The 65,781-nt window shown below is 38.3% G+C and overlaps 2 long non-coding RNA genes across 3 annotated transcripts; one reads left to right on the top strand and one right to left on the bottom strand.

Moving 5' to 3' along the window:
- Positions 1 to 45,455: 45,455 nt before the first annotated feature.
- Positions 45,456 to 47,532, bottom strand: LOC117244438. Its single transcript, XR_004497542.1, has 3 exons — positions 47,377 to 47,532; positions 47,146 to 47,199; positions 45,456 to 45,771 (listed from the first exon to the last, which is right to left on the bottom strand). It is a non-coding gene; the product is annotated as an uncharacterized LOC117244438 (long non-coding RNA).
- On the top strand, positions 46,675 to 52,676 carry LOC117244437. Of its 2 annotated transcripts, XR_004497540.1 has the most exons (4): positions 46,675 to 46,768; positions 49,536 to 49,623; positions 50,984 to 51,071; positions 51,257 to 52,676. It is a non-coding gene; the product is annotated as an uncharacterized LOC117244437 (long non-coding RNA). The 2 variants fall into 2 exon arrangements; XR_004497541.1 differs by lacking the exon at positions 49,536 to 49,623.
- Positions 52,677 to 65,781: the final 13,105 nt, after the last annotated feature.

Genomic DNA, 65,781 nt, shown 5'->3' on the forward strand with positions numbered 1-65,781 from the left:
TAATCTAATATGTACTTTGCAGGGGTGGGTAGCTTAATTAATGTTTATGGAGTACTTCTAGATGAGATCGGATGATGAAAGCACTATGCAAGGGCAAAATATTATTATTTTTTATTGTAGGTTATGGATATGTAATTAATTAAATAGTCCAAGCTATTTCTATGTTCAGTTGTTGACCTACACCTCCATTGTCTTCTTTGGCTTTAAATTAAAATTATTTGCTCCTGTAACTAATTAATGCCAGCAAAAGCTGGTTCTGGTATTAAATAATGGGTTTAAGTGGCAGCTATCATACTTAATTGATTTAAATTACTTGGGCCCATAAAAATCATTTAAGCTTTCCTGAAATCTATAGGGTGATGCCAACACAAAGCAATGGAGAATCCAGGCACCTTCATTTTTTTAACCGTGGTGTCTGCATGGAAAGGGTGGCCCCACTTCAGCTGGGGAAGAGAGGATAAAGGCAGTGGACAAGGCAAATAAATCCTTGCAAAGTTCCTGAGACTTGAGCAATGTTGGAGAGTGAGTTAAGGGGCCAGACCCTTAACAGCAGATCACAATGGAGTTCTGGTCAGGTCCTTTAGGTGATTTCTTCCCATTTATTTGCTGAAGTCCAGAAGACTGACAGTGGCAACTAATATCTTAGGACTGGTGGATAATTGTTCTTGGTGTCCCTCTTTGCCATATGGGCAAAGAAAATTTTTTCATTGTTATCATATGACTGAGACTTTAATTTGCCAAACCACTTACAGATTTATCACAGGTTAACACACTCACTTCCCAGGAATTTTGTGGAGGATATTGCAGACATTGCTCAGGCACTGGCCCACTAACAGCCAACATCAAATTCCTTATTCCTTCTGTGAACCAGAATTACTGGATTTCACCTGGAAAGATGATAGGAATAGTAGAACTTGTGATTTCAAAAGCTTGACAGTCCTTCATGAACTTAAGAAAAGTTTATGTTTGGAAGAAAACTTTGGAATAGTGAAATGCACCAAACTCTGGACGTAAATCAGCTAAGTGGAGTCTAGAACTGAGCCTCATCCTTCATATGAATGCACAAGCCTGCTTGGAAATAGTGTATGGATCTCTAACACATAGATCAGTCATACAAACACCTTGTTTGGGGACACTTAAGAAGGGCTTTTTCTAGGGAAAGAAGGATATGGAGAAAGGTAGAGAGAAAATTACAGACTAATCAGGGTTGTGAGGAAAGCAAACTTGAATGCAGAGAGTAGTAGAATCAAGCTCTTCTTGACCTTTTATCCAGTTTGCTTTGACACTGAAGAGCTTTCAAAGAGATTTATCTTAAGACAGTAGCAAACAAAAATCTGTAAAGAAACTCTCAAGTGGCAAACTGAGTTCCTGACCTGTGTCTGGTGTCTTTGCTGTCTTATGGATTCCAGTTGCTCTATGTGAGCCTACTGCCATACAAGGATTGACAGAAATTACAGAGCAGGGCATTTTAACAGGAGACACTTCCAGTCATTAGCTGGCTGAGTAATTCATTCCAGCAGAAAGGAAGAGTGGAGCCTACTACTGCAATGACAATTTCCTTCTATGCCAGCACACCTGTAAGAGAGCTCAGATTTTTTTTGGTAAAATGTGACTTCCTGTTCTTCCTGAGTGCAACAATGAGGTCTCATGATGGCTGTCAGTGCTCCTGGGCTGGCCTTGTGTCAATGTGCCTACAGTAGGACTGTGCTGGGGATGGGGGTGGACAAGCCCAAGCTTCACAGAGCAGCAAATTAAAGTGTGACTAGAGCCTCTGGGTATCCTGTTTATCTAGAGATTCTCAAAGAGAGTCCGAGTGTTGACAGCACCCTACTGTGACTGAGGGTAAGTTTCTTTAAGAGTCACAAGATTTTATAAATAATCTTTCCCCTACCACTTCTCTGTGTGAGGAAAAAAATACTTTTATTCTGAAAATACGCAAACAAATGAAGCTTTACAGTCTTAGAAATTATAATGTTACAGATTTTTGCAGTCAGGTGTAGGTAATCACTGTGTTTAGGTTTGTTTGCTTTATTTTTTTCCTTCAAAAGCCTTCATGTGTTTTAATTTGTCTCAGATTTTACCTGGGGTCTTGTCACAACAATTTACAATTCTCCTGCTGCCCTGTGTTCTCAGTGTTTCAGGGGCTCCTACAAACTTTATTTGTGCTGCCCAAATGTTGGCTGAAAGGGAGTGAGGAAGGAAAGGGTGGTTTTTTGTAATCTCCAATGGCAAACAGTCCTGACACCCTGAGAGACACAAACCTGACTGAAGAAAACAACAGGTCAGGGTACAGAGCCTGTCATCCTCAGCACTAACAGTGTAAAAGGGGACAGGGGTTTGCTAGGGGAGCTTAATGAGCTTGTTTCCATGGCAGCCAGTTTGCAAATCTATAACTGGCTGCAACCCTTGCAAAGAAGAACTTATTAACAAAAATCTGTCCTGAAATCAGGGGAGGTACCAAAAGGTAATGGCTTGTAAAGAAATTCTAACTGCAAAGTTCCATTTCCCATTTACTCTATCCTCTTGCCCTTTTTCACTGTACTAATCTCCTTCCAATCTCATAGCTACTCAATTATTTCAAAGTAAAGGAGATGCAGAAAAGGCTACATACAGATGTGTGTTACATATCTGCTAGGCAGAAAACAGAGCTTGAGGAACACCTGGCAAATCTTTCTCCATTAAAGAGTGGCCTCATAGACAGGATTTAAACCAAGTGGCATTCAATGTCCCTTTCTTCTAGAAATGCTAGGAAATCAAATAGAATCTTAATTTTACAATCATGTCTATATATACCCCTTCCCTCTTTTTTGTTTTCTTGTCTTGCTCTTCCTCAGCAGAGTTGTTAAGTGTTTGCATTCTTGAAATCCTCACTGCTTTACAAAGTCAATTCCACTCTGTACCCACAAGTCAAAGTGTCATAGAGAAATGCCATATAAATGATGGGATTCCAGTATTCAAGTACAAAACTGAAAGTTAGAACAAGAATTCAGCAAATGAAAGAGATTTGGACTACATCTCTTACTCTGTGTCAGCTACCCCTGCCTTAGCTTTCCCTCTAGAAGAGGATTCCCTTGCAGAAGGATGCAGGCAGACCCATGGTTATATGCTGGAGTAGCTGGGGCAGCTGCAGGGAACTGTTGAGGTTAATGGCCAAAACCAAATTTCTTTCTTGCTCCTGGAAAGTCTGATGTCATAGCTCAGATCCAGAGTACCTCCCCTAGAAAAGCACTGAAGGCCTTCCAGTGGCACTGGTAAATCCCTTTCTGTTCTCGCACAAGTTCATTTGGTACCTTCTGCCAGTGTCATCAGTCAATTGCAGGCAGAGAAAAAACTAGCTTTTTGCATTCTGTATTTGATGGAGAGATAATCCTCTGTCAGGTTTCCTTGTTCCACTCTCAGCTTTCCTTTCTGCTTTCTTTATAGAGGAAACTCCCCTTGGCATCAAAAGGGCTCTCTCTCTAGAGAGAGCACTCCTACAGCAGTGTTGTGGGGTAGAAGCAGCAGCTGGGCCTTGGATGAGAATTAATCAGTAATTGTAATTATATAATGAATATGGGATCTGTTTTGCTTCTGCAGGACACTGTGCCAAGATTTTAGCCCTCTGATAATTCAGCTGTGGAGCTCTATCCTTCACTGTCTAGTCTAGGGGATTAATTTTGCCCCTTAGGAAGATAATCAGTCAGTCTTGATCCAGATTTTGCTTATTTTATTTTTATTTTCTTTGTATGTGTATTAAAGTATGTCAGTAGTTCCTGTTGTTTCTGCAGAGAAGTGGCTCAGTCTTGACTATTGTTCATAACAGTATTCTTGTGAGCTCAAAGAAAAAGCTGTAAAATTTGTTCTAGAAGAGAGCCTAGTGGTGGTCATGTCATGACAGGAGGGAAGACTGCCTACATTGAGTGACATTACATATTAATGGACCTTTTGATGGACCTCTTGATGGCCTTTCTTCCATCCTTTCTTCCATTTTCTCTTGACTTCTGCCATGGTCAATTCACCTGAAGTTGTAGGACTGTGTCCCTGTTCCACAGCCTCACAGAAGTAGTCCTGCTTCAAAAGTCCTGCAGAGGTCAGCAGGTTTTTCTGGGGAATGTGACATGCAGGACAGTGGGACAGACAGTCTGCAATATCCAGGACTCACACAGCAACGTGGGGAGCTAGGGCCAATGCAGGTGCTCCCCTGTGGCAGTGAGCAACTGCTAGCTAAAGTCACAGAGAAAATTTGTTGCAAAGAAAAGATTTGAACTTGTTTTTCCCAAGCCTCTGAGTTATCTCCAGCTGCAAGAGGATAAGCACTGAAAGTACCCATGGACCTCACTGGTTTCCATCTGGGACCCCTCCATGTATGTTCCAGCATGTTAAGAAACATTGCAAGCTCTTTGGGGAAACAGCTCTGCAGAGCTCTCCAGGGACGTCCCTGCAGCCATTTCAGCCTGTTCCCTGGAGGCTGCCTTCATGGGAGAAGAGATGGATCAGGATTAGGCCATTTAGACTTTTTGGTAGTTTTCTCCAGGTGTCCCACTCAGAGGACACTGCATTGCACATGGTGCCATGTGGTGTCCCTGCAGTGGCACCTGCATGGCTTAACAAGGACAGTGTTGAACTCAGTGCCATGCTGACTTGCTGGCTTCTGACTCACTGACAGGTTAACTGTCTTAACAATGACTTGGAGGGACATGAACCTTTTGGACTACTGAAATGCCTAGTGTAGGTCTCAATATGTGTTTTCTAGACACAGGCAGACTGATACCCAGATAAAGATAAAACCATCAGTGACAAGCAGGATTAACAGTAGCTGGAAAAAGAAAGCCAGTCACAAATTTCCAGCATCTGAAATGCAATTATGGACAGTATGTTTACAAAAAAAAAATTGTTGGAGCAACCTAGTGAATTGGAGAAGTGACAATGTTCTGTCTTCATTTCATTTTTTCTTAATATATAGAGACTTATTTTATTAGGCAAAAATGCCTCCCTGTTTATAATGCTGGTTGCTTTTGTTCCCCTTCTCAGAAAAAGGAAACAATTGAAAAACATAAATAACCTGATGATGTCTTGATTCAATATTTGCAGTGAACAGTCTGTGCTGATGGTACTTTTTGCAGAACAAAGAGACAGACAAAACAGATGAATACCCAGAAAGGCTGAAGCCCAAGGTATTTTGGACTCCCATGCAGGAATAAGCTTTTAATTGGTGTTGAAAAATAAACTGGGCAAAGAAATGGAATAAATAATAAATATGTCTTGTGGCAGCACAGCAAGAGGCTTCTTGTTTGCTTGCTTCTAAAGAAGGCCAGTACATCGTGTTCTTCCCACACAAGTTCCAAACAACTTTATTTGGACTGAGAAATTTAAATCCATGTTTCTAAAACAAATCTATCTAAATATTTTTATATTAACAGCAGTGCAAGAAAACCCAGCCTGCCTGCACTTTCTACACAGCAGTGATGTGTTATTGTTATTGTTGCTATTAATTTCAGCTGCTATTATTGCTGCTGACAGCAGAAGATTGTCCATAGGCACTGAATCTCATCCTCTGCTGTAGGAGACCATCCCTGCTCCAAGCTGGCTGTAGCACACAGATAGAATAGAAAATATTATCCCCACAATTCTGCAGACTTTTAAATGAAATAGTGACAGAACAATTTTATTGCAAACTGAAGAAATTCCTCTCAGGATCATAGTCCTAAAAAACACACAATGTGGTATTTGTATACAAGTCTAAATGATAGGTTTAGAACTAAGGCCTTTAGATATAAAAAAACCCAAAACAATCAAAATCAAAAAACAAACCAACAAAACCTTTATAAACTTGACCCAAAGCACTTAGTCTCCTTAAACAATTGTGAAAAAAAAAATTAAAAAGAAAGGTCAGTTAGTCCTTCCACTGAAGAAACCAAAAGGTAACACTTAGTGTAACTGTACAGTTTTTAAGGTCTCCTTAGAGTCCAAGATGTGTTCAGAAGAAATTACATTTGTTGATCAACTACATTTTTAATGTATAAAATGTCTTCAGGAGCAACTGTGACATAATTCAGTTGGTATGGTGAAGTGGGGAGTGATGGAATAAAAGTATCACTACATATTCAGAATTGTGTTTATCTCTCAGTTTTCCTGCAAACCCATTTTCTCTCCAGTTATAAAAGTTCATCTGCTTGTTAATAAAATCAGTAAATTAACAAGAATAATTCCATCTCCCTTATTAAAAAAACTGTAAGACATCTCATTTATTCTGAGTGTTGCAGGCATGAAATTTAAGAAAAATAATTTATTAGAGATTGCTGGATCTTTGGAACAAAATGCTTTTATCTTGAAAGTCGCTCTGATTTTTCCAATTAAATATTTAGCAAAAAGTTGAATGTATTCCTATTATTTTTCCAGCCTTATGAAAAGTGTTACTCCATTAAAAATTAAGATTCTTAAAATGATTATTGAAAGTGATTAGCAGGAGGGAAAATATCCATAACCATTAGACTTGATTTCTTAATAATGTTCACTGAGAAAATCTGCAGGAAAAGGTTATATAAAAAAAAAATTGATGGAATGAAAAATTGCCCTAAATTTTTCAAAAGAGAACAATTTCTCTTCCTGAAAGCTTTTGTGTGTGTGTGTGTGTGTGAGTATGCAAATGAAACTGTTTTTATGGTTTTCTCAAGCTTTCTCCAGAAAATTTAACTTCTATTTTAAGCTAAGGGGTATTCCAGTTATTCCTTACATATAGAATGTCTCTTCTTTGAGGAAAAATATTTTTTCAGACTAACAGAAAGAGGGGGAAAAAGAAAAAAAAAAAGGCTTTTGTGCATACCAGAAAGCATCTTAATATCATAAATGAACTAATGAATCCAAGGCATATCTGAGGTAGGGATTAATTTCATTTGCCTTCAGACATTTGAAAATTATCTGAGATGGTTTAATTCTGTCTATAACCAATGGAGGGAGACAAGAGTCATGGGCTGTCTTCAGCATATGCCTACACTCCTGGTTTGGCTGCAACTGGAACCTGGATAAATAGAACTTTCAGGTGATTTCTTCTCTCTCTGCTTCTCTCTAGTATTCCTACCAGCACACAAGAACCTCTGCCTTTTTCTGTAGTGGAAAAAAGATAATCAAAGCTGCTTGAACAACAAGCAAAAAGACTTGCTTGGATATGTAAAGCAAAAAAATATGGGTAGTGTTTCCTGGCTGTGGACACAAGTGAAGGCATCTGTTTTATTTAGATGGTAACTATTTCTACTGACTCCAAGCACTTCTCAACTGCTTTTTTAGTTGTCACTCTAAATTTAAGGCAACTAGATATGCAACCTGTTTTTTTTTTTTTTAATTTTCCAGCATATGCAGTAATTGAGATCTAAGGATTTTGTATCTTTGGTGTGATAATGGTTCAGAACAATGGATAAAGAAATAAAATGCCTTAATGCAATAAATGGAAAAATTGTGTGTAATCTTAAAATGTTTTCTTTATCAAGGAAAAGTTCTTACACTTGGGAATGTACTTCACAAGATGAGCCTGAATTGTTTAGATCTTCCCACCCTGCAATATAATTCATATATGCCTTGTCTGGCCCTTCAGTCCATCTTCTCCTCTGCAGATGACATTTGCAAAAGAGAAGAAATAAAGTTATGCCTCCCTTTAAACTGTCAATTCACAATTTTGAAAGAGACCTGCCATCAGCAGAAAAAGAATCCATCTCGCTGCTATTTAGTTTAATTTCATGCAAATCTCGTTCCCTTCTCAGGTTTTACACAAGCAGATCTGGACAGATCAGGCCTTTTGTTTTTACTTGCAGCTTGTGGTATCATACAATGATGACAAAACCTCAGCTCAAAAATCAAAACCCAATGTGTGGTCTAACTTTTTAGAGCTGCTGCTCACTGAGCTGTGCATAACTCTCCCCGTGTTATCTGGCTGAGTCTGCAGCAGCAGCTGCTGCGGAGCTGCGTGGGAGACACACCAAGGTGTGCTGGTGGAGTTACTGCTCTCAGTCCTGGCTGATGGGCTGTGAAGTCAGCGGATTTCCATCCTGTGGGCCTCCTGAAGTACTTTCCTCTACAAATGTGCTGAAAGAGCAGCAGTTCTTCCACCATAAGCCCCAGACATTTTGGTTTTGATTTGCAAAGAGAAAGAAAGTTCTAATTGCCATTCAATGACGTGGGCAAAAGCACTCAGGCAAAGCCAGCAGTTTTGAATCTGTAATAAGTACACATTCCCAGAACAAGTTATATTTAAAAGGGAAATTTAACACAGGTTTAAGGAAGACAGGGATGAAACTTCACATGCACATTCATATATGACTGCAGAGTCTTTGCTGATTGTGAGTGGTCCTGGTATTTGTAGCCAGAGTTTCTAAGCAAAGGCAAACACTTTTAAAACATTAGCTACTGAGTCCAGCTGCTTAGCCCTACCATCATCAGAGACTTGGACTTTTGGATTATATGTTTTTAACTGTGGTAGAAGAAAAGATACTACTACCTGAATTTCTGGCCACACAGTCATTTATTTCCCTCTCGCCTTCCAAGTTTCATCCAAGTTTCTCAGAAAGCAGTCTTAAGTCTCCTTCCTATGTAGAGAAGCTGATCATGTAGCAATTTTTGTCTTCTATCTACAGTAACATCACAAAATTAAGTATTGTAAACCCTAGACTGTTCTCCTGAAACATGAAAAAACACTTTATACACTTGCCCTCTGTCCTGAAGGGATGTGTGTGTGTGCATGTATAATGCACCTGGTTTCCGCCCGTGGATAACCTTACTGACAGTATGGTAGCCCTAATAAAATGTTGATGTACTTCCAGAATAACAACTGCTATTCTTAACTGGTCCCTGAGATTTAAAAATATTATATGCCTTGGTTTATCATTTGATTAATATTCCTAGTTAAAAGAGCATTTCTAGAGTAATGTACCTCCACTTCTCAAAATTCCAGTGAAAAACCTTATAAACTTCTGTTGTGGTCTAACCCCAGCTAGTAACTAAATATCCCCAGCCAAAATCAGCATAATTTAATAACTAGGCAATAAACAGCAGCCATGTCTAGATCCAAATCCTCTCTTTCTTTGTATTGCCCTAAAACCAATAACAATAAGCAGTTCAATGTGGATTGTATTAAAGCAGATTAGAAACAGCTGTTCAAAGGGGCTGAACCAGATTTGCAACTGATATAAATCAGGGAAAAAGCAATGGCTTTAGCTGAGTGTGGTGGATACCTTGTGAAGATTTGTACTGCCACTTTTCATGTCTGGTGGGTTTCTTCTTGCTGTTTCTCATTTTAAATGGCTTATTAGTGATATGCTTTAGAGAGAGAAGGCAGCAATAGTCAGCTGATTTTGTTAGACTTGAATTTGTGCCAAGGCTATTACCTTGAATGGTTTGCACCAGTAAATTTGGGAGGAGATAATTTTAAGGTATTACTAGTGATGACAAGCTTTTTCCACTGTTCCCCAAGAAGTAAGAGAACTTCCCATGTAAGCAATTTAGCAAAGCTTCAAGCTATTGTTTAATTAACTAAGGATAAGTTTTGGGGATGATAATGTATATGAGAAAGATATAACATAATTGAAGAAACCAAATATAGTTGTTCATTTACTTTCAAGAAGCTGGAAAGCTTGCCATGTTTTTAGGCAATGTAAAGATGGGGTTTATTTTCACAGAAAACAGCTACATAAAACACACAGCTAATCCTGCTCTCTTCATCAGTCTGGAAATGTTTTAATGTTGATATAAAAACCAGGAAGCATTTCTAACAGCAGTAACTGATATCTGTTTATTACTGCATTCTTTTCTGTTATGCTCTCTATGATGTGATTAGACAAAGCCTTTAAAGTGCAACTACAATTATTTATCATTTTACTAGGCTAAATATTTGCAAATGATGAAGAGGACTCTAAATTTCCTGGCCAGACCTGAGAATAAGAGTGGTTTGGGTTTTGATGAGGGTTTATTTGTTGGGTTTTGTAGTGTCTTAAGGATGGCACCCTTAACCATATGGAATAGAAGAGACTCTCTTTCTGTGAATTTTGGTCACAAGAGCTTAAGTTAGATGTTAAATCTGTGCAACTGCAATTTATTTTCTTCTGTAGCTTTCCACAGGACAGTTCAGATGGGAAGGGATGTGGGGTAGTCTCTAGTTGAGCTTAGTGAAATTTTTTCAGGGCTTGATTGAATTATGTCTCAAGCTTTCAAGGATGAAGTTTTTGCCATCTGTGTTTAGCATTTTAGATTGGTCGGTTATCTGCATAAAGAAGACCTCATCTAATATTCAGTGGCAGTCTGTCCTGGTTCAATTTAGGAACCCTGTTTTTCCTTTCTTTCTATACACTTTAGGGAGGGGAGGGTAGGACACAAATCCTCATCTTGGTAACTTCCTCCTATATAGCATAGGGTTGCTTTTATATCTTCCCTAAGCCTTTTCCTGTTCAGGATAAGTTGATTCCCACACTCAGTCCAGGAATCACCTGGTTGGTTTAGTTTCTGTTTGGTTTTGATTGAGGTGAGGGGGTTGAGGAGGAGTGGTTTCAAACTGACCCAAACTCACATTTCAGGAAATACAACCCCATTCTGTCCCTCTAAATAATCTAGTGTATGCACCTTCTGTATGGAAATACTTAGGTGTGTAATGAGAAGCAATAGTAAGCACGTGTTGTTAATATTTTCATCTTGCCATTTTTCCTGTCCTCTGTTTTTCTTTTTTTTATTAATTGTAAATTCTTCAGAAACCAAATCTTCTAATTTGATCCTACAAAACTTAAGCCAATTAGATGTGAGCACAACAGAGGTAACTATTAGAAACCTCAACATTGTTTTATGACAGCGAAATCCTGCCAAGAACAATAAGATTATTTAATTATCTGTAACTTTTCCCAGCCTCTGTCACGGGATACAACAAAAAGTGAGGAGATTATTTAGCCTGAAAAATAATATTTAATACAATTATAGCTGAAGAGATGTTTTGAGGTAGATGGAATAACTGCATTTGTCATACATTATTGTGTTGTAGTCCTCACAACAGTGCAAAGAGGAGGCCAGTGTGTTTGTATACTTGGTTTCTGCTTTAAGTTGATATTTGGTAGGATACAAAAGCAGTCAAATAATATGGACAGGCCCTTGATGTCCACTGCTTTACAGCTCAGTATGACACAGAGCTATTTCATGTGACAATGACAAAAATGGAATGCATAATCAGACTTTCTTCCAAAAATGATGCATCTGTCAAGATTTTTTGACCCAAAGAATAAAACTATTCAAAATATTTGAAATTATCTAAAAATTGTCTCAGATTTCCTGCTAAGTAACTATATGTCTTTGAAATTAGTGCTAAAAAAAACAGGAAATGTCACCTGCTAGACAAAAATAATTACCTTCTTTCTATCAGAACCAAAGAAATAAAATCAATGTGTTTTTTGTGAGCTGCTGTTTCTAAGAAAGAACTACCTTTTGACTTTAGAGACATTGACAGATGGTCATTCCTAAATTGGAAACCAGGTGCCAGCTGTGGTCTTGCTGTCTCCAACCTACTCTTGACTCTGCTGTGGTCTGCAGTGTCTCCTCTGAGTACAGTGGATCAGCTGATGAAGTTCTTCAAACACTGCTCTGAATGCAGCCCTGCAGGATGAGGGCTCACAGTGAAAACAAACAATGTGGACAAGTGACAATTGCTTGGAAAGCCAGCCTCAGCTACTCAGGTTGCTGTGTCAAATTCTGAGCATGGCACAAATAATATTTATGCCCAGTACTTACAGTAAGATAGCATTGCCATTTAACGCCAGCAGCACAATTCCAAGACTTTCAAATAGGAAGGAAACAAAAGCACTGAACCTCACATCATCAACATCAACCAGAAGAAATCTTACAGACTCATTAGGCAGCAAATTAGCACTGTTTATAAAAATTATGATGCAAATATAAAACAAGATAATCAGCTAGTAACTCCTGTTAGCTACTTGAGATCTGTAGATTAGGCATATCTCTCCTATCCTTCACCTTCTGCAGAGAAGTTCACCTGCACTTCAGATGAAATGGAAAAGTCCCTGGGACAGCCTAATTCTACCCTAACTGAGGTCTGTGGTGCCAGGGGGAGCAAAGCTACCTTGGCAATGAGTGCTGTTCCTCACTTGCAGTTATCTGGAAAAGCAAGTACAGAATGATGTGGCAAATTCCAGTGTCATAAAATTAAGTGAGGCAATAAAAGGGCTGTGTGGAGTAGCAGAATCACCTCAGAGTACTGAATGATTGGGCAAAGAAATGGCAGGAAAAAATCAGTGCAGATGGATGTAGAATAATGCAGACAGAGAAAGCCGGTCATAAATACTAAGTATGTGCTGATTGATACTAAAATATCTATATAAAAAATGTCTACATAAAAAAAAATCTTCCCAGTGCTGTAGCTGATAACTTTATGAAAATTCCCGCTCTTCACTCAGTCATGAGTAAAGAAATGTCATTACCAAAAAACCCAGAAAAGGAAAGCAGAATACTTTGTGTCACAATATTAATCCACAATGAGTCCAAATCATGAAGAGTGAGAGAATTTCTGGTTTTAGAACCAGAATTCTGGAAGAATTGATGCAGAAGACTAGAAAATGTTCAGAGAGTAGTGATAAGAATGATCAAAGTTATTGTTTTCCATTTGAAGGATATGAAATAAACTAGAGTTCATCTGCATAAAAAGAAGAGAATTAAAAAGGCAGAATATGGGGTTGTGAAATTATTAGTGGCATGGAGATGATAAGTGGGGAACCATTATTCACTGATTTTGATAACATACAGATGAGAAGCTGAAATTATCAGAAGACAAATTCCACCTAAATTATAAGATTCTTTTCTCACCTTTCAATTCACAAAGTGTCTTTAAACCCAGAGGTAGTACTTCTGCCTTAGGAGGGTTTTGAAGTGCATATTATTGGTTCTGGGCCAGTAGATAAAAAAGAAACATATATTTGCTCTGCTCTTAGGATTTTCCTTTACTATCTGTGACTAAATAGACCTTTGACTTAACACTCTCTCTGTTGTTCTTAAGTACTAAAAAACACTACACATTTACAATTGTGTGTCTGCAAGAATCAAAACTCTTGTCCTTGCTATAAAAGCTTAAAATGGACTTTTCCATTTTTACATGACTAGTTTGAAAATTCCTGATGTTTCAAACTTCAAGCACTTGACATTACATATAACTGCTCTAGACCTAGGGCTGCTGTAGAAGTCCTAAAACCCTCATCTTCTATAGAAACTCATTCCCTGTTTCTTCTCTAAAAACTAGTCAGTCTGGAGTTAAGGTAGACATGATGTACTGAGTTTAATTTTGAAGATTCTGGGGGTTTGTTTGTTTCTTTCTATTTTTTTTAATTACAGCTTTTCCTCAATTAATATATATGTGCAGCCTTACAATTGCTCCTATGAACATCTTAGTGTACTTTCCTGGCATAATTTTTACCCCAGGGGGCTGCAGAGATCAAGTCCCTTGTTTGTGATGCCTACCTTGTTGAGTGTTCTGTGCTTTGTGCAGCAGGGCAGCAGTTCTCAGCCAACTATTTTCCTTCTGGATTAAGAGATATTTTACATCCATGAACCCTGAAAACTGGAATCATTGCTGAGACATATAATTTAGCATCAAAAGCACAGTAGGAGTTCTTGAGTGCCCTGACAGTAACCCATGTGCAGGTGCACATCCAGAAAGAAAATACATATGATGAATGAACCAGGCTTCTATTTCTGGCATCTGTCATTAGTTATGAATAGAATAATAATGGATTTGTGTTAGAAAACAGCTTGACAGGACAAGTTATTTCGTTTTCTAAGGAAAATGAAAGCAGTATAATGCTAGTACAAAAGAGGAGATCATCTCGCTGCAATACATCTTTACTCTGAGCTTAAGGCCACGGTTCAGCTCAGCAAAATTACAGCTTGGTTTCTTGATTTACAAATATATTCTTTTGTGCATTCTAAACTGTGTTTTAGAGGCAGAAGTTAACACTGCAAACACAGCCCAAGTACAAGGAAAGGAGCTGTATTTTTCTCCTAGCAAGTCTGTCTTCAAGAAAATTTTTAACTGATTTTGAGTGATGAGGTTAGTCTGCCTTCAATAACAAACAGACAGTTTGAAATTATACAAGTTTTATGGCACACACACCATTATTACTCCTGATAATGAACAAGCTAGACAAAAAGCAGCTGGGCTTTTAAACCCCAGGTTATTTGTAGAGCTGACAGTTAGAAAAATCTCTTTATTTTTCCCTCCAGCTGTCCAAGTTGCTATGAGTGTTACAAGGAGAAAAAAAGAAATTAAACGTACGTTGATATTTATTTTCTTTTTCTTTTCCTTTTTCTTTTTTTATTTTTTTTAAAGAGGCACATTTGAATACTAAACAAAACAAAAACTGTCAGTAAAGTTTCCTAGGTTGTGTTCAATTCTCCAAATTGTCCTGATATCAAAGATCTGATTTTTGTTTCCTGAGCTGCTGCTATGTTTGCTCACCACAGTGGCAGTTCCTAGAGATGGCTTTACTCATCAGATAGACAAGGACATCTCTAGCATTTCCATGACCTCAGGGCACCCAAGTGTCCTGAAAGTGCAGTGTCTGAAGCAAAGGGAAATTGGAAAGAAATGTTTCCTATTTAAGGTGAATGAGTGGAAGCAAAATGTAAAATTCAGTGACTCTTTTTTTTTTTTATCCTTTTATTTTCCCATTACTCTTTCTTCATCTGAAATGAAGCCCACAAAATACTTCCACCTCCCATTTATATCTATGGTATTAAATTCAGACCTCTTTTATTGCTGAGTGATCCCCTAATAGGCATCTTTCCCATTCTGTTGCTAGAAGAATATTTTCCCCTTAACATATGGTTCTTGTTATGCTGTAATTTATTGTCACACAGCTATTTGGTTGTTTAAAAAAGTTATTTTTATTGCCCTTCAGAATGGTTGTGTATGATTATTCTTGTCGCTTTCCTTAATGAACACAGGTGGCTGGGAACTTAGACTAAATACAAAAAGTAGTGAAACCTTACTTTATTCAAATTTAGAAGGCAGGTAGAAAGGATATTTGTCAAGACAGCACAACTCTGAGGTGGTTACTCTGTTGTCAGCACAGAGTCTGCTTCCCCTGCTGCTCTACAGCTCTTGGACATAGTGATGCATGACATCAACAGTCAAAAGTTTCTAGTGCCATGTCATGGTTTACTTTTACTTCTTGACTCAGCAGTGTTGGTTGGAAGATTTATTCCTCTGTAATTTTTTTTTTTTTTGAGGAAGAGAAGTTCCCTTTTATGCAGAGAGAGTATACACTATTAAGTCCCTTTTAAGTACTTTGTGCAGTGGCATATTGTCATTTGAACTCAAAAATCTATTTAGTTTTCTGAATTCAAATAAAAATTCAGCCTATCTGGATAGCAGTTGCTCAGCAAATACTGATGTTTCCAGGGGAAACACATTAATTCTCTAGCTTAGTCCAGAAAATTTGCTCTTAACAAAATGACCATTCAAGAAGCCTGTTATAAAGGTGGAGGTTGAAAAGGCAATTATCTTGGTGCATAGTTCATGGTCTGAAAGGAGAAAAACCTCATTTCGGGTGTTTTATGTGTTTGATTTTGCATGTAGCATATTTTACTCTGCACTTGAAATGTGAAATATTTAGTAAGAGGCATCTTGATATCCCATCTTAAATGGTATAAATCAGAATAAGGAAATGCCTGTGAAATATGTTTAAGAGCATGGAAAAATCTTTGCTACACTGTGGTTTTAGCAAGAGTCACTCTCCTTCCCGTACCAGGGCTGGCACAGAGGGCAGTCTGAGCTCTCTCCTTGTGGCAATGGCTGCCTATAGCATTCTCCATCCAGAATGTTTAATGCTAGCACACATGTACATTTTCCCTCTGTCCCTCCCTGCAGGCATGAAACCAGATACAGAGCCAAGGTGCAGAGCATGTATTTTCCTTCTTGGAGCTTACGGGTGTTCTAGTGAAGCCCAAAAAACCAGAGAGCATGGCGTTCATTTAGTTTATGCAGCTGAAAATTAACGTATGTGCCTCTTGTACATGGTTAGTTGGGCCCTACACCAATGCTTTTTCAAAAATTTTATTACTTTTATATGTAACAGAATCTTCTGCAAGGGTTATTGTGGGTTTGCTTGGTCATTTTTTTCATCTCATGCTTTTGAAGTTAAGAATCAATGGTGAAATGAGGTCTAAATAGTCAAAATTCTTTAACATTAAGTCTATTGCAAGATAATTTGGCAACAGACAGATACAAACTAAGAACAACTTTATTCTATTTTGTGTAATGAACATCAAGTGCTGATAGCATCAGATAAAAATGTGAGTTGCATTCTTTGTGCATAATTCACTTTATTAGAGGCAGTGGTGCATAACTTCAGACATTTATTCACATTCATACAACCTGATCCTATGATGATGTTTATGCTTACAGCAAAATGGAAATACTCTTTTAGAGATCAGAGCACAGATGACTGGGAAAAAAAGCCAACTTAAGGGGAACCATGGAGTTTTCATATAATAATTTAACTTTGATCACAGAGATCAGAGTGTTCTACTGGAAAAGCAAACAGAGAATATTTTAAAATATTTATTTAAAATGGAATGGGGGAAAAAAAAACCTCCTATGATATGTACTTGCAAATGTGTTATGGGGGAAAGCATTAGAAATGTTAGTTGATAACAAACCCTTTAATTAACATATGGTAATTGGCTTAGGTATGCAGCAGTCAAAAAATTAGATAGCTTTTACATATTTAAGATTTTAGAATATTAATCAGGAAAGAGTTTATCATTATTATCAGACCAGAAATTACTCAGACAGAATAGTTAAGCAGAGACTAGCTAGAATATATTTCCTGGTATAAATCAGGCTGCAAATGCATTCATTTCTCTGCTAACCAATATTTCTGGTACGTGTTCAGCAAGGGGAGCACCACTCACCACTGCTCTTCACCTGGACCTGGAGCCCTTGAACACAAGTCTGAGTGTGATCATCCATTCCTTATCCATCCAGTGGTCCATCCATCCATCCAATCCTTGTCTCTCCAATTTAGAGACACAGATGTGTCAGATGTTCTGCCCAAGCCCAGGTAGTCTGTCAGTTGCCCTTCCCTTATCCATCAAAGCTGTAACCTCATCAAAGAAAGCAACCAGATTTTCCAGGCATGCTTTGCCCTTAGTGAAGCCATGTTGGCTATCACAAATTGTGTCCTTATTTTTCACCTGCCTTAGTTAGTGGGATAGTTCCCAGGAGGACCTGCTCCATAGTCTTGCCGGGCACCATGGTGGGGACTGCCCTGTAGTAGTTCTGGATAGAAATCAGCAATAAAAAACATGTGAAGGACAGAGTTTCAGGCAGCTTGCAAGGTGCCATGAGCCCAGCTGGCTGGGGGTTGTTACAGGAACATCTGCTGGGAGACATCCATGAGCTTCTCTTGTCAGAACAGGCACCTCTGTCACACAGCAGCCCATGACAGTCAGTGTGAGCCCCAGTCCAGGCCACAGCTAAGGCCTTCTGTATCCTGGAGAGCATCTGGTGCAGTGGAGCAGTGGAAGGAGATGGGCCATGAACATACAGTCTCACATCTCCTGCTGGGAATAATCAGCACTGGGGAAATGGGGCCATGGATTTTTGTCAGAAAGAATTAATTGCTCTGGCTGTCTGAAGGAACAATGTATAATCTAAACTGTTTCTTTTCCTTCACTTTCAACAAGTTTCTTATCCTTTGCTTTGGAGAGATGTAGCCCTCTTCAGACTGGTGAGGATTTTTTTTTTGTTTTAAGTAGTTAATGTTTCTGCTAAGCAGTTAGGAAGCATCCAGCTGTTAAAAGCCTTTAATTTGTGAGTCTGCACTTCTTCAGCCCCTAAGGGCTGGAGGCAAATAAGCTTGTCTTTTAAAAATACCACTAAGTGCAGATGTTATTGAAATCAAGGTGAAAACAGACAAGTTTGACTCACTAAACAAGCAATTCAGAAACTAAGCACACCTATTTCTGTGAAACTGTAGTGGTAGAGCTAGAATTTTCCATGCTGTAAGCCAACGATTTTTTGTTCACATTGCTCTGCACTTCTTCATTAAGACCCAGACTATTGGGAACTACATCAGTAACCCCAAAAATTGACCTGAAGTATTGTGACTTATCTCTGTCAATTACACTAGAGCTTGAAATACAGCTGTATCTACCAGTACATTCCTAACTTTCCTTAACATAATAATTTCATTTATTTATTTTTTTTGTTTGTTTCAGAGCACTGAAACACATATTAAGCAGCAGTGGCTGAATTCTGACTTCTGTTTATTCAAATATTTGTATCTACATAAGTTATTTCAGAAATTCATTCTTTCTGTGACAAGCACAACATCAGTTCCTCACTGGAAATCTGAGTTCTTTGTCTTTTAGCATCACAAATTGCAAAACATGCAGCAGCTTCTTTTAAACTTTTCATTTGAAGTTTGTACTTCTGTGTGTTGTACAAGCATAGAGAAGTACAACAGTTGTCCTGCTGCCTGGCTTAAAATTCAGCTGAATGTACTTTGTATTGTCCTCAGGTTTTCTCTGTGCTGTAGCTGCTTTAATTTGTTACCAATTAATGGTATTGTCAAGGCTGCTTTGGGAAAATGACTGACAGAAAGGAGTGGAGTCTGAGGGCATAAGAGGAAGGATTAAAGTGTTTTGGAGTTATGGGAGTAATTAATTAGTGGGGTGGCTTGGAAGATGGGTGGTTAATTCCCCAGGAAAATGTCTCGTAAAATCTCTCTCTGCCTTATGCTTATTATAACTCATGTTCTTCCCCATACCACCAACTTTTTCCAGCTCTACACACTGCTTGTCAAAGAGGCACCGACTGTTGCCTGCCAGGGTAAGTGATGTGCAGGATGATCTGTGGCCCTGCCATGTCTTCCCTGGCTCCAGCAAGGAAAAGGATGGGAATCTCCTATTTCTGCTCTCATTCCCTTGAGGCACCTGAAGGTCAAATCCCCAGGACATCAATCTGGCCTGGGCAGACACACTGACCACAGAGCCAGGTTTATTTAAGCCAGGTTTTTACCCAGTTCAATATTATTACCTGAGAGGGTATAAATGAGATCATTAGTTCAGGTGAGAGTTAAGCACCTATTGATAGCAATTACTGGATTATGAAGAGATAAAACCATGAAACATATTGTTTATGACTTCACTGCAATCTTAGTTGAGTGGTAAGGATTTCTCCCTTAGGCTAGAGGTGTATCTCAGCAAAGCTTAACTCTGCCAGGACAGTGTGTCCTTACTCTGTCCTTCCCTTTAAGTCTAGCTCATTGTTTCGACACTTGTTTCATTAGAGGCATTGGGGAATGTGACTGGTGTCTCAAAGGGGATAACTCTGAAGACTGTTTACTGCCTGAGAGATTCAAAGCATGGCTGAATAACTCCCTTTCCTTGAAATATTTGAGAGCTCTTTATATAACGATCTTTATATCATGTGTTGCTGTTTATTGTCAGGAGACTGCTGTGGGAATGCTCTTTCATCTATGTAAGAACTCATGTTAAATGAAGAGGGTTCCTGATGTGCTGATTCCTCACCCCTTTGTATTCTTCACTGTGGTCACAAATCTACCTTTTTGTAAACTCTTCCACCTTCTGCAGTACTTTGTCCTTTGCTTTTCCCTGCTGTGCTCCTCCTGTCCCTTAGCTAAAGCAAGATACAGCATGAGCCTTTTCACTTGGTTCACAGCACCCTTTCACGTAGCTAATAGTAATGTATCTGGGACCTAACAGCAGTTTGTAATGCCACAACTCTGTGCTTCCCATGGATTCCACGCAACAAGCCAGAAATTACATAAATAACTTGTCAGCTGGAATCTCTCCATCTTCCTGCCTTTGACATATCCAATCATTGTCACAATTCTTACCTAAAAAATAGTGATCCAACCTCTGCAAAGGCTTTATTTAAAAACTCTTTTAATTGATTAAGAAAGAAAAAAGAAAGTTAAAAATGTTGTTCTTCACAAGTGTTTTTTTTCTCAAAGTCCTCTCTGTAAACATTGCTGATCTTGTAGACCAGATCCTAGTGTTTCTAGATACTGGTGTTGAAAATCCAAACCACAGTGGAAAATTGAACTGCATTCTTCCTTTATCATCAGAAATATAAGTCCTGCAATCAGATCTGAGCTGTCAGGTTTATTAATGATGTGTGAAGTAAAACTGAATCTAGCTCAGCCTTCCATGGTTTTGTTGGGTCTGCAATGATAACAGTAGTAAAATCATCATTACAGCAGTTATCACTTAAAAAAAACCCACATGAAATTCAAACAACCACAGAGGGAGACAGTATATGGAGTGGGATGATGTTGGTTTCTACCTCTGTGTGCTATAATCACATTTTAAATAACAATTTTGATGTATGCTTAATTGTTGCTGTATTAGTATAGAAATAAAATCTAATATGATGACACTGACTTCCCTGGAGAACAAAGTTATTTTTATAATAAGTTTGGAAGAAAGTAAAATATCTCTCTGGAATAACTAAACAACAACTAGTCAGAATCAAAGACTGGAACAAGAATTTAACATGCTGAGAAATGAGAGAAAGCATCCAAATAGATGATCCTAATCTTTGTGAAGCAGTAAGCCATATAAAAGTTGTGAAGTTAAATGTAAAAAGACAAAATTCTTTTAATAAGTAAGAGAAGGTCTGTATAGTACCGGTAAATGGCTCAGAGGTTTGAGATTTTTACATTAGAACATGTAAGAGAGCAGAGCTGCATTCCTTGAAGAATAGCTGCCAGAAAATATTATACAATGCAGTACATTTTCCCATTTCTTCTTATGGTGATGTGTTTAAGACTGACTTTGGAAGGAAAACCTCATGGGATTATTCTTCTCTTAGTTTATCTCCTTGAATTTAACTGCAAGGCAGGTCTGTGTGAATGTCAATGAATGTTTGTCATTGAAGACATAGTAGAACAGCATCTGAATTCACAGTTTTGCATTACAAAGCACAGTATTTAAAGGATTAGAATATAATTTCCAGATAATTTTTATAAAGAGAAACTGGCAGTCCAAGAGGAATACACTAGATAGTGCTACTTTCTGTCCAATTCTATGCCTAAATAAACTGTCACACTGTGAATAAACAACTTAGATGTCATCCAAGCACAAAAGTTTTCCAACAATAATTATGCTATATAAGCAAATCACAGGAATTCCGATACTGATTTAGATAGTAAAAAGATGTTATTAATGCTCAGAAATAAATGTTTGTGAAGGAGACTTTCTAGATGTACATTATCTTGTGATTTTGCTTCAAATGGAAATGCATGACTATTTCTCCTTGCTAAAGAAATGGTACCACTTTGGGGTCAAGCTACCATAAAAACCTTTCTCTCAAGCTGAGTCAGCTTTCAATTATTTGCTATTGAACAACTTCCTTTTATTCTTACTAAGAAAAAGAATTTTTTGTTCTTTACATACCCCAAAAAGCAGATTGTGAATAGAAAGACGTTTAGGGTACATACAATCCTGTGTACCCTGGGTCCAGATAGACTGTCAGTTGCGCTTCTCTTGTCCATCAATTTTGTAACCCCATCATAGAAAGCCACCAAATCTGTCAAGCATGATTTGCCCTTAGTTGTTATTGCTCCTTATTCAGAGCAATCATTAACTATAGCTCTTCTAATTAAGAGCTTCTCAGGCAAAAATGCCACCAGTTGTTCTGAATTAGAATCATGGGCATCAGAAAGTGTAAAGGTAAACACAGCTGAATATTCACCTGCGTATTGCTTGTTTGTGTTGCAGCAGTGACCAGGCTGTTTCCAGATGGAGAGTCAGAGACCGGAATTCAGCAGTGCAGCAAATGCTTGTTTAGGGCTCCTTGTGGTGTTGAATCAAAGTCAATGAGAGGACATAATCTACTGCTGTAAATTAGCACCTGCAGCTGAAATTTGCTCATTAATTTGTACCTGTGATTATGATGTTTTACTAGGCACACTCAATGACAATCTAATGTTGTGCTATACCAAGTTAAAGCAGCTTCTTCCACAGCTGGCATCAAAGTGAAGAATCAGTATAAACTTTATAGCATGTGTTCCTGCAAAGGAGAGCGATTCACTCATATGAACACATTTCTTTGGATTAAGTTTTTATTGGAAGAAACCCTGCAGACACTGATCAACTATGTAGGACTGTGAATCCAGACATACCATTGCTGCCACAGACAGTGTTTTGTGCTTCCTGTGAAAGGGTGTGGAGCCAAAGTGAAACCTCAGTCATCCATTTTGGACTGAGTCTAGAATTCCTGTCCCTCCTGGCCATGCAGCTGGAGCCAGCGTTATTATCTCTTCTGAAGGAATGCAGTGTTTGCCTGCCCTGCTTGTGCAGCAATATTCTTCCTGAAGCTCATCTCTCCCGTATTTAACAACCCTTTAAAAGGAATGTGGATGTTCTCATGGGTGATTTATCCTGATCTGGTTTTGTGCTAGCAGATTTCTTTAGTTCAAATGACCCTTCCTTTTTTCTTTCGTTTTTAGCACACACTACACTTAAAATGAGCAATGATATCCTTTGTCACTTTCCAGTCTCATAAGGTTAAAGTTTGAGCTCTCCATATTTATTCTGACAGAATAAGCCTTTTCTTTTACTCATCCCACAAACTCCATACTGAGCCTTTCTGGGTAGCTGACCAAACTGGTTCCACATAGTAGAACTTTTCACTTTGCATAGTGGAACATCAGCCCTTTCCCCATGAAGCTTCCTTGCTAAACACTCTCTACCTTCAGTATTTGCAGGCTCTGCTACCTCACATCAGGGTAGAGTCAAGCCTTCATCAATCCAACTTCCAAAGTTCCTGTCTTCTCTTGGGTCCAATGGCCAAACCCAGCTTGTGGCAGAAGTTTTTGGTATAAGCCCTTCTGCATCTGGCCTTGAATGTTGCATTTCACTTCATTTCTATTTAAAAGGCCAAGCACTGTTTTTTGCAATAAGCCCAACCTTAGCAATGCTGGTACCTCCCACTGTGACACTGTCAGCAAATTTAATGAAAGTGCAGCTCTACTCTTGCTATTTGAATCACTAATGAAAAATAAAAAGTGCAATTAAGCTCCAAATAGTTATGTCTCCCAAATCTATATGATTGCATACACTCTGGTAATGTTTTACCTTATTTACAAAGAACAGCAGTGATTGTTTACTAGTTCATTCACTATACAACCTCTAAGAACATATATGGAAGTAAATTGTTTACCTCTGCATGACTGCAAGGCTCAGAGAGAAGAAGAGGGTGATCACTTATTTGTGCACTAATAGATGCTGACTTAAGTGTTGAATTTTTCAGAACATTAAGAATGATATAAAGGGAAAATTTTATAAAGTTTCTGCCTTCTACACAGAGCCAAATCTTAGTTATCAAAACTGATAACTCCTGGTTCTTCTCAGATATTGTAAATTAACAAATAAAGAGATGATGTGGTCATCTGAACAAATAGTCTTTATGGTACAAAGGCTGGCAATACAGGTTGAAAGAGTAAGAAAAGAGGAATACAGGACTACAAGGCAGCCAGCAGTCTGCTCCCCTCCATCTGGTTCAGAACCTAACAGTGAGATTACTTTGTAGGATAAACTGTTCCTCTGGCACATTGGAGAAACAGGGAAAATCAGCGCTGCTTCTCTGCAGCCAAGCCCTGGCTCTTCTCATTCAGGATGGACATGGTAGGGTTGAGTGACCTGTCCACCCTTCATTACTTCTTCAGCTAAAGCAAACAGGTCTCTGAGATGAGTCTGTGCTTAGAGGAGCTCAGAGGCTGATGCCACAGGGGCATGGCCGTATTAACCTTTACGGTCACTGCATGGCTCTGACAGTCCTCACAAAGCCAGCAGAAATAACTGAAACTCAGGAAAAGGACTCCTGCAGAAAAACCAGTGACATTTCTGGTGAGTGAGAGAATGATGTCTTCTTTGGTAAGGAGACAAATCTTATGTGCATTCTCTGCTAGGACATGGACAAAGTAAAGGGGTGCTCCCTCCATGATGTCATTTCTTTGCCCTCTGCACAGCCTTTAAATGTCTGTGCCTGGGAAAATGAGATCTGATGGAGACAGTATATTTTGAGGCAGCCTGGGGCAAACCAATGTAATGCTATTCATTTTTTCCCAGGAACCTGTACACTTATTAATAATGAAGAAAATTCCAGCATGTAGGCTTTGATTTCTTTTCCTTCTCTGAATCACAGCAAAAAATCAAAAAAGTGCAATAGAACACTCAGACAGCAAAAGGGTTGCATTTACTTACAGACTGATGTCAGTCCAGCTGAAAAGCTGCAGCCCTTTGGTCAAGTTTGTCTCATGACTCTTGTGTATCTTTTCTTGCTCCTTCATGCACTGTGACTTGCTCATAATGCAACCCTACCAGGAACTGGAAACAGAATTATTTCCTTATCTTCTTCTGGTGAAAATATTCAATTAAAAAATCAACTAAAATTATATCATTTTTCAAATAGGAAACTGTTTAAACTAACAAAGCTATTTCTGACAAAAATATTTTCAGTATAGTCCTTCGTGCAGTCCTAATTTGAGCCTGTTCAAACATTCATTTGGATGGCAAAGAATCAGACCAGCACTTTGGCACTGTATAAATAACACATATTCCTTCTTTGGGCAAACACAGTGCCCTTTCCACAATGAAATGAGAGCATTTTAATTTGATGCCAGAGACAAACCAGCGTCACTTGTGTTCATCCAGTGTTAAAAGGATGAAGATTGGTTTTTCTCCCCAAATCAGTTTCAGGCCTGATGTGAGCGTGGTGAGTGACCGGCACATGGCAGTGTGTGACTCCCTGTCCCACAGCTGAAACCACAGCTTCATTACTGCTTTGCTCTAGCTGCAATTTAGCAATTTGTGTTTGGTCTGCTTACAAGCATTAATTAATTGCTGCTTTTCAGCCTCATAAACACGGAAATGGCAAGTTTTGCTGATGATGTGTTCTTGTTCCAAGGCTTTGGTTTGTCCTTGAGTGATGTCTGGGGTCTGACACTTGCTGCTTTGTATGGTGCCTTTAACTGTGGGCTAGCAGCAAACCTGCAGGCTGGAATCATGCCTAAGTTCTGCTGTCAGCTACACTCAATGTTGGCTTAATAAATCTTAGGAAAGAAAGAACTGTAGAAAAATCACTGTGGAGACAAGGGACCTGCCTGTGGGAGTAATTCAAAAACCCTGCAGAATTGCTACACTCATAAGACTGTCTTAGGTTTGACTATTATTGAATCATAGGTTTTGAAATATTAGTTCTGTGACACAAAAGCTGATTTTTTTTTTAAATTCAGATTCTTAGTAAATGAAAATTCTGAAAGGATCGTGAAGCATTTTGTGTCACGTGTATCTGCATAGCTTGATTCTCATTTTACTCATGTTTCTTCTGCTTCATCTTTGAGGAAAAGCAAAGGCACCCACTTTTGGCATGAATTTGCATTCCAAAGACGGTCAGTTTGACACAAAAACCAGTATTGCCTTATGCTCTTCCCACTTCAATACACCCAAAGGAAATACCTAACTGCTAAGATAAGTGATATTTTTCTTTTTCAGGCTTTAAAGATGCAGAACAATTGTCAGCCTGGCACAATGATTAACACACTGAATTTCTTTTAAACCTTAAAGAGGGTAGTATTTGTCTCCTACATTTTACTTTTCTAAAATTCAAGCCTCCAGAACTGAAGGCTGTCCTGAAAGTCTCTACCAGTGCAGAAAGGGAGCCCTAGATGAAGCATTTCCTGAGAACCTGGTGTTACCACATTATCTGAAAGAGAAAGATTACTTCATTGCTACAAAACTTTCAGTCTCTTTTAAGGTAGTCTATGTCACCAACACCTTCTATTCCAATAGGATAATTCTTTGCCAATACCTTAGTTTATTTGTCCTGCTTCCTGTTAAACTGCCAATTCACCAGTAGTGATCCAATTACCAAGAGTCTGCTAAGACCTCACCCTTCACCCTTATCCAAATTCTGTCCTGCAGGGAAATAATTCTTTCCCTGTCCTCTAATGAACATGTCATTCATGAGTGCAAGCTTTGCTATTATCGCCTTCCTAATGACCAGAAAAATGGAAATGAAAATATCTTTGGTGGCAGGAGCTTGTTGACTATTGTGATTACCATGAGAAGAAAGCCAGTCTGGTCCTGGAATCTGTATAATAACTTTGTACTGGCTACACTTTTTTCTTGTATTCAGCCTGAAAAAGCAGATTGTAGCCTGCTGTATTGTCTAGAGCTGCACTGGAGAAACACAGCAGGCTTCAGCTGGAGATTACACCAGTCAAGGGTATTTTGGTTGTTTATAACCTCCCACTGATGAGATGAGACCATATAGATTTTTAAAAATCCATTTATCTTTGTATTTCCTGGGGGTGATAAGTAATATCTCATTAAAAAAAATAAATCTTTAAAAATAAAGCAAAAGAGAAAGGCCTCCTTTGGAATTAACTCTGCAATTAAGTAAATAAGAGAGGTTGTCATCCTTGCTTTTATGTTACCTCACCTTGTAGTGCTGCTGATGTGAGTCATGCTGGAGAGATTATTGAGAATCTGATCTGAAAGTCAACCTGAGGAAAAAGAGGAGAATAATTTGGATGCACATGTTTGCTCAATATTTGGTCAGTATCTTCTGTTTACCAACTGTTCTTCACAAAAACAAGGAAACTATTGATTCATAGCTGTGGTAACTGCTTGGCAGGTATGAGTAAAATATTTTACATGCTATTATGCTCTTTTGACCCATCCTGCCCCTTTGGGTGGTGAAATTTTCTGAATTTGTAGAAAGGCTTCCTTGGTTGGAGTGAAATTTTTAGTACTTTTGCAGCAACAGAATTATTTACATTTCTCTTTTTTCCATTGTCTTTCTCCCACTGTTCTCCACAGACAATAGCACGGGTGGTGGGGGGGAAGTGCTAACAGCATGCATGGGAGCAGTCTCATTATTTGTAAACTGATTGTGTGGAAAACATCTGTTTTCTCCTCAGTTTCAATTGTTTGTACACATCCACTGCTTCCAATGATGCAGTGCTGAGGAGGAAAAAGGAAAACAAAACATAGCAAATCTGCCGTGCTTCTTGGTTGTCCCAGTGCCTCTCAGCCCTATGTGTGCAGTAGCTTCCATTTCATCAACAAGAAACGATGAGGCACGGAACTAAGTGTACTAGCTGAACTCAAGTCAGCACTGTAGTGGCATCTAGAGAGTCTTTGTTTGTGTATGCAGATCAGTAAGCTTTGCCTTTTTGCACTGCAGTGTGGACCTCTGAAGCCCCATTGCTCAATTTTGGGTGCTCTGCTTACAGTTTTCTGCTGGAGGTAACCATGTGATGGCAAACAGCACTATTCAACTGTATACCAAGGGTATAAACAGGGCTACCAAACAGAAGAAACATTCCTTGTACTTTAATAAGTCTTTACATTTATCAAACTTTAATGTTGTTGTCCCTTCTGCCTCCCCCATTTCAACAGAAGCAGTAGATGAGGTTTCCTTAGGGTTGACATTTGACAAAGAAAATTAAACCAATAACATTATGCTTCTTGCCTATTTCCAGTCAGCTGCTTTTCTTCACTGCTGGATTCTACTTCTCTTTACAGAACAACCTTTTATCTTACAAACTGGAATGCTGATGGGTCTCATCAATTACATTCAGCAAGGTCCCCTTTTCTCGTCAGCTGGTCTTTCTTCGCCATCCTCACTGCAACCTTGAACTTGAATTTGTGGTCATTGTTTTCTCTGAACATATTGACTTCTGCTGCATGGCCTGTACATGCCTGTGCATTATTTATGCAGTTTCACTCAACATGAGCCTCTTTTGATGTTTTCTTACAGTGATATCAGAAGGTCCCAAGCAAGACCAGGAATTCAGCTCTATATATCCAGTACTTCTTGTACAGCAAGAAGAAATACTGACAAGAGAACTATCAGGGGCAGAAATGGGTTCTTACCTCCCTGGGTTAATCTTTTCACAAGCTTTACACTATTCATGTCCTCCAAGACCCTTTTATGCAGTAGCTCATAGCCTCTTCCATACTGAGATGAAATTCAGTAACTTTAAGTCCCTGTTATCTGTTCATTAAGAATGTACTTCCTAGAGCAGGCTTTTCTAAAATGTCTTATCTCAATGGACACAAGTGCCTGTACATATTCTGGTATTGCTAATGGACTTTAGCTTCTTTCTCATTTATTGCCTTAAGGAGGCTTCTTTTCCTTCCCATCCTGACTTTCTGACAAGTAAGTTTAGATAAACAGCAGCCCTTAAAATGTTAAATTTTATCTTTACTCAACCCCACACTGATATGATTCAGTCCCATAAAGAGGTATTTTGCAGAAGTCCTGTTGGGGAAGGTGAAACAGGGAAACCTTATGAATGTGATTGTTTGGCACTAATTTGTGAAAATATGAAGGCTAGAATCAAAGTAGAAATGAAAGCCTGCTTTGAGTTATAGGATACTGAGTACTGGTTAACCAAAGAACAATAGCCTAGCCTGCTAGAGGAGAATCCCTGTTGATAAAACAATGTCCTTCTGCTGATAAGAAGAAGTCCAAAAGTAAAGAAGCAAGGAAAGAACTTGTAAAGCTCTGTAGAGTATAAAATGCAACACTGTATGTTAATATAGGGAAGCTCATAGGTTGTATGTAAATTCTTTAGTGGGTGTGTCTCTTGGTGATTGGTTACTAAGAATTAGAATATTCACGATAGAAAAAGATGTATTTGATTGTAACAAGAACTTCGCTCTCTTAACTCTTAGCTCTCACCTCTCTTACCTCTTACCTCTGAACCCCTCCCCCTTATCTCTCTCTCCCTCTCCCCCACTCTTAACTCTCAGCCCCCTCTCCCTGCTCCTACCCCTCTCGTCCTCCCTGCTCTCTCCCTCTGGTTTTTCCCTCTTTCCCTCTGTTTCTCTTACTCGCTCCCTCCCCCCCTTCCAACCTCACCTCCCCTGCTCTACCTGGGCTCTCTCCCCTCCCCCGGACCACGTGGACGCCGAGGCTGGTGGTGAACACGGGTCTCCCCTCCTTTTACCCTTATAATAAATTGCTTATATCTGAACAGCTTGACCCTGGAGAAGTCTCTCACCGCGAGCGAGCGTTTTTACATCCCCAATAAAATCCCACACAGAAATTCTGCCGTAAGCTTTCAGTCTTCATTCTAGAGCCTGACTCTATAAAACATTCACAGTAGGGAAGGGGGTCAGGACATGTGAAGATAAGCACATTCTGAAGTTGGTTCAGATTACTCCTTGTTGACATAACTTTTATCTCCTCTAACATGGTGTTTTCCAACTGAAATAAGAGTTTATATTTTATAAACTGTCCCATGATCAAACCCCCCTAAAAATCTGGTTGTAACACCAAGTTTGAAACCAGATGTTCATTGGCATGATTTTCCTGTTTCTCATTCCCAGCAACTGGCAGGACAGAAGGGAACACAACTTTTGTTTCAGATCCTTTGACCAGCGGTCCCAAGGTTCCTAGGATGGCCTAATATTAAAGGCTCTTTAAGACACAAGCACTGCCAATTCTCACAATGGCTTTGCTCAAAAAGGATAGGAGTGTGTGGGAAATGACTGTACTTGAACACAGAGGAAAAAAAAACACCTTTCTTGAGGAAATCCTCTTCAATTTTAAAAAAAATAATTTCCATGTTATCCATCAGGAAAGGTGCTCTCATAATCCTCATCCTTTTTAAGGGGTCATGTTAAAGGGTATGGATTCTTCTTTAGAAGAAATACTAAACTGCAAGTGGATGAATTCCTCTTCCTTCTCCACCCCCAAAAACAAAGTTTGATCATTTTACTCCTTCAGTTCTACCATCAATGTTTGTTCTTTATTTATCACCTGGAAATATTCTGTATTCAATACCAATTCAATAACCTTGTAAAAAAAGAAAATCTGTCTTTCAATGTATTTTTTATCCTTGCCATGGCCAAAGGCACCAGTCCAGCATCCATAAAACATCTTAAAAGAGAAAAAACTGTACAGAACACACCACTGATGGACCTGCTCTTTGCATACTATATTTTGCTGATGTTGAGTGAAAAATAAAAGGCAGAGAGGGCACTTGTTTCACCCACCTGAACCCACAGACCCTATAAGCAATATGGCTGCACTATACTACAGGAAGAATATCAGTAAACATCCTGGCAAAAGTAATTTTGCAATTCAAGGTGCTTACTGCAACTTTTCCATTTCTACTGGCATATTGGCTCTTTCCCTTACTATTCTCCCTTTTCTCCACCCTTCAGCCCCACATAAGTTACTGCTCTGCAAAAAATGACATTACCTCATGGTAACAGTACAGCTTGCCAGCTTTTGCTTCAATGCACTTCTTCTATTGTCTGTCTTATACAATGTAGGCAAACCACAATGTCTAAGGCAATTATGTTGCAGAACAAATAATAATGCTCTTGAGCTGATGAGGGCAATGATCTGGGCTTTGTATTCCCTTGGACACAAAGTATTTGGCTTAGTTGACTATTTTATTTACAAGTTAGATTAGTACCCATAAAGTAGTACCTTTTGAGGTACTTTTTACTTAATTATAGCTCACAGCCCCTGAAAGTAATTCTGCTTGGATTTCTGCAATCATGATAACCAGATCTTGCACAGTGCTTTTCTTGCATAGGTCTCAAAGCACTTGATGCAGGAAGTTAAGGTAATTCCACAGATGTAAAATCCAGGAACCTGAGGAAATGGAGGGAATTGTTGAAGCATACAGAATTTGAATAGAAAAAAAATAAACAAAAATGGCATAGAATAATATTAGTTCTTAGCATTCCTGACATTGCAACATAATCTTGAAGGAAAAATATGGTTTCCAGTTTAGGGGGAAAGCAGAAAGACCCTAAATCCAGAGGAATTAAAAGTATCCAGCAGAGTGTTTATCAAACTATAAAATATTCCTCTCCTTTCTTTTAATTATTTCCACAGGAAAAGATGCTCTGGTACAGAACCAAGTTTCTCTTTCCTCACAACTTTTAATAGTAATGCTGTGGATCCAGACTTTTTATTTTCTCTTTCTCTTAGCATGAGTCTGTGGTTCTGGAACCTGCTCTATTTTAGTCAATGTGTTGATGAACTACTCAAAGAAGCACAACAAAAGATTATAAATTCCATGGAGAAGGTGAAGATGCTTTGGGCACTAGAAGAAAATCATGAAGATTTGAATTACCCCTCAAAACCCTAAAATCTGACCACTAGAAATATGGTCTCCAAAGTCCATTGTGCAACACAAGTCATATGCTTATTTTCAGCACATTTTGAGTAGTGTGGTTGAAGTAGAGGTTATTTCTGGCTGTTAACAAAAACCAGATAACACCAGCTGTCCATTTTTAAAGGATTTGTATAGAGATGATATTGACCCTAGCATTTTAAAACTGTCAAATAATTTTTAACTTGGGTGAGAGTCCAACATCTAGGTAAAAATCTTTCCACTGTCATTCATACCAGCCTTAGGACAACTAGAATTCTCTAGATGAAGAGCCAGATTACACAAAGTGGATTTAGATCCAAAGATTCCTCACAGTGTTACAAGGAGCATACATAATGAACAGCTGCATTAAATGTTTCCCAGCTTTTTTGCCCAGGTCAGTCTGTGACCTTCATGGTACATATACTTTAGTAAGACCTAAGTAGTTTAGCATTCACATCAAAATCATGATATTACCTGATATATTAAGATATCTTACACAAAAGGTGAGAAAACTGCATTAGCTGACAAATAGATGTGTCTTCTCATTAAGGTCAGAGGACACAGGCTTATATAACCTTCAATGAGTTAGGATTTCACAGGAAAAATCTTAAAACCAAACAGCACACTTTAGGTCCCTACTGTCCATCAGCCAAACACTGCAGTCTGTTTTGAAATAAGGAAGCTGGGGAAACAAATATCTTGATATTTGTTTTCTTCTCTCATGCACTTCTATAACCCCAATTTTGTCATTGATTTCTGTTGTGGTGAAATCAAGGGCTGATCCAGATAGCTGACTGTCAGCATGTTCACGTGCCTTTGCAGCACACTTTGATCCTTGGGGGCAACAGAAGAGGTCTGACAGGCTCCAACTGCAGGCACAGATCAAGCCATGGGAGGGACAGGCTCTGCAACCAGGTGATCAGAAGTCATCTGGGAGTGGGGCATCTGCATCCTGTTGGCTTCCTTTAAAAACTCTATCTTGAATCTGTCCTCAATTTTATGCCACCTCTTTTAAAAGGGAGTATTGCTTCACTGTATTTGCTTAGGTGATACATCCAGTGGGGTCAAAGGCCATCTTTTGCAATGGAGTTATATCCTTTTATGAGAATATGTTATTGTAAACATGTAGCAGACCTCTCTGGTAACAACAGAAATATTCTCTGGAGTCTTGAACACAATTTTTATTGTGAGCCTTTAGCCTCAATGCTCAAAAAAATCCAGAGCAAACTTCTCCCAAATTATTTCTATATTTCAAATTTCATTCCCTGTTTTTTTTTTTCCTGAGGAATACAGACTTTGAAGAAATAGTTGCTTTGAGTATGAATAATAGGATCCTAGCTAAGAAGCTTTCAGTTTGTTCTTAAATGATGAGAAGTACTGATTTGTCTCTAACAGAACATTTACACACTCCATGGAGACATCAAGTACAGAGATGTCATGTGGCCTCTTCATTAATGGAATGACAGCAAGAGGGAAAGAAAGCACTTGAGGGATTAATACAATAATTACTTTAAAGATGCTTCTGTTTGAAGGAACTTGAAGAAGTTTCCATCATTCTGCACAGATTAGTTCATTGCAAACAACCTAAAGCAAAGACTGGAATTCTCACTAACCATGTGAGAATGGTCCAGGTCCAGAAACGCACAAAGGCCATTCACTGAACTTATTTTTGTTAAAACTTTTACACTTAGCTGTCAGTACCAACATTCATATCCTTGCCACCTGGACTGAAAAATCTTTTTCTTCTCTGTGAGTCTCAGCTTTAGCTATAGCTCATAAATTAAGTCACTAAATTCAGTTAATTCTTTCACTGCAACATACCTGAAAGCACCTCTCTCTTCAGCTCCCACTAAAATAATCTCTCATACATCTTTCATCACAGTTACTTCTACCTAGTCCTCCTAATTCCCACAACAGACAGCAGTTACAGCAAATCCCATAAAGCACTTTCTGTTTGTTCCAGTTTATACCTAACTCAGCTCCAAAAGCAATTTAAAATCTTGACAGAGAAAAGCCTGGAACCAAACATGTGAACTTCAGGCCCAGCAAGGTCCAGGTGCCATGTTTAAAAGGGAAAGGAATGCCTTTTGATGGTAGGGCTGGGTCTATGGAGGTGGTTGCCTATTATTAATATTAGAAGGGTTTTTTCACTGAAGCTCTAGGGAGGTTACGGAAATCATCACCAGTAGTCTGGGAAAGATGGAAGTGTCCTGCTGTTCAGCAGAATGGTGCTTTGAGAGATTAAAGTATATGGAGCAGCCTCTCTTTCTAAATACTTTCCAGTCTATCACCAAGTGGTGCCTGCTAATCTATTGGAAATCCTTCCCAGGCTGTATCACAGTATCTCCACACTATTTCTTCCTTCTCAATTTAGTATCAAATTCATTTGTTTCATCTCCACTTGCAGTTCTCCGAGCGTAACTTCTGCATGAATCTCCACTCTCTCATCAGCCTGGCAGTTCTTGCCATATTGCTTTTCCATATCATTACCCCTTCCCTTTCTCTATTTTCTCTGTATTTCCATCCATATCTTTAATAGTCTCTCAGTTCACCCCATTAGAAAATCTTACCTCTATCCCTATAACATCTTAGAAGCATCTAAATGTTAGCTCACACTACTTGGTTAGGCAAAGAAAATGTCCTGTAGTTCATCAGATATTGGTAAATTAGCATCTCAGTATTCATACATCACTACTGAAGACAAATTACTTGAAGAGCTTCACTGTCTCTGAACTTGTGATTTTTCTTATGTTGGATTATTGAGGAAAGGAGACAGGCATCTAAATATAAATAACAAAAAATGTAGTTATGTAAGAATTTGGATGTCAAAATGAATTCATATGTGCTGGGATAGATTCTTATTGTTGTCCTCACATCCTTAAGATATTCACAGTAATGACTCTTCTCTATTAAAGGAGTGGTGCATAAGGAAAGCACAAATAGGAAACTGAGGACAGGACTTGAAAATTTAAACTCTGATTTTAATTTTTTGAGGATTTTATTTAGCAAAGAGATCTATAGAGAAAATACCCATATCCTGCTTACTTTTAAATGCTTGATATTGAATGTGATGGTGAAGCTGTCAAGATGATTACAAAGAATAATATTATAGTTTGTATTCTCTAGACTACAAACTATAAGAGGGTAACTCTCTTAACATATTAGAATGGACTTTCACAGATGAAAACTGACTGTATTATATGTGAGAGCTACCAGATCTGATGAGCTACAGGGGCCATGGGCACCTGGACATCAGTGTTGTGATGGCAAGTGCAATATGTAAAGATTCTTGCCATATTTGGAAGCCAGAAACAATTATTTCTCTGTAATACAGCGTGTGTAAGTTGTAGTTATGCAGAGGGATTCACATTTACCTGTGCTTATCAGAAGCTAACGCATCAGAAGGGGTTTTTTGGTTCTACAGAAATTATTGGGAACAAGTGCCTGATGTTATTTAGGTACCACATGTAATGTTAGCCACAAACTAAGCTAATATTCCCGCAAAGAAGGAAAAAACCACTCCCTAATTTGAAGCTTCCTTGTTACCTAAGAGGGACAGAAACTTTCCTCAGAATAGTAAAAAAGATGGAAATGCCACTTACCTGTCTTCCTCCTTCTCAGTTTTTTCCAGTATGGGCTGTGCACTAAATGTTCACATTTTCCATGCATTTGTGACCAGGGTATTCACTACAGTGTTTTTCTGAGAATGAATATTGAGTCTGGCAGCATGGAGAACAAGGCAGACGGGCTAAAAGCCCTGACACAGGCAATTCTGAGTTCAGAAATACACCTTATGTCCTTCTGTTTCCAGCTCCATGGGATTTTTGTGAGAGAATTTCTTCTGCATAGTACACACTGTGTTCTCCTTTCCTTGTCTCCTCCCTGTGAAGTCAGGTCACCATTATCATTTCAGTCTCCCTGAAGCTTTTCATGACTTCTGCTATCACTAAATGTAATATTTGCTCTCTGCACTCTTGTCACATCTTGTAAGGAAGCACTAAGGCTGGAATTTAGCAGCCCTGTGGAGGGGATTGCAATTCCCAGACAATGTTCTACAAATTGACAAATTCCCTGTGCCTTTATAGTGTGTAACCGTCAGTAGTTGTTGTCTTTCCCCATTTTATTTTGTTTGTTTCCTGAGTACCTCTGGGGTTACACTGGGGCTGCCTGGGGCAGATGACTTTACAAGGTGAAAGTGCCATCAGACACTTCCATCCCTTTTGTCCAGCAAACACTAAGAGACTTGCACTGATTACATTTTTTGTGTTTTTGAGAACAATCAAGGTCCTGCCATGCTGATTGATCCCTTGTGTTCCAGATGTTACAGTCTCCTATCTACATCAAAGATAAATTATGCAAGCAATGAAAAGCCATAAACTATGAATAAGGCCTACTTAAAAGAGTAGGAAATGAGAAAGTTGATGATTTTTATTAAATTTGTGTAGATGGCAACTATTTTTAAGACTGAAGAATCCTGCCTTTGAAAGGGCCCACTCCATGAAGGGAGGAGTTTTATTTAAGATCCAAAAAAATAAAACAATATAAAGATCCACGTATAATTAGCAGAATAGAATGAAATCATCATGTCCTTTCAGGTGTGCTGTAAAACAATTTACTGCCTGAAGATTTGAGCTATAGTATCATACCTTTCCCTGTGCAAAGGCAGCAGTTTTGTGTTAGAGACATTAACAGCTCTCCAAAAGCCTTCATTTCTATCAACAGTAGACAGGGAGAGGTTATGGAATGCTTCACATGATTTTTTTTTATTCTTTTTTTATTCTAAGACAATTATGAGGCCTGTAGACATTCTGAAGTATTAAAATAAAATATCTACCTCCATTAAGGGATTAAGAATAACATGCTCTCTGTTTTATAAACATTTTATTTTCTCCAAGAGAGAAAAATATCCATACATTGAAGTTACAGGAGTGCTGTGCTGTGGAAAGAAATTGGTGTAATTGAATGAGATTCTTCATTAACTGCAAACTGATTATCGTTTTGCCAACCCATCCCAGTAGTCTCCCCACACAGAAGTGGACAGTTAAAACACACCTTCTCCATCTGCTTCTCTTCCTTGTCAGGGATAAGCTCATGGTTTGCTTCCCTCACTTCTCACTCATCTGCCTTTCTCCTTTTTCTCTCTGCTCATTTCCCATCTCACGCTCATTTCTTTCACCTCATGCCCTTTCTCTCGCATTTTGTGTTTTGCATAAAGTATGCATTTCACCTTGTTTCCCTGAGATTCATTTTCGTTCATAGTTGCCAATGGTCTTTATGGTATCCCAGACCATCACCACCATCAAACTGAATGCCTTTGTTATCTATAAATGAAGAAGCTCTGAAACCTATAAAAGGAGCCAGTGAATGTGGCCAGGCTTTTCTTTTTCCTAGGTAGTTATCCCACATTTGTATTTTACCTAGTCAAGCAGGTGAATAGACTGGAAATGTCCAGTTTGATTGTTGTACGACAACAAAATGCAAAAAAGTTGTTTTCTGACAGGATAAAACATTTGAAACAAAAATGCAAGTTTGAAAAAAAGAGAAAACATGAGCCCAAAGAGCAATTACATGAAGAGAGCTGTCCTGCTGGAGCTACGTCCTACTTGCTTAGGTCAGGGGTTATTTAAGCACAAGTAGCTTTGTGTTTCTCTAATAAACTACAAAGGGTTTGGATCATGGTTGGTATTTCCAAAAGCAGGTGCTGACATAGTTTTGGATACAAATCACAGCATCCAAGTATGCTTCACGTTACAGTCAAAGGAGGGAAAAGCTAAACTAAACTACAGATTTGAACAAAATGAGCGAATTCATTTCTCAAATTTCATCTCCACAGTGTCTTTCTTATAAAATAACTGTTGATCAACAGATATTCATGGCAAGCTTTTGAAAAATACTTACATTATTATGCAGCTCTCAAATATAGAATATTTGTGAACTGAAGAGTGGTAATGTTCACTAAATGCAATAAATACAAACTATATCCCTTTAAATTTGTTAAAGCTATTCTAGACTCTTAAAGGACTATCTCAAACAGCTTTATCTTTTCTTCCCTGTATTTCTTGATATTTGTTTTGCAATGGGAGTGAAAAAAAATTCCTTTGAAATGCTGGACCAACCAATGTTTTTAATCTTTCCCATTTTTTCCCCTGTGGTTTAAACCAAGTTACTCTCTAGATCTTCTCTTCAACACCCTGTCTTTAAAGGATGGTAAGGAGAATTATTTTAGTCATCTTTTTTCCTATCTTGTCTATTTTAGCCTAAAGTAATTGAAGGCCAGAATTCTCTCTTTCTTTCCCAAATGTTGCTTAGTCCAGAGATAATAGCTGGTATCACAAAGAAGGTGTTGCGAGACAAACAACCCACAATCTCACAACTTTTGCTAATAATTCCATATAGTTTATAATGTGTCTATCTTAGGTGCTTTTTTTTTTCCTGGTGGAATTCACATCTGTTCAATGTTCAGAGAGCAATTTCTCTGGAGAAAGCTGTGGAAGGCTCTGTAGGGAAAGGCAGTGTTAATTTCTTTCTTGTTAGCTCAGTTTTCTGCCTTTAGGACTCAGCATATGCAAAAGCACCTATTGAATCCTCTATAGTGGATATCTACTAATCAATAGGCAATTTTGCTCTTGCTGAGTCCAAATGGAAAATGATGCAGCAGAAAAATTTGCTAGGCTAAAACTTGAAGTCCTTAGTTGTTCTCACCTTTATTTAATCAAATCTTGAAATAAACCAGAGGAACTACAAGATTTATCTTCCTACATTTTTCTTATTGTTGAGTTTATCTGAGAGGTTACTTCACCCTCTTACCCAGAAAACAAGAAAGAGGCTGTTATCAAATTAATATCAGCCATCCTAACCAAATGCTCTAAATTTTTAAAATGTTGACAACCACATTTCACTTACAATCTGTAAATTTGACCTTTATTAAGGGATTTCAAGAGACATTAAAAAAAAAAAAAACAAAAAAAAAGCTTTTTCTTGGTGCAGCCTGAATAATTCTGAAGCAGATAATTTTCATTATATTGCAAAAAAAAATACCCACAAAAAACCCCAAAAAAACCAACAAAGTCAGAATGAATATGCAGAGGGATGAGGCAGGTCGAAGTAATTGTCCTCTGATCAGCCAGGGATTTAGAAGAAAGGGTTAAGCACTGCTGCCCATCTTTCCACCCTCTTCATAAAATCCCAGACTAAAAAGTTGTAAGCCCTTACTTTTCATGACCTTCCTTTAGTTCCTCTGGGACTCAGAAAGGCTTTGTCCAAAACAGAAAGATTTTGAAAACCTTTTAGTTGGACATTGATTCGAGAAAATGAAATTTTCTTTGTGTTCCTTTGCAAAGAAGCCCTATGAGGAAAACAATTCTTCCGAGCTTAGAAGTTCTATATCATGCTGTTTCTTCATGTGTTTCAGAAAACTTCTGTTCTCATTCTTCAATTAGGGCAGTCCTGAGCTTCCTTCAGAGAGGAATAGAGAGGATTTCAAATATTTCTTCTTCTTCTTCTTCTTCTTTTTTTTTGTCCCACCACCATCTGCCATTTCGTCCCTCCAAATGTGAGACATACAGGATTACTGAAGCTCTATTGTACCAGGAAAATATGAGAGGGTAAGAGGAAAGAAAGTTTGAGTGAGACATGAAGATGATGAACCTGAGTTTCTGCCAAGCCTGAGACATCTCAGACTCCAGTGGCAGACTTGAGGCCATTAAAATGAGTGGGACAAAAACATTACTAAAGCATCTTGATTCCCTATGGATGTGGACAATTCCTGAACAATTCCTGAGATGCAGGCAGAGAACATGTGAATTCCATTATTTCTGTTTGCTACTTACTAAATGAGTGAATTTTGAATAGAGCTAGGAGTGGGTGTTTTGAGCTGGTCTTTCCAGTCCTGAGGAGAACAGAAAAACAGCAGCTCTCCAGTGCGTATCTCCACTGGATATAGATGCTTTTCCATATCTCCAGCAAATCTTCCCAGAGCAATATGGCTTTTGAGCCTCTTCCCAGTCCCTGCCTCAGCTACCTGTTCATGGTTCATTTCAAGAATATGTAACCTTATGAAAAGCCTGCTCTTCAAACGTGGGAACATAATGAAAACCTCTGAATTTTGCATTAGTACATTCAAACCTGGCACCAAAAGCACTAGCAGCTGCACATGTAAATAAAAAGAACAGTTGTGCATTTTAGCACAGCACCTGCCTCTGGCACAGGTATCTTTGCCTTGCTAAGGAGAATTATTACACATTAGCAGAGAGTGTGTTTGTGATTTGGAACTGGCTCGTCTCTTTCCATCTGTCTCTAATTCAAAAATAAAAATCTCCTCCGTAGTTTCTGAGTGTAGAAGTTGCCATTGCTTATGTGTTAAAAGTCATGGTGACCCTGGTGAATACACTCAGAAACTCAGGTCTCTGGGCTGAATTGAAAATGTTTTTCTCAGTTTAGGATTCATTATTGGGAAAACCTTGTTAAAGAAAAGGCTGTCAACATGAAAAGTCTCTATCCCATCAGCAGTTAACTTTCCTATATAATGATTTATATTCCACACAGTCCAAAGTGCCCCAGTGAAACCAGCTCTCCTGGGAAAGATAATGAAGGCTTAAAAAATCTAAATGATCCCCCCCCAAGCACACATTGTTCATCACTGACTATCTCTGGGGTATTTAGAAGTGAAACCTCTCTTCCTCTTCTATCAATCTTCCCCTCTCAATTTTTCCTCCATTCTAAGATCAAGCCATGTTTCCTGTCTGTGTTTCCTTAAACTGATGTTTCCAGTCACAACATCAGATCAGGCTGTGGCACAGATTTGGTCCAGGTCAGAGCACACAGTCAGGTTTGTGCCTTAGAACCCAAACACTGACAAAAGCAGAACCTCACTTTCTGCTCCTATGTCAGCAGGACTTAACTGGGTATAAAATCTGCTCATATAGGGTAAAACTGATCTTAACAAACAGGAGTCTTAGTGGGAGATATATATATATATATATATATATATATATCTGTTTGGCCTTGTTTTTTGGGGGTTTTTTTGGGTGCTATTTTAAATATAAATCCGTTCCATGATCTGGTTTTCGTATAAACACACACAATTGTGTTGGTACACCTGTGAGGTGGAGGCAGGGGCAGCTGGGAATGCCCAGTGCTGGGATACCTTCTTGTGGCTCTGGGGTATGGGTTTATGACCTTAGTTTCTGTCACCTTTAAAAAGTGACAAGGAGGGAACAATCTCTGGCTAGTTTCCCTCTCCACTTTAATTTTTTTTTCTTCTTCCACAGCTATTTTTCTGCCTGTATTTCAGCACACTGACAAACTCCTTAGTTTCTGCTATTGAGAGAGGTAATTAACACAGGTGTGTTAACTGTGCAGGTGGAACCTTATAGATCACAGTAAATACATTTACACAATAAACACGTTACTTATGCTTTTATACTCCCATACAACATGGGCATTTTAATATCATCTTCTGTTTCAGGGTCACAATACACAGCACAGTAAAGATGGAAATTAATGCATGTCAATTTAAAACTTTGTGCCTGCAATTTCCTTGAGGATTGGTAGGTAAGGGAGAGAAACCTGAAACTGGTACAGATGGCATTAGTAACTAAAGCAAAGGCATGTCCTAAATAATTGTCTCATTATGTTTCCCAAGTTCATAGACTAGACAGGAATATGACTGTAGCTGACTAGATATATCTGGTAAAATGAGGAAAAATAGAAAATAATTTCCAGGCTAAGCCTAAAAATCTTTTAATTTTTCTGACACACCAGAAGGCAGTTTCCTGATTATTTGGCTGCTACTGAGTTCATTATGCCTTAGCTTAGAGATGAAGTGACTTGTTTCTCTGAGGAGGTAAAAAAAAAAAAAAAAAAAAAAAAAAGAAAACCCCAGAAAGAAATGTGATAAAGGAAGTGATTTAGAGGAAAGTGGCCTTTAAACAGAATCCAAGTATTTTAAATCATCTGTGAGTCAGCATGACACACTATCTTTATATAAATTTCCTTTTTTTCTCTCTTGCTCATTGCTCTCTGTTTGCCATTCCCCCCATGGTATGAATTCCCATGCATCCCTGCAGTTCCTAGAGAAGGGAAAACCTGCTGCACACTGCCATTTCCACAGGTCTTGAGGAAAAGATACTGCTGGTAGGTGATGTACTGGAAGTTTGCTGACCACTGTCCAGGCCTGTCTGGAACTCAATTAATCCATAAGCCATTAAGTAAATGGCACTTTCCCTGTTTCTCTGAAGTATCAATGCATTAGTGCAGTCTGCTTAGGATCCAAGCTATTAGAATCACAGAGTCAGGAGTACCCACACCCTCATTGTTTTCAGGGAATTCGGCCTCATGCCTTGCTCCTCTCACTATAAAGAACACAAATCATATTTGCCTCTTTTATTTGAAATTCTTTTTGTACTTTCCCTCCTATTTATATTCTCCCATCCTTCGCTCTGGAAACCTTCCCAGAGCAGCTTCCCCTTTCCTTACCTGCCCTTCTCTGGGAAGCACACTGCTGCCAGCTGCCTTCCCAGGGGAGTTGAGGCAACCAGATTTATTGCAAGGAGACAACATGAGCCGTTCCCTTGCCTGGGCTGGGAGTGAACAGGAACAACAAACCCTTTCTCATCAGTTCACTATGTCACCAACACATTTGAAGCTTTCTGGTCACCTAATGTAGCATCTAGTCAGTGCAAGCATTTTGCTTGTCAAAAGGACAGAAAACTATACTTGGCAATTAAGACACCAATTAATAGAACAGTTTCTGTGGTAGGTACTCAGGTGTCCTGTGTGACTACGTCCCCAACCTACAGGCCTCCATTGACCTATCCTCAAACAATGCCTCACAGTGCACCAGAAAGGGACTCCAAAATTGTTTTTTATTTATTTATTGTAATTTATTTTTTCTTCTATTGGGATGAAAAAATCGCATATGTGAGGAAAATCTGAGTAAACTGGTACTTTTACCAACTTGCCTTAGTGAAGAATGCAAGTTTTGTCCTTACCCTCTTCTGTCCTGTGTTGCACACTTCCTACTTTACATTACTTTGCCTCTGGAATGATGAGTAGAGACTTTTGCCTGTTCAGGCTTTGCCTACAGCTTGCTTCGTGCAAATATCTTTTGCAGTTCTTATCCTGGATAGGAAAAGGTGCCTGAATAGGAATGAATATCTATTTGTTGGCTTGTTAATACAGCAGGACTCAAGGGGAAATGACTTCTATTCACTTGCTAAATTAAGTAAGGTACATGGCTTCTCTTTGTCTCCTTTATTCCTTCTATAAAATGAGAGGTGCTTGCTTTCTTTGTCTGAAACAAACAATTCCCTCTTTACGTGGTCTTGGATACTTTGATGTTTTCCTGGATCTTTTTTTTCCATTCTGCTTATAAAAATAAATGTCTGTATTGTGTAGTTGTGCCCAAAACAGCATCGATGAATCATAATTCCAATGCTTCTGAACCTTCAGTTAAGCTGCTTCTTGCTTCTACTGATGAAAACTCTAAGCTCAAACTTGTGCAAACTGTGTCATGATTCCTGCCAGCCCCTCCAGGCAAGTGCTGCTTCTTACTACATGCAAGGTGATGTCTTTGGATGGGCTGTCCTTTACCTATTTGCCTCAAGTCTAACTCAAGAAATCTCATCTCTTGATCATTACAGGTTTCTTCACTGTGAGGAGGTTCAATGAGCAATGCATAGTGCTTAATTTCAAGTTAGGCTCAAACCAAGACAGTTGTTTTTCAGGTACCCCAAGACTGCCACCATATCTTTTAGCCTTCATCCAAGCCTTAAGTTTTGGTTTATGAGCTGTCAGGTAACTGCTTGAGCAGTAAAGAAACCACAGATTTGAGTAATGCATTGGTAGCAGGTAGGTGAAAAGAAGTCTACTTGTAGCTGTGCAAAATTTGAGAAGAGTTAACACTTTTAAAGGCAAAAGTTTTGATTTAAAAGTGCCTTATCATCAATAAGCAGAGACTCATCAGTAATGATGAAAGGAGAGGTGCTGTACAGCACCATTGGCCTCTAGTCCTGCTTCCCTTCAATGTCTCTCCCTGGACACTTTCAGTAAAGTTTGTTCTTTGGCTCTGCTCCAATGGTTGGCTTCCTCTCACTGACTACTTGAAATCAATTCAGATACCCAAAACACTGGCTGTGGCAAGTACAAATAACCAATATTTATCAGATGCTTAAAAATTACTTAGCAAAGACAACAGGGTTGCTGCTTGATATTTATTTTATTTTGAGTGTAGAGAGCCAAAGTCTATGATGTTATCTTAGAGAAAATGCCTGGGTGTGTCAGAACCAAAAGACTGATTGCAGAATATATGTGGTTGTCAGCACATTCACTGTGAGACTGCTCCTTGCTCTTTCCATAGAACAAAAAGGTCTTCTCGTGGGATCACTACAGCTGTATTGTGCCTAGGGATGCTGGAACTGGGGTTTCCCTTCAGAAACAGCCCAGTTCAAACTCTGTGCTCACACCAGAATAACTACTAAACAATCTCTGAAGGCAATAGAAATGTTCCATGGTGAATGAAGGGGAAGCAGAAGAGGATTTGGTTCAAGCAGAGCTATTTGTAACTAAGTGGTATTTGGTGAATTTGGTGCTAACCTTTGCGACCCCTATTGATGGCTGGTTCCTTACACTCAAATATGTTTGCTGTTGCTACCAGAGGTCCTCAGAAGTCTCCACACAGAATTTTCCAAATTATGTTAATGTAAGGAAACTTCCCATTCCTGCTTCAGAACCTATGACAACGATCAACTGAAAACTCTTGATATTCTTTTGTTTTTTTAATTTGATTTTTGTAAATTCATACAGACCATTGTTGCATCTTATTAGAGTCTTTAAAGTACGTTTTAACCATTTTGAGCTTTTCATTCTGTTTCTGTTTACAGTTGAAATGTGGATTAGAACTTTAATCTGTTCTATCATGTTACTTTAATGTAGTGTTAATTTTAAAATTATTTTATTGCAAAGGAAGATCAAAGATTATTAGCTGAATTCCCTTTCTAGAGTAGCTGACTTTCCTTCTGGAGCAGCACCTAAAGACAGTTTTATAATTTTTTTTTGTTACAAAAACCCTTTTTTTCACTCTGTAAACTGATATTTTCATTAGTGGAAATGGTGGCTGATAGCTCTGAATAGTAAATGTGCTGATTATCTCTAAAGTCCCATCAAATATTGTCATCAATTACTACATAAGCTTTTCATCTATGTCTAATGTTACAGTCATCCATGTGGGAAGGTCTGACCACATCTGGGAGTGCTTTGGAAGTTCTGCTTCTCTAAAGATATTGTTTCCATTAATTATTTTATCAGAACTCACCTTTGGTAGCTATTTCAGACGTTCTTTTCACTCTGCCTGTCTGGATGTTCAAGTGAGTAGTTCTCTGAAAAACCAGCATTGTTGGACTGTCAGAGGCTCTAAGGATGGACACTGCAAACCACACTGAAGACAATAGAAAGGTCCAACTGATTTCAGTGGAATGTGTATTGGATCAGATTGAGACCAACAATACCTCAATACCTTTGTGGCTTTATGCAGATCATTTTTTTGTATTTATATTTGCTTTAATCTCCCTCAACTGAAAAAAAAAATAAATCCTTGAGGAAATAAGCTGGTTTCTGTTGGCAGGTTATAGTCACACAAGCAAACATGAAATGATGCCAAAACATTGAGGGTTTATTTGTAGTGGACACCTGCATGCTGGGAGCTGGCTTGCAACCAATGATTCATTCCTCAATTCAGTTCAATAGAAAATGATTTAATTGGCAAGATAAGCTGTGGAATTGTATCCAAAGGATCAAAGAGGAAGATCTTTCAGATATGCTTTAGAGGGTGAGTCTAATCTACTCATCTGTGTTTAGAAGAGTTTGATCTCCAACACACATTTAGCTACTATTAAGTTAGTCCACCCCTCATCTGATATGAAGTTAATGTGTTTTTTCTGTACAGTCTATGCAGATTTTTCCTTGGTCTGTGTATATACATATGAATAATTGTGTTTTCGTGAGTGTGAAGCTTGTTCCTAACAACTGACAGAAGAAAATTTTCTTGCAGGTCATTGTGTTTTGGACCTTACAAGGGAAGCCACATCTTTGTCTTCCCACTGTCACTTTGTTTGCAAGGGCAGTAATGGATGGGTTCATCCTGTGCGTTTCTCCAACTGAGGAAGCCATATTTCCAAAAATATATTAATATCTAAATTTAAAAAAAATTCTTACCAAAGGAGATTCAGCTCTGAAATACAAAACTAAAAATTTACAATTTTTTAAAAAAAAGTATTTTTTCTGAAGTTAACATCAATTGTGATGGCAGACTAGAATCTTTTTTGACAAGATAAAAATGTTGAAGCACCTTTTGAAATTAGCAGTTCACATATGATTTAATGCATTTGAAATGTCAGTTCATTTTTCTCTTGGTACCAACAATAATCTTGGAAGACTGTCCAGTAAATAAAAAATGAATGTACCAGGAAAGAGCATTTACATCTAGATGCACAGAATAGTTTCCCTAGGCATCTAATTCTTTTATCTTTTTACACCTTTTCTGTGATTCCAATGCCTTCAGTAAAACTTTTTCAAACATGGTCAAGCTCTTGGATGGTAGCACCTGCAAAGAAAATATATCTTATTTCCCAACCTCAATCTTTTCATAGTTTTTGAAAACTCTATCTCTGAAATATTTGTTCCAGACATCTTAACTGATTTGAGAGGGCACATGGACAATATAAGAAAGAATCCCTTGGAAATAAGAAAAAGCCAAATGTAGAAATTGCTGTGGAACTAAATGCTAGCAATGTTGCTGCACAATTAATTCTTTAACATTAATACTGATCATAATGAGCTCTAAGAATTGCACTCTGACAGTTTCTGAGAATCCCTGTAGGCTCCACACATGAAGCAATGGCTGGAGTTCAAGCTGCCAACTAGGAAAAAACTCAGACTTCAGCACAGGGCAGGGGAGAAGAGAGGAAGGGGAATCCTTGTTCTCTTCCCAGAAGGATGAACTCCAAGTGTCTATTCCTTTTCACTCCCATGAATGTTTTCTGAAGCTTTATTTTGTGAAATTTTAGAGGTTTTAGTTGGTAAATCTTGTAAGGAAAGCCATGATCCATATCTTTGTACTTGCATTTATATATAAAATAAAATAGGATATAAATAGGATAATTTCTTTTTGGCTGAAACGTCTCCTTTCCCTCATTTAAATATTTTTTGTCTGTTGTGCCCATAGGCTTCAGTTCTGCTCTACTCTGTGTACATAAATATAAGAGAAATCCTTATACAGATTTAAAATTTATATGTTTGCAGCCCTTGAGACAGCTTCTGGCTTATAAGCACAGCTGATAAACTGCAGAAAAATCAATCTGAGTTCATCTAAGTGGCCACTGATACCATCCAAAACTAAATAGGAAATGAATTTTCACCAATGTATATTTTAAAGCTCATCTTTCCTAGGAAAAACTAGGAATATGAAGGCTAGCTTGGTCTTTTTTTTTTTTTCTTGAAAGGGAAAGAAAACAACTAAGCAGATTGAGAGAAAGACACCCTGAAAGAGCCCTACTCTGCAACAGAGAGAAGGCTGGAGCTCACATCTCTACAACCTTTTGGTGAGCACATTGAACATCCATCCCTCTGGGATCATTGCTCTCAGGGTCTCTCCCACAGTGCAAGATGCAGCCAAAGCATCCTCCTGAGATAAGGGACAGGGAAATGCTGTGTTCCACAGCTTGTTGAACCAGCACTTGGACCTGAGCTTGGACTGATCTACAATATGCCCTAGATCTACAAAACTTTATAAGAAAAGTTCTAAGTTCTATAACAAGTAGTTCCTCCCCACAAAAAATATTTTGTTTCAATACACATGGCTTTTCCTCCAGTAAGAAAAAGAGAGATTCATTAAAAATATGGAGTAACTTTTACCTGTTATTTCTGTTGCAGAACTGGCATTAGCTAATGTGTGTCTTGTGTTTTCTGCATACCTTACCTGTGGAGCCAGACCTCTTTATCTTCTGACCAAGGGGTAATCTGTTCAACTGAGCTGAAAAAAAAAAAAGAAACCTAACTAGTGTTAGACAGAGAGTGACTGGTTGAGATGAATGCAAGCACATAAATGCCTTATCAAAAAAAGCACAAAATGCACAAGTTCAGTAGGGCACAGTGATGTTAATTTGGAAACACTGAGACTTGAAAGAGACATCATAGGCTTAAAAGTTACCTCTCAGTCTTTTGGATGTGGAAACTCTGCTTTGATAGCATTCTGGTAACAACTCCTCCATCTACCTTGGGCAATACTGCAGAGACAGGGCAGCTGCAAGATCCTGTTGTATGCTGCTAAAGGGAATGACTAATGAGGCTCCTGAAGCAGCCTTCCTAGTTCCAACTGGGGATGTTAAAAAACAGAAAGGAAACCTATTCTGTAAATAAGAAAAAAACTAACAAAAACCCCCAAACCACAGAAAAGTCGAACACAGGACTAACTTAACACACTGCAACAATGAATTGTCAAAATACAGTTTCTCAAGGGGTCTACTTCATCTGATATCTAGTTCAGCTTTCTAAGTATTAGTTCTACTGTAAAAATAATGTGGTTTTTTGTTGGTGGTGGAAGTGAAAAACAACACTGTTATTACCAATTCTTGATAACCAATTGCTGGAAATTTCCTTCTTGCAGTAAGCTGTATTTAGTCTTATTCAAAAAGAAGCTAAGATTTAGATGCTACAGAGCATCAATTAAGAGTACCATGTACCGGTATTGTGTTATTATTCCACAGACACAGGTATAATTTTCTGACTCCTCTTTGAAAAAGCTTCCCCCACCTGCATATACATTACAGCAATATCTGTCTTCCTGCAGAGATCCTAAAATATAGTTTCAAAGGGATTTGCTTGATCCTGTCACCTCAAAAGCTGTTTAGCCCTGAGGCTATTCCTCACCAGCAGAGAGCTCAATGTGGGGCAGGACTGAGAAAGGACAACCAGCTCCCCAGTCAGAATTTCTGGGGTTTCCCTTCCTGACAGCATGCTTCCCTAAGAAAGAAAAGAATAGAAAGGTCTTTAGCTACCACTTGGAGAATCACAAAATCATTTAGGTTGAAAAAACCTTTAGGATCATGAAGTCCACCTGTAGTGGGCTGCAGGGGTTGTTGTGGTGCAGTGCAGGACCCAGAACCTCATCTCTCCTGGGATGGATCCTAATATGGGCAGATCCCACCCACTTCCAACACAGCAGAACAGCACAATCTTATGATGAGACACCACAGTTTCAGGACTAACCAGCCTTCAGAGAACACAGCTGCTGCACAAGGTCTGGAGAGGCCAAAGGGAAGGCAAAATAACAGCCTGCAGGTGTGTTCATCATCCTGCTTGCCTCTCTCAGGAGCCCCTTCTGAGCACATGTGCTCATGCACTCAGACAGACTAATTCTTCATTGGTCATAGACCTAGTGCTTTAATAAAAGATAAAATTCATTATGTGAGTGTTATTAAATTGGAGGATGCATCATTTTATGCTCACCTTCAAAACTACTGGCAATCAGCCTGTCTCAGGTGGCTCTGTGCCAGGCCCAGCAGGTTGTTGGATTTATCGCCCACAATCACCACTTTTGTCCAGATTTATCATGCCTTACTGTGACCATTAGCACCCTTGATTACCTCTTCATCTTCAGTCTTTTGAATCACCACTTTGATGTATAATATCTCCTCAAGCAAGGACATTTCCCCTTCAACAGCAATTCTGAATGGTACACAAACAGGTGAAAATACCCCATCAGCTTTTTCAGGCAGAGTGTGTGACAAGGCTTTTCTTTTTAAGAATATCAAGGATCTTTTTTTCTGATGATTCTTCCATGCCATCTAGTAGTCATCATGGTATGCACATTATCTGTGTAATCCAGATCCAGGACAGCCATCTAAAGTAATAAACACTAAAGGGAGCAGGAACTTAATCTAGAAACCACAGGACCTCCTAATTGATTCTTCAGGCAAAAATCTCCTTCCTTATGATCACCTGGCTTCATCAGACCCACCTGGAAATATCTGCAAACTTCCCTACAATTGTCTATTACCTTTCAAGTGACCAACAGGAATAAACAGACTGACTGGCATATTGGCACAGTTTTTCCCACTAACACAAGGCTGTTGCAGCTTTCTCTTGTTCTTCTGTGTCTTCCTAAATTCACCTGTCGTCTCTTGCTGCAGGCTACAAAACTGCTTGGAGCAGGGATTGTGTGGATTTGTCATGTATTTATAAAACTTCTCTTAAAATTCATGCTAGGCCACACTTATGAATTTAATGATAGTAGTACAATGAAAATTTCCCTAAAGTGTACTTCAGGAAAAAAAGGAATTCTTTTACTGAGCTTGTTTTCTCCCCCAGGTCAAGTATATTGTTGTAGGAGGTAGAAAACTTCATGGGAAAGACTGAGGGGTGGAGTGCTCCTGCTTCCATCTGGCATTGATGACAAGTAAGGTGTTACATAAAATTCCTGCAGGACTTGTGTTTGAATATTTCTCAGCTTGAGAGATGTGATTCATAGCAATATTGTCTAGGAAAAAGCAGGTGCCCAGGTGGACAATTAATGAATGTTCTTGCTTCTTGGGCCCAGAGCACAGGGGCAACAGGTGAGCTCAACCACATTTCCTCAAACAGCTGATCCTCCTGCCTGGCACAGCAAAAATCCCCAGACCTGTGCTTGCTGACCTAGCTGTGAGCACAGCTACATGCAGACAGTGCTCACAGCAGTGATGCTCTGCAGACATCACATTTCCCACCACGGGATGCAGTGCTTACACACTGGGTACCAGCCCAGCAAATTCACCTCTGGCAGGAAGAAAAGCTGTAAGAAATATCACAGTATGGCATCTACTGAACTTTACTTCCTTCCTTCTGCCAACTTTAACTGCCTACTCCTCTCTTTGAGCTGTAGAATTCCCTGCCTCTCTGCTGCATCGGTGAGGCCCACAGGTAAAAAAATTCCACACTTTATCGCCAGCACCCCAAATAATTGAATTGTCATTCTAAACACCTCTCCTGCTTTTGTTCCATTCCTTCTTTCCTAGCCTAGAAAATTCTTATGTGTCTTCTCTATAACTATAAACACTCCCACAGAGGAAGTCTATAATGGCAACTGCCCTGTCAGATGGAATAAAGATTTAAACTAATGGATAAGGAGGCGTTTCAAACAAAAATTGTAATAATAAGTCCACCCAGCAGCCCACATTTTCTTAGTTTGCTTACTACTTGGATCCTAACAGCCACCAGACCACCTGTTTTCTGCCACTGCAGCTCAGCTGTTGTTCACAAATTTCAAATATTTGTGCCAGTAATTAAATTGTGCCAGCAAAGCACTATTAAATTTAGTTATTGCAGAAAGGAGCTAAAATAATTTATCAGATCTGAGTGGATCATCAATGTGTTTTTGAATTTAATGAAAATGGGAATTGGGTCAGCAGGAGGAAGAGGAGACATCAATTAAAAAATATATCTATACTGGAGTCTCAAAAGCCATTAACATTGATTTCAATCCAGAACACGGGGCCTGGCTGGCAAAAAAACATTGAAGAATAATTAAAAAGGCTTTTTTGGTTTTATTTTTTTCCCTGTGGCTAGAATACAATCACAGAACTTCAAGAAATGGAAGTAAATAGGGTGTAATCACTGCAGAGAGCTATAAAGGGCTATGAGAAGCTGTTAATGCTAGTGCTTTTATTTGGTCTCCTTTCATATCTTTATTTGCATTTTTAAAGTTGAACACTTGCTTTTAATGGAAAGGAATGTGGGACTGGAGCTGGAATTCATTCTGCCCCCTTCTGTTCTTCTCACAGGAACTTCTTCACTGCACTGAAGCATCCTGAGAGCTGTTGCTGAAGATGATACAGTCAGACAGGTTCCTCACAGCTGGATCCTGTTCAGGTAGGGGTGGTTACACAGACTGGCTTGGTTTAATTGTATTTTGATATTTGTAATATCCCCACCATAAATAATGTAACTATTCCATTCTTGAGTCAAAAATGTGTCACTTCTGAGTCAGCCCAATCATGTGGAGACTACAGATGACAAAGATTAACTTCTTTCATCTTCCTGCTCTTTATTTTCAGGTCGATATGGTCTGCTCTGAATGACCCAAACAAAATTGACTTTTCACTAAAAAATAAATCACAGAGGCTGGTGTATGGCCACAAGAACTTTGTTGCAGACTGGATCCAAGAAGATCTTTGGGTCTTCTAGCAACAATTTTTCTGCTTCTGTCCTTGAAGGATTTTCAAAACTGTAGCTACATGACTACCATGGTCAGTGTTTTATTCAGTGTGGCTTGTGAATAAGAGAAGTTACATGATAAAGATCTAAACTAAAATTCAACCTCCATAAAAATGGAAAACAATTATATCTTACTCCCTCACATATTCTTGAATAGATGGCTGTAATTCTGCTTCTGCTTCTTTGGTAGATCTTTTCTCATCTAATTCAATCAACTAATCCTGCAGAAAACTCTCAAGTCTCTAGGGCTTCTCTTGTTAGTTTGCAAGGGTTTTTCTTTTTCTTCAGCTAATGAGTTGACCACTCACACAGTGGTCCAATAAGTTCCAAGCTTCCTTAAAGTGAGAAATGGGGGAGAGAGGCAGAACAATCCAGGGGCTGGAGTGATCCCTATGAAATAACATATATACCACCTGTTTTGTTTGCACCCTACTTTAAGAGCCATTAATTGACTTTTGCTAGACATGCACAAGGAAGGAAGGTAGGTTTGTATTCTTCTTAAACTTTATGTGCTCAGGTTAGAAAAACAAGAACAAAACAATTCTGTATGGTCTTGGTTGGCACATTATTAGCTCTAAGTCCACCAATTAGTGGAAAACAGCTGTTCAAAGGCTGAGTACTCTGTTCTCTACACCAGGCAATGCTTGAAAACCTTCTAATGCTATACCAGACACACAGGTTAGCTAGCTAGTGTGCCAAATCAAGTTACTTATCAGAACCATAATTGCTTTCTTTTCTGAAAAAGGCAATTTGCTTCATTCACAAACATATTTTAATTAATGTATATTTATGTTGGAAATAGTTATCAGAAAACTGACAACATCTTGATCAGAAATAGAAATCTTGTTGGTCTAAGACTTGAGGGCTGATAGTCAAACATCTTCTGGAGATCACTTTATTTTCTTCCTTTTCTTTATTTCCCATTGGCTGTGACAAAGCAAGCCAAATGGTATTTAAGGAACCCTGCAAACCTCATAGCTCTTGCCAGGTTACTGTCTGTGGGTATGAAAATTTGAGTTTATTGTTATTTGGAGTCACTGTCCCTGGAGGTGCTTAAGTAAAGGCTGGATGTAGCACTCAGTGTCTCAGCTCTGGCTGACCAAGGTGGTGTTAGGTCACAGGTTGGGCTCAGTGACCTCAGAGGTATTTTCCAACCTAGTTAATTCGGTGATTTAAGTGTCTAATTATTTCATATTAGCAGTGTAGCTAAAAAAAAATATGCATATCCTGGAATGCACATTCAGGTCATTAAAAAAACCCCAGCACAACAGCAATTGAAATGCAGTTGAAGTTTTGCAATGCAGACATTCCCTGACATCTGCCTGGTGGATACATTTACACCTTTATAGTAATTAAAATATTTCCCTGTACATGTAGGAATTCTGTATCAGATGAACACTTATCAAGTGGGCTTAAAAAAGAAAAAAATTAAAAAATCACCTAAGGTATTAGATATTTTTTCTGATACTTTTTATTTTCTTTTTTAGATAAAATCAACTGATATCACTATTGTCTTCATTAAATTGCAGGCCAGTCAGCGACACACTGCATGTAACTTTTAGATACTGTTGAGAAACAAAATTAATTGCCCAAAATATAGAAAATTGCAGAGGAAGGCAGAAAATAGGGTTGCAGTTTTGAAGAAAATACCACACTTTGGCCATCATTTCCAAAATTAATTTTACTGAAGTATGACTACAATCATTTGCAAAATTACTTGACAAAGAGATGACCCAGCAATTACTGTTTTATGATTTAGCTAAAATCTCATTAAAATTAACTTCTCTTACAAAACAAAGTATTTTTCTGCAGATTATATCTACCTAATATCATGGGGCTTTCTGCAGATAAGTAGGAATTCAGCTCCTTTTGCTTACTTGCATCTGCTTTCAGCACATTTTGGCACCACTCCTTATTTTGAATTTACATTGGTCTGACCAGGACACATGTGTGATCTCTGAAACCTCTGAAGAAAAATATGTTGATTAGTTAGTCTTGTTTTGTTTTGCTGTCTGATGTTTTGGGAAGATCAAGGGAGTTGTTAACAATTTCCTGTCTGTAATAGATTTTTTCTCTTTTGATCAAAATTAGAGACTTAATTTAAAGCCAGTTGGTTTAATAATAATGACTTTTATAGAGCACTAAACTGGCCCACAAACCAGCTTTTGGAGAAGTCATTCTATTTCTGAAAGTATTTGGTTAGATAAATAAATTCACTTTTAAACTCTTCTCAAGCTGTTCTTTTGCACAGAAATTACTTCATGTGGAATTTGGGAGTAAGTCTGGAATGAAGGAAGTGACATAGGGATATTTTCCCTTCACTACTTTTGGAAAAAAATTAATCTCATTAGGCCTCAGGCTCAAACCTATACCCTTTGATCACAGGACTGAATATCCTTCTGGTTTCATATATAACTCTATCATGACCTTTAGAACCAAGGTGAAATCAAATGTTCAGCAGTCAGTATTAGAAGACAAAAAGTAGTTTTAGGGATTATGAGTAGTCAGGGGTGGTAAATGAAACTGCAAAACTTCTAATATTCCGTGATTTTACACGGGCAGAACCTAGCATTGAACAAATCAGTTTAAGGATCCAAATCATATTTGTGACCCCAAGTCTTAAGTGCACAGCTAAATTTGTATGTTCAACATGTTTGCACTTAAAAGTGCAGATGCTAAAATGGAGCCATTTCTAAAACATTTCCAGCATATCAATCTACTTTTGGCTAGAGAAGATATTCTCATAGAGGAACCAGTGGCAGGGTAGGTCAAAGGTACAGCCAGTGTAGCAAAGGAATTTGAAAAGCCATCTCAGATGGGTGGGCTTCAAGGTCTGAGGGGAATTTACTATCATTTGAACTTATCCCTATGTAAACTGTACCTGGACTTAATAAATAACTTATATCTGAAGATAGATAATTTTATTTTATTATTCTCCCCCCACCCCGTAAAATTCCAAGTTCCTTTGCCTTGGTGACACAACCTGCACAGCCTGTCCCAGGCTTTTCTGCATCTTGGCAGCAAACAAAATACTATCTTGTAGTTTTCATACCAAACCCACCAGCTCATAGCCCTTCTGTATCCAGGGAAATCCCTGAGCAGCCCAATCACCTCAGGCACTGGCTGCAAAATGCCTTCCCTATTAGTGCACTTCCAGGTCTTCCATTTGTCAACCCTCCTTCTTCCTCCCCTGGTTTAACTCCAGCTCCCTCTGACCCTCTGCACAGTCTCTTGCCATCTGCAACAGTCTTCCAGTATCTCTCTGCCTCATCAACTCTCCATCCCTTATCAGATCTCATCAGCAAACCTCTCCTTATTCCCCTGCCTGCACCTCTTAATTTCTTACACTCTCTTCTCTATGTTATTGGCCTTTGTCTCTCTTTAATATGATCTGCAGGCAGTATTTTTCTGCTTCTGTTGGTCTTCAACTTATACATTATAATATCTATGGTCTTGTATTATTTATTTTGTAAAGCATTTTAGGAGAAGAATTCACATGAAAGAAGTGATGAAAAATAATCTTGCATTGAATTATTGATAATCTGTTAAAATGAGCTTGTACTATTGTCATCTCTTTTCTTACTTTTCTGTCTTTACACTTCCCTTCCCAAAATGCCCCAGAAATTTTATCTAAGTGTGAAACATGCACCTCCTGCTAACTGAACAGTGATAACTTCACAGAGTTAAATGTGGGTGATTGGTAGGGTCTGAAAACAAAGCACCTCAAAGGAAAAAATGAAACTTTAAAACAGAGCTCACCAAAAGAAAATGGAAACAATTATTTAATGTAATTCTCAGGGGCTTATGGCCTTGGATAATCAAAGTGCACAGTCACACTCCTGGAGACAGAGAAAGAAGTAAGCAGCAGGAGGCTCTGCAGTGAGATCTGTTAACTCCAGATACAACAGCATCACATACCTAATAGGGCACTGAGGAAATATGAAGACTGCAAATTTCTTCCTTCTTCCTAAGGCCATTTTTGAGGAGCATGGTGGAGGTGCCAATGTCTCCAGAGTACAAAAGCCAATTGGCAGACTTTATGTCCAGAGTATTGGCTAAAAACTGTGGAATCACATTACTGGCAGCAGCAGTGTCAGGCCTTTAGTATGTTGACAAAGGGTTTTACAGAAAGGAAGGAGGTGCCAAGTGGGAATGAAATTCAGGAATGAATCTTGTTATTTTGGTCAACTGAACAACCCAACTGGATAATGACAAAGCAGCAGCAAAGGTAGTTGGGCAGAATAACTTTTATATATATCTTAAATTTATTATTTTAATTTATTTTTTTTTTTAAATTACTTTTCATGAATTGCATATATATTAATATCAGTCATTGGTTAAAGTAGGTCTTGAAAGATTTTAATTAAATTATTTTTCCTAAGTCTCCATTTTCATTGTGCCTTTGTTTCTCTCTCTCTCATGCTTTCTTTATTATTTTATTTCTTTTCATTTTGCTTGAAATTACCTGCATGAAACTTATTTAAGCGTTTAATTTACTATAAGATTACAGGTACATTCTCACACTCTGGTAATTATCTCTGGAGCAGGATATGATTGGCATAGCTAATGATAGCTAACTTCAACAGAAGAGTCTGCAGTTCTCTCTTTTCCCTGAGAAATGACATAGTTTTACTCAAATATTCACAATAAAAGGAGGAAGGTCATCTTAGACTATGGCCCAGTTGTTAGTTATAAATCAGGTTTTTAGCTGAGGCAAGTCATTCCAGCTTTGGCTTACTGGAAGTGAATTACAATGTCTAAATATCTCCTCCCTATTTCTTATGTACTGCCTTTCCTGCACAGTTAACATGGCAGAATATTTTACGGCCACTTTATGTTCTTGCAGGAAAATGAGATGTTATGAGATGCTCAGGGAAAATAAATAAATAAATAACTCTCTCATCAAGGTAATTTCTAGAAAGGAGAGGGTAGGAGTAAAATGTGAAAAGACTAAATTGCAGCCAAAGGGAATATCTGAGTAAAACATGCTCTGAGATTTACTGTATTGACATAAAGGTGGTTAAGAGTTATCCCACTATGAAATTTGTGTGTGCAGCCAAGGGGTGGAAAAAACAGCCCCCATTAGCTGTATCTGGTGCTGCTAGGGAGACAGCAGGTAGGGAAACAGAAGGGAAAGGAAGACTGATGTCAAGGAATTTAGGACTTTTTGGTCAAATGCAAACTCAGCCAAAGTAAGTGAGAGGCATACCAGTGTCTTGGCCAGTCCTGGATTCTTATGTGGCTGCACGTAAGAATTTGTTACAGCACAGCTGTTTGTTACAGGTGACAGGTCTCCTCACTCCTCTGTGCTCAACTGCTGCTAAGGAGGAGCTAAACTAAATTTCCGTTTAGGAGAACTGCCTTCAATAAAATCAGGTGGGATTTCTTTCCCCAGTGGGTTAATGCATGGAATTAATAAAAAATCAGTAAGGGCACTGATCTGATATTTGTATTAAGTTTTGCATGGAGTAAATCAAGACATTTCCTTGCTTCTTTCTCCAGACAAAGCACAGCCTAATCAGCACTACATCTTCTGAATTTGCATTTGAGGACAAAGATGAAAGATTTTTTCATAACAATCATGTAGCAGAAGTTGTGATGCAACAGATTAGAAACAGGGCTACACAATGGCTTGTTTCAGATGAACTGCTGTGAGGACAAATCATTAGATGACATTTAACCTATGCTGGCATTTTTGTTTGCCCTTAGAACATCACCTAATTAAATGTGGATTTATTCTGACAAGCCAGATGGTCCTCTGGTTACTGCAAGGAGTCATGACATGCCATATCTATTCCTGGCTCTGCCACTTATCTGTCCTGTGACCTTTGCAAATCACTTAACCTCTTCACACCTTCAAATTCCATTTATGATACCAGAAGAATAACGTGATTTTTTACCGTACAAAGGCTTTGCACAGTCCAGTGCATTAAGATCACTAGGTGCTCCACTGTTAATGAGAGGACAACAGATTTTAGTTTGTGGAGCCACATGATCAGCTGGCATTTACTGCTCCATCTCCCCTGACTTAAATGGACTCTTGGCTTGTTCATACTCTCTGAAGGTTTGCCTCATTTTGTGTTCTCATTTAATTTTCAATCTGAGTATTTCATTTGCTGTATTTCACCATTAACGTTGCATTCTCTTATATTAATTTTAATAAGCTATTAACAAATTTATTCAAGGGTAATAAATCCTCATGAAGTCATACAAATCAATGACTTGCTCTTATTGTTGCTAATAGATACCTTGCATTTCAGCCATGTGTGCTTCCAAGATGTTTTATTAGAAGTAGTGATCGCAGTGTCAGTTCAAATTTTGAAATTAGAAGTAATTTTAATCTCTTCTCAGAATTCAGGGTTTTTTTTAGGAAATACTTCTATGCCCTTGAAATTTAAGAGGTTCTTTTCAAATTGGGACGTTTATCAAAACCAAGAAAATATTAAAACCTACTCTTACTGTTTCCCCAGGCTTTCCAAGAAATACCAAAGTTATTAAAAAAATGTGACTGGTTTTTCAGAGAGGAAAAAAAGGTGCAGTTGTCACAAAATGCAAGTAGAGCATTTGATTAAGAAAATTCTCTCTACTCCTTTATACTTTGCTTTTCAGGAAAACTTGGGCTCAAGGATTCTTCTTTTGTGTCAGACTAAATAAACACTACATGTCAGAAAGAGCTGGTATAGTTGTGTCATTCCTCTCTCTTCTCACCTTCACCTCCTATGTTTCTATAATATTTTAATATTTTAACACTTTGAAGTATATTTACATAAGATTTGTTTGATCCACAGCATCACTCAGCAATAAATATGTCCTTCAAAGTATTTTGTGTTAATTTCTTTGCATCCCTTCCAGTAATGATACATAGACTGCAAAGCAGAGGCAACTACTTTTTTTCCCACATTTTGGTGATGTTGGAACTTTGATTTTTCAATTTTAAACTTAATAATTTAAATATTTAATTATTTGCTTCTATAAATTCAACTTTCAATGCCATTGTGCCTACATTGGGAACCTGAGGTGTCTGAGACATGTGATTAATTGATAACAGTTTTCTCTTGAACACTTTTGCTGTTGACTTGTTAGAATATGAAGGTGATATGGATGTGGTTTTTTCATCCCAAATACAATAGCAAAGTTGACTGTTTCTGCAAATGCTTTCTCCCTTCCTGATGCCACGGATTCTTTCTTCAACCTCTTCAATTACAAAGGCAATTTTTAAAAACAGATATAAAGTGTGAGAAAAACATATTACGGCAACACTGACGTGTCTGAGATACTTGCAAGAACGTGGCTCAGTTTATAACATAGTAGACTGTAATTGGTTGCTGGAACTTCAACTAGATAGAAATTGGCAGGATCAGTACCAGATGAGATGTTTCTATCAGAAATCTCAGTGATTCATCAAGTAGACATATGGCTACATTTCTTCAGGAGCCCAAGATGTATAATGGAGGTTTAATAATATCCTCAGGAACCCAGTTTTAACAGCTTGATTTAAAGCTCTTGGTAGGGAGTGCTTCCATCAGCACTGCTGGGCTTTCAGGCAATGTGCTCATACCTCCAGAAAGCCTTCATTTACCCTGGACATGCTACTAATGAGTCACCACTACATCTCTGGCACTGAGCCCAGGCAGCAGCATTTGGCTCTAGAACCAAATTTGCTTCAGGATGATGGACATGTAGATCTGGGGTTTTGATTCAGACTCCTACTTGAAATATTATTCCTTCTTGGCCTTCAATTGAGATTTAAAATTAATAAAAGATGGAGATCTCGTGGCCTTCATTAATTACACAATAGCACGCAATTCCAACAACCCTGAAGTACTCATTTTTGCATGTGACTTCTTTAACCTGACACTCACAAGGACTCTCCCATCAATTCAGCAGTATTGGTGTTATTCTACCTTAAGCTTTTCTACAGCATTTTTCTGGCCTCTCAAAAACATTTTTCAAAGGCTTGCCTGCTACTTCATTAAAATGACCATGTGTTTCTGTTCTCTGCAACAGTGCCAACAAACCAACTTTTCCCATGGGATTTTTTTCTCTGACACTTGGGAAAAGGATGTGCTTTAAGTGACCCCAGTTTCAATGAGTGCAGAAAGGGACACTCTTTTTAGGGCTCTCAGCTCGGTTTTGCTGTTCTGTGCAGCTCTGCTAGAACTGGCTGTAGGCTGTCTAAAAATCATCCAAAATAGTCAAACTATTTATTAGAAATACAGAGTTCAGTCATGTTTGCTCATCTCGTCCTCGGTGCATTTCATGTTGATGCTTGAGGCCCAGCCGTGCATCACTTAAATACCCCACTAAACAGGAGAACTGGGATCTTCCTGTGTAAACAAAAGCATTCACTCTCTCATTTCTGATATTCTTCACATTATTTGCTGGTTGTAAAATGTTCACTAATTCAACTGGGAAGCAGAAACCTTGTCATGGGATATAACTATTCACCCCCTGTGAGCAACAAACAATGTCTAAATAAAGGCAACTCTGTGTGGAGCTACCATATGTTGAACTTTACTGCTGGAATCTGTGATGACAGCTGTGACTAGCAGACACTTGCTCTTCATCTCCCAGACGGATCCAGGAGTTACCTCTGTACAATAAACATTTGTGACCAGCTTTTCTCAGAATATGCATCAGTGCAAAATAATATTTTCTATGGAAAGCCTCTCTGGAAATCTCAAGTATGACCTAAAGGTAAAAAACTCAAAGTCCTAGAATGATGTTATATTTTTTCTAAGGAATGTGTTCAAGTGGTTTTCTGGGTAGGTTTACTACTAATGTGAACCTAATGACTCACTAAATGTGAGTCAAATTCCATGAAAAGTTTGCAATTTTTTTGAAGATGACAGAACACAGTGAAACTTGATGAAAAGGTTGCATAAATTTTAAGTCCTCCTGTATGAACAACACTGGGATTAAAAATTAAAAGGCTGGGTTTATAAAGTTCCAATCTATATCTACATGAAACAAAGGACTAAGAAGGTAAGTGAATGCACCATGTGTTTATAACAAAAACTGAAAATAATCCTTTGCTCCAAAACTTCCAAGAACTCATCTCTTTTGCATGAGTCTCATTGAGAGCATGAGCCTATACAAATCAATTATACTTTAGCAAGTCACATTGACAGAACCAGGACTTGGCCCTCTGACCACAGAGTCATGAAAGGTTATTATAAGTTTGTCATAATATTGTATGATAAATTTTCCACTTACCAGCAAAACACACACACACAAAAAAAAAAAAGAGGCAAGGAAAGGAAAAAATCATATTATTTTTGATTACTTTTTACCAAAGCATGTTCTCTTTTTTTTTACCTCTTTTTCTCGGAATATAATATACCATTTCTTCAGATTAATTTTTGGGTATTTTTTGAAATGGACAGGAATCACCTCTTTTGCAGATGACTTTCTGCACTGTGGAACCTGTTCTCCTCTCCATGCACAAAGTAAGGATATGGTAGCAAGTACAAGAAGGAGTTTGTCCTCTGTTCCCTGTCACCATGTAAATAACTCTACCTGATAGCATTTGAGGGTGATACCAGAGTTATATCTTCAGCAGTATATACATTTTATTTTTTAATAAATCTTTAAACATCTTTTCTTCTTCAGAGTTTTAATCACTTCAATCACTCAGTCTGCATGACAGTTACAATTTTCATGAGCCTTCATGAAGGTGTTTGGGTTTGCAAAAACTATGCAAATTGAAGTAACCAGGATAAGCTAAAATAGAACTAAATTTATCTCAGGAATTAGTTTGAACTTACACAAAATATTGTCTATGGCAAGTATGTAGCATTTATAACAATCTTCTCTTCTTAGACCACAGGCCATGGTTCTCCTTTCACTTAAATCAGCAGCAAATGAGAAGAATTACCTAGAAATACATGTAGCTGCCCTAGCACAAAACCAGTCTAATTGGCAGAGAAATCAAGCTCCATAGATTTATGTTCATTTCCTTATAATAAAGTTTCTTGATCTGATTCTAATTCTGATTTCAAAGGCAGAAGAAAATGAGCCAATGTGTTTCCTCAGACACACAGCTACAAGCTTCTTAAACTTCACTTCAGCACAAGCTGCAGGAGCTTCACACTCACTCAGCAGAGAATTCCCAATGAGGCCTTGGGAACATTCAGTATCTGCCTCCAACAAATTAATCCCTCAGGAGGTAAGTATCCTTATAACATCTTAGAAGGACTGAAAACCTTTTGTAAGTGAATGCTTTTATTTTCTATTACAGTCCTCATATGAGTTTACTCAACAGAGTTGCCAAGAGACCACTGAAACTGCATTTTCTGCAGGTCCTTATGTATTTGCTGGAATACACAGGAAGCTGCTGTGAATATATAGAACAATTTGTTCTGGTGCATCCTAGTCACAGCTGTGTGTGTTCATGTCATGAGTAATTAGGCAGGCAGAAGAGGTGTGTATAACATCTTTACTCATTTTAACCAGCAACCTCTTTTCAAATTCCCTCCTGTTGTTTCCTCGAGAGGTGGCATGGAAATTTCTGCTAGCACATCTAATTAAGTAAAGCAGAGATTAGTTAAGACCCCTCTAGCTCCATGAAATTAAAACACATTCTTCCTAGGGAAGAGACCACAAATAGTTTTTCTACACCTGGTGATGATTGCAATTCCTGAGTCCTGGAAAGCTCCTGAAAGCCTCTGGTCTGTGTGTGAGGAGGCAAAGAGTGCTGGTCTGGTGTGAGGTGCAGGGTCAAACACTCAGATTGCGGCTCTTGGTACAATTTTTCAGGTACTGCCAAAGAAGGGTTTGACAGCATAGGTTTCACGGTTAACTGAAGTGCAAAGCAGTAGGTTTTTAGCATATATTTGAATGTAACACAAAGGAAATAAATCTGGAGGATCTAGCCCACCTGGAGTGACAGTCGAAGGCAGGGAGAGCGACTGGTTTATATGAGAGAGAAAAAAACAACTATAGAAAACCTTAGGTCATAAAATTAACTTATTATCACAACTCAAAACAAACATATCCTTTCTCATACATAAATATGTATGTTCATATAAAGAGATCCCACAAGGATTTCATCCAAAGATCCCTTAATGCATACATACTCCCTAAAGACATTCTTCAAAAAGCTTGAAATTATTTATCTAAATTTTATTACAGGTACAAACAAAAATTGAGTCTGTCAAAAATCTAATTTTTAATTTCCACTGAGTTGTAGATATATTAAATTTTAAAGTCTGAACTCTCTCTAAAAAAATATGTCATACTTTTAATATTCAGATATATGCTGAAACAGAAACAATAAGCACTGTCTTTTCCATAAATCTGTTCCACCATGGCAAAAAAATATTTTCTGAGGGTAACATAATCATTGAATTATTCCTCAGCTACTATTGTCACTGATATTCTATTGATTATTGTAAATTTTATATATATATATATATATATGAAAAAATTATTATATGCTATATTGATCAACCAGTGTTGATCTTAAAACCATTTAAAACACTGTGCACTTATTTGTGCAACTTCCACTGCAATTTCTGAACAAATAATAATAAAGGACAGTATAGTTTTGTTAAAAGAACTGAATCCCAAAGGTACCCTTTGTTCCCTAAATAAAGAAGATATTTTTATGTCTTCTGTATATTGTTATTGTATATTGTCTACCTTGAGACACTGAGATCTACTCCTGACAGATTAAAAAAGACTTTTTATAGTCCTTAGCCTAAAAATATTGTTTCTCTCTCTTTTTCTTGCATGTCATACTGCATCAACTCCCTCCCACAAGATCCCACATCCCTACATCCATGCTGCAGAGGAGCTTTCTCAAACCCTAAAACACTGCAAACAATACCTGAAAGTTTGCTTGACTCTAACCTCAAGGCACAGGAAACTCACCTTTTATATCTCTGTTTTCCAGTGATTTGTCTATGACCCCCTGGAGGTGCTTTGGCTATTTCTAGGGAAGGCAGGAAATATAGCTAACAAAAATAAATCTGTACTCACTAGTCTTATAGTTGCAGCTCCATTAGTTTTGTTTTTTTTTCAGGGTATATAAACACAAAAGTTTGAAAACTTTTGCTCTAGGATCTTACAGTCTAAACATTAAGCACCTGGAAATATATGGAAGAAAGACAAGTAACAAAGAAACTGGGGAAAAAAGGATGCAACAAAAAATTACTGAAAATGCAGATGTTGATGGGGTAGATTTACTATTATTATTATTATTATTATTATTATTGTTGTTGTTGTTGTTGTTGTTGTTGTTGTTGTTTCATCATTATTATTGCTCTTGTTGTTATTAATAACCTAAAAAGCAAGCCATAACACTTGAGCAGAAAAGTACCAGTGCAGGGAAAATGTTCCATATGCCTGTGTATAAATAGATCTGGTAGAGACCATAACAATAGCTCTGCAGCTGCTTTCTCAGGGCTGGGTTGAACCTGATGAAAACAACAGGTGATTGTTTCTTGCTGCTTTCACTGTGGATGCGAGGAAGCCACGGTAATGGGACTGCCTATTAGCGAGGATGTAACTCAGTGAGGCAAACAGTAATTATACCACAGGAAGAACAGAAGGGTAGGTTTGACATGTCCTCAAATTGCTTGTCTCTGTTGGAAAGCAGTGGCAAGTTCTGCTTCTGCCCCCTAAATACTTAAAGGAAAGAACAGACTGCTTAATCACTGCAAGTGCTTGTTGCCCTGTACTGTGGGTTAATCCCAGAATAATCAGTTTCTGTGTGTCATGTCTGTAGGAATCATATAGAATCACAGAAAGTCTGTGTTGGAAGGGATCTGGAAGATCATCTAAATCCAATTTCCCTGTCATGGGCAGGGATACCTTCCACTAGGCCAAGTAGCTCAGAGCCCCATCCAGCCTGGCCTGGGACATTTACAGAGATGAAGTATCTGCAGCTTCTCTGGGAAACCTGTACCAGAGTGTCACTGTGCTCACAGTGAAGGATTTCTTTCTGATATCTAATAGAAACCCACCTCTGTTGGTGTGAAGATGTCACTCCCTGTCCTATCACTACGGGATCTTGTGAAATGTCCCTCTCCAGCCTTCCTGTAGGACCCCTTTAGGTGCTCTAAGGTCTCTCTGGAGCCCTCCCTTCTCCAGCTTGAACAATCCCAACTCTCCCAGCCTGCCAGCACAGGAGAGCTTTCTGACCATCTTCATGGCTCTTCTCTGGACCCCAGCAGGTCCTCATCCTTCTGATGTTGTGGGCATCCCAGACCCTTGCTCACCACACAGTATAAGAGGGGCTGAACCAGCTCTGGGATCTTTTAACCAAAAGTTAAAAGATGCTAATGAGCTGATCACTGTAAAATAAAGAAGAAAAATGCACTTCACATTTAGTTTGAATAGTGGGTATTTTCTTTAGGAAACAAATACTATCAAAATTAGAAACTGTCCTTTAGCTTTTTGCTGTATTTTTTCCTTCTCCTTTGTGTGTGTATCTGTGTTTTGGGCATTCATTTTCTAGATCCTAGGAGTCATTAACAATGAAAATTTTCATTTTGTGCTAGTGAGTCTGAGGAACATGCAATGGGTAGTATTTGTATGATTTAGAAGAGACAAATATTTATCTTCTACAGGGGTGTTGTGGCTAAGCAGATCATACTTAATTACAAAAGTCACATCTGGGAACACCATCTTGATTTATTGTCTGCCAGGTTTAGAGTGCCAACTCTGTGTTATACTGTCAAATTCTGAAGTACTAATACCTCCAATTATTTTTTATATATCTGTCTGAGGATAGTTAATGATAGGAAATTTTAAAGCTCTTCAGTTCTTCAACCCTTATTTTCAATCTTCTTATTCAATTGCCAGAGTCTACCATTTAGAACTAATGGAAATGTTGTAGGAAGAATATTTGTTTTAATCTATTTTATTAAAGCATTTTTTTGAATTTTATTTGTTGGTGTTTTTAAGGTGGATTGTTTTGGCAATAGAAATCTCCCTGGTGTCTACTGGTTATAGAGAAAAACCTTTCCTCTTCCTTCCTCCTCTAAGGCCAGATTCATAGAATCACAAGTTGATGTCTGACACTTCTCTCAGAATAAAAACTTTTTGCCGTGTTCTCCTCTTCACAGGGAAGAACAAGAAGAAATTGTGAAACACTGATGTGTATCACAAAATTAAATTGGCCTTTTCCAGCCAGTTGTTATTTCCACAGTAAGAGCACACACATCTTCCTTAGTCCTGTGTGAATTCTTCTGCCCGAGACTCCCCATGCAGCCATTATTCCATGAGCTGCCACACACAGTCAGGACAACCTCAAGTAGCATCTGCTGTGTTTACATCCAAACATTTTCTCAAAGGAAATGATAACCTGTAGTCCACAACAGTTTTTTAATCAGAAATACTGGACAAGCACAGTGTCTTA

The sequence above is a fragment of the Parus major genome, chromosome 1A (assembly GCF_001522545.3).
Source record: "Parus major isolate Abel chromosome 1A, Parus_major1.1, whole genome shotgun sequence".
Classification (NCBI taxonomy): domain Eukaryota; kingdom Metazoa; phylum Chordata; class Aves; order Passeriformes; family Paridae; genus Parus; species Parus major.